The 72,089-nt window shown below is 37.5% G+C and overlaps 2 protein-coding genes across 2 annotated transcripts; one reads left to right on the top strand and one right to left on the bottom strand.

The window, feature by feature from the left end:
- Window positions 1-42,844: 42,844 nt before the first annotated feature.
- LOC113296592 lies at window positions 42,845-43,459 on the bottom strand. The gene has a single exon (XM_026544894.1). The coding sequence runs from the start codon at window positions 43,457-43,459 to the stop codon at window positions 42,845-42,847; it is 615 nt and encodes a 204-aa protein (XP_026400679.1).
- A 4,407-nt stretch (window positions 43,460-47,866) lies between these two features.
- Window positions 47,867-53,192, top strand: LOC113300391 (phosphate transporter PHO1 homolog 8-like). Its single transcript, XM_026549611.1, has 14 exons — window positions 47,867-48,082; window positions 48,242-48,898; window positions 49,009-49,330; window positions 49,423-49,471; window positions 49,657-49,728; window positions 50,200-50,329; window positions 50,445-50,565; window positions 50,649-50,907; window positions 51,011-51,115; window positions 51,203-51,247; window positions 51,345-51,494; window positions 51,868-52,146; window positions 52,248-52,384; window positions 52,681-53,192. Exons 2-14 carry the CDS (start codon window positions 48,337-48,339, stop codon window positions 52,847-52,849), a joined length of 2,400 nt encoding a protein of 799 aa, XP_026405396.1. The 5' UTR covers window positions 47,867-48,082; window positions 48,242-48,336; the 3' UTR covers window positions 52,850-53,192.
- Window positions 53,193-72,089: the final 18,897 nt, after the last annotated feature.

Below are 72,089 nucleotides of genomic sequence, written 5' to 3'. Positions count from 1 at the left end.
TGTCCAAGGATCAATCAATATCAATCAACAACCAAAGGTTGGATTTCCAATTGATGATCACAAACGCACAACCTGTATTATTTCAATTATATAAAATATAATGCGGAAAAGAAATAACACAGACACCAGAAATTTTGTTAAGGAGGAAAACGCAAATGCAGAAAAACCCCGGGACCTAGTCCAGATTGAATACACACTGTATCAAGTCGCTACAGACACTAGCCTACTGCGAACTAACTTCGGACTGGACTATAGTTGAACCCAATCAGTCTCCCACCGATCCAAGGTACAGTTGTACTCCTACGCCTATGATCCCAGCAGGATACTGTGTACTTGATTCCCTTAGATGAGCTCACCCACAACCAAGAGTTGTTGTAACCCAAAATCACAGACTTGATAATAAACAGATCTGTCTCACACAGAAAAGTCTATCAAAGGATAAATCTGTCTCCCACAGATAAAACCTAGGTTTTGTTCCGTCTTTTGATATGAAATCAAGGTGAACAGGAACCAATTGATAATCCGATCTTATATTCCCGAGAACATCCTAGATTAATCAATCACCTCTCCACAATCCTTCCTGACTACACAAGCGGATTGTCGAGGAATCACAAACAATGAGACGAACATGTTTGTGACTTCTTTATCTTACCCATCGGAGAACTCTCACGATCTTAATCCAATCAATAGATTGTACTCGTACGATAGAAGATGCAAGATCAGATCACACAACTACAATAAAGTAGTATCCGTCTGGCTTCACAATCCCAATGAAGTCTTTAAGTCGTTAACCTGATTTTAGAGAAGAAAATCAAAGGTTAATGGAGATCGACTCTAGCGGGCGCACTAGTAGCACACATACGTGTGGTGATTAGTTTTGCACAATGTTAGATGTCTCCTTTATATAGACTTCAAATCGGGGTTTTGCCTTAGTTACAAAGCAATCCTTATTCACCGTTAGATGAAAACCTGATTTAGATTCAAGCTAATATTTGTCAACCGTTAGATCGAAAACTTATCTTGTCACACACACTTGGGTAGACGTTTACTGGGTTCGTGAAAACCATGCCCAAACGTGTACATGTATGTTGGTTCAACATAGTAACCCAAAAGGTTAACCATATGAAAATTTCATATTAACCTTGTTCTTCTTCACCATAACTAGTTCAATTGACTCAAATGAACTAGTTAAAGAGTTGTTCAATTGTTATGAGATCTTATGTAACTACACAAGACACAATTGAAACAAAGATGATTCAATTCAATTGAGTCGGCTCATGAACATTATAGCCACGATTTGCATAAAGCATTCTTTAGTAATTTAATGTTTCATTTCAGAGCACATCTTTATATCATAACCTCTTAAGTTCACAAACAAGTTCGCGGACTTAAGTTAATCGGTTGAGTTTTCCAAACTCAACAGAAATTCTCGGAAAGAGAACTTCCGCCAGTTCGCGGACTGGGTTGGCGGACTGAGTTCGCGGACTTAGCACACAAACGAGTTTTGGAAAATCCAGCAGAAATTCTCGGTCGAGAACTTCCGACAGTTCGCGGACTTGGCAAGCCAATTCCATAATCCTCCCGATTTCTCTTGATCAACAAAGTTCGAAAACTTCGGTTCAAGGAATACATGGTTATGTAATCTAAACTCTTATTTCAATCATTGAGACATTCTCAGAGGACGCTATGTAGCCGTTATTCACAGACCCATTCACGTCATAGCAATTCTCAAAGTGATTGAAAGTTTTCATGACTTTCGTCACTAGGTGAAGATAAACTTGATCAAAGCGAAACGCTTTACCAACACACAATTTCGAGATAAAAGATAAGCAATGAATTCTCAGCTCGAAATGTCAAATGTGTATGATCTAGTCTATATAGCATACGACTTTTGTTTCATAAGAAGTCGGAGATAGAAGAGATGGACTTTTGAGTGATAGATAAGCTTTACCAACACACAATTTCGAGATAAAGGATAAGCAATGAATTCTCAGCTCGAAATGTCAAATGTGTATGATCTTGTCTATATAGCATACGACTTTTGTCTCATAAGAAGTAGGAGATAGAAGAGATGGACTTTTGAGTGATAGATAAGTTCAAGTCTCCAAAACCATGATTTGAAGACTATATAAAGGAGACATCTATCATTGTGCAAAACTAATCCCCACACGTCTGTGTGATACTAGTGCGCTCGCTAGAGTCGATTCTCCTTTAACCTTTGGTTTTCTTCTTTAAAACCAGGTTAACGACTTAAAGACTTCATTGGGATTGTGAAGCCAGACCGATACTACTTTTATCGTAGTTGTGTGATCTGATCTTGCATCTTCTATCGTACGATTACAATCTATTGATTGGCTTGGAATGGTGAGAGTTCTCCGATAGGCAAGATAAAGAAGTCACAAACATCTTCGTCTCACTGTTTGTGATTCCTCGACAAACCGCTTGTGTAGTCAAGAAGGATTGTTGAGAGGTGATTGATTAATCTAGGATGTTCTTCGGGAATATAAGACCGGATTATCAATTGGTTCTTGTTCACCTTGATTTTATATCTTAAGACGGAATAAAACCTAGGGTTTTTCTGTGGGAGACAGATTTATCCTTTGACAGACTTTTTTGTGTGAGACAAATTTGTTTATTATCAAGTCTGTGATTTTGGGTTGCAGTAACTCTTAGTTGTGGGTGAGATCAGCTAAGGGAATCAAGTGCGCAGTGTCCTGCTGGGATCAGAGGCGTAGGAGTACAACTGTACCTTGAATTAGTGGGAGACTGATTGGGGTTCAACTATAGTCCAGTCCAAAGTTAGCTTGTATTAGTCTAGTGTCTGTAGTTGCTTAATACAGTTTGTATTCAATCTGGACAAGGTCCCGGGGTTTTTCTGCTTTTGCGGTTTCCTCGTTAACAAAACTTCTGGTGTCTGTGTTATTTCTTTTCCGCATTATATTTTTTGTCTGTGTTATTTCTTTTCCGCATTATATTTTTTATATAATTGAAATAATACATGTTGTGCGTTAAAGATCATCTATTGGAAATCCAACCTTTGGTTGTTGATTGATCCTTGGACATTGGTCTTTGGTACCATCCAAGTTATCCCTCTTTGATAAAGACTCGCAGATTTCCATTTGCTTGAGTAAAGATCAAATCGAGAGATTGAGATATAAACTCTTTGATATATCTTTTTATTGATTGAGTCTAACTGTCTAGTTGAGCGAAATATTGGGTGGTGTTGTTAGACCCCCGCTTTTTCAGAATGTTTTGTTACCAAGGTAACACTGATTGCAAACCATGATTTGAAAACTATATAAGGGAGAACTCTAGCAACTGGTAAACCTAATCCCCACACCTCCTGTGTGATACTAGTTACGACTAGAGTCGATTCTCCTTTAACCTTAGGTTTTTTCAAAACCCTGTAGGTTAATGACTTGAAGACTTCATTGGGATTGTGAAGCCAGACCCAACTATTTTATCTGTAGTTGCGTGTTCTGATTTTTCTGTTTTCTATCATGATTGAGTACTATCTTCTCTAAGATTTGCTCGAGATTTGATCTCTGATAGGCATGATAAAAAGTAGTCACAAACATCTTAGTCTCATCGTTTGTGATTCCAATATATCTTGTTTCGCTACCATACGATTAAGATTATTGTGAGGTGATTGATATTTAGCACATAAATACATATAAGTTTTGTTCCGTCTTTTGATAAATCAAGGTGCACATGAACCAATTGATAAACCAGAGTGATATTCCCGAAGAACAACCTTGTATTATCAAAATATCTTGTTAATATCAATCCGAAGAACCTAAAAATTTCAATCACCTCATAATAATCTTAATTGTATGGTAGGGAAAAAAGATATTCAGGAATCACAAACGATGAGATGAAGATGTTTGTGACTACTTTTTATCATGCCAATCAGAGATCAAATCTCGAGCAAATCTTAGAGAAGATAGTGCTCAATCACGATAGAAAACAGTAAAATCAGAAAACACAACTACAGAGAAAATAGTTGGGTCTGGCTTCACAATACCAATGAAGTCTTCAAGTCGTTAACCTACTGGGTATTGAAAAAACCTAAGGTTAAAGGATAATCGACTCTAGTCGTAACTAGTATCACACAGGAGGTGTGGGGATTAGGTTTCCCAGTTTCTAGAGTTCTCCCTTATATAGTTTTGAAATCATGGTTTGCAATCAATGTTACCTTGGTAACAAAGCATTCAATATTCATCGTTAGATAAAAACTTGATTAGACTAAAGCTAATATCTTTCAACCGTTAGATCGAACTTAGCTCGTTACACATAAATGAAATGTACCTTCATTTAGATATAAGTAACCGTACCTAAATGTGTACACCTTGTTGGTTCAACAATAGTTAACCGAAATTAGCCATATGAACACTTTCATATCAACTTTATTCATCTTAACCACAACTATTTCAAATGACTCAAATAAAACTAGTTCTAGAGTTGTTCAGTTGTTTATATTCTCATAGAAGTATACAAGACACAATTGAAGCAAAATCGATTTTGATTCACTCGAATCAAGTCATGAAAATTATAGCCACTGTTTGCAAAAGATTGCATTCCCTAATATATAAATGTATTAGTTCATGAAAAAATCAATTTTAGAACATTATCCACTCAAGTACGCATACCTTAGTGGCCGAACTAAGTCCGGGTTCACCAGTATGCGAACGGGTACGCATACCTCCAAACTCAGCAGAAATTCCCGGACCTGAACCTCACGCCAGTACGCGTATCGGTATGCGTACAAGGTTCCCAGACTTTCTCAAAACCAACCAGTACGCATTCGGGTATGCATACTATGGTTCCCGAACTTGGATTACATATATGAAGGTACGCATACTATGCTTAAATCCAATTTTTCTAAACTCTCATTTCAACCATTGAAACAATCTTGTAAGATGACAATAGCTGTCTCACACAACTATTAGCTTCAAAGCAATTTTTAAGTGATCGAATGATCAATACGAAACATTCCGAGTCTACATCAAATGACCGTCTCACACAAATCATGTAAGATGTTACAAGGCGACTTTCACATGATCATCTTTTGACTTTCGTCAAGAATATAAGATGAACTTGGTTAAATAAAAAGCTTACTAACAGATATTTCGAGAAATATGTAAGTGAATTAAACTCAGATCGAAATATCAAATGTGCATAGTTGAAGTCTATATAGCTATATGACTTTTGTCTCAAATAGGAGATAGAGTAGATAGACTTTTGAGTGATAGATGAGTTTAAGTCTCCACATAACTTTTGTTGATGAAGTTCCACAAGCTCCACTTAGTAGTTTTTCGTCTTAAATCGATTTATGTTGTGAAGTATAATGCTCAACTACACTTTCTATCCTAATCCGAGACTTAGCTATAAGTATACTATAAATCAAGACTTATAGTTTTGGCAACTAAACTTGACAAACAATCTTGAGATAGCAACACTTGTGAGTTCGACCGAGCAGTGCTCTAACAAATCGCCTGGTTACATCTTACATGATTTGTGTTAGACAGTCATTTGATGTAGACCTGGTTGGTATTGATTATCTCAATAACTTGAAAATTGCTTTGATGCTAACATTTTGTGAAAACAACTATTGTCATCCTCTAAGAATGTTTTAATGATTGAAATAAAAATTTAGAACACTTAACCATAATTGGATTATAGACATAGTATGCGTACTTGCATATATGTTGATCCACGACCGGTATAGTATGCATACCTGTATGCGTACTAGCGAGGTCAGGTAAAGTCTGGGAGCCTTGGTATGCGTACCCGTACGCGTACGGACGAACTCAGTTGAAGTACGGGAACTATTGTATGCTTACCCGTACGCGTAGTAATTCAACTGTTGTTTTTGGATATGTGATAGTATGTGTACCCTTTCGCATACTATCGAACACAACCCAAGTCTGGTTACTTAAGTATGCGTACCTGTTTGCATACTTGAGTGGGTTAAGTTCTAGAATCGGTTGTGTCATGAACTAGTACATTTATATAATAAGGAATGAAATCTTTTGCAACCCATGGCTATAATGTTCATGAATTGATTCGAGTGAATCAAACCGATCTTGCTTCAATTGTGTCTTGTAAACTTCTATGAGAATATAAGCAATTGAACAACTTTATAACTAGTTTCATTTGAGTCATTTAAAATAGTTGTGGTTAAGATGAATAAGGTTGATATGAAAGTGTTCATATGGATAACTTCGGTTAACTATTGTTGAACCAACAAGGTGTACACATTTAGGTACGGTTACTTATATCTAAATGAAGGTACATTTCTTTTATTTGTAACGAGCTAAGTTCGATCAAACGGTTGAAAGATATTAGCTTGAGTCTAATCAAGTTTTCATCTAACGATGAATATTGAATGCTTTGTTACCAAGTTAACATTGATTGCAAACCATGATTTGAAAACTATATAAGGGAGAACTCTAGCAACTGGGAAACCTAATCCACACACCTCATGTGTGATACTAGTTGTGACTAGAGTCGATTCTCCTTTAACCTTAGGTTCTTTCCAAAAACCTGTAGGTTAACGACTTGAAGACTTCATTGGGATTGTGAAGCCAGACCCAACTATTTTATTTGTGGTTACGTGTTCTGATCTTACCATGTTCTATCGTATTGAGTACTATCTTCTCTAAGATTTGCTCGAGATTGGTCTCCAATAGGAAAGATAAAAATAAGTCACAAACATCTTCGTCTCATCGTTTGTGATTCCACAATATCTTGTTCCCCTCCCATACGATTAAGATTATTTTGAGGTGATTGATAATATTAGGTTGTTCTTCGGGAATATCAGTCTGGTTTATCAATTGGTTCCTATGCACTTTGATTTATCAAAAGACGGAACAAAACTTATATGTATTTCTGTGGGAGACAGATTTATCTATCTCAATAGACTTTTCTGTGTGAGACAGATATGTTTATCAAGTCTTCGACTTTGAGTCGTAGAAACTCTTAGCTGTGGGTGAGATCAGCTAAGGGAATCAAGTGCGTAGAATCCTGCTGAGTTCAGAGACGTAAGGAGCGTAAATGTACCTTGATCAGTGTGATATTGATTAGGGCTAAACTACATTCCAGTCCGAAGTTCATTGGTAGTAGGCTAGTGTCTGTAGCGGCTTAATACAATGTGGTGTTCAAATCTGGAATAGGTTCCGGGGTTTTTCTGCATTTGCGGTTTCCTCGTTAACAAAATTTCTGGTGTCTGTGTTATTTCTTTTCCACATTATATTTGTTTATATAATAGAAATATCATAGGTTGTGCGTTAAATTCAATATTCTTGAATCCAACCTTTGGGTTGTTTATCCAATTGATTGCACTTGGATATTGGTTTGTGATACCGTCCAAGTTATTTCTCTTATTCAATAGGGATCTCAAATTCCTATTTGTTTGATTGCGGATTGAATTGAGAAATTGAGATATAAACTCTTTGATATACTTTTCTAAAGAATGAGTCTGACTGTCTAGTTGATTCTCTTGAAAGTACATTGGAGTTTTTCCATACAGGTTGCTAAGCAAAATATTGGGTGTGGTTGTTAGACCCCCGTTTTTTCAGGTATGTGGAGACTAAAACCTATCTATCACTCAGAAGTCTATTCTATTCTATCTCCTAATGAGACTAAGTCGTATAGCTATATAGACTTTTACATTATACACATTTGATATTTCGAGCTGAGCTTAACTCGATAATATCTTTATCGAAATATGTGTTCGAAAGATTTTTGCTTTAACTACGTTCATCATTATTCTTGACGAGTTTAGTTGGAAAACAATTTATTTTTTGGAAACTAAATAATGAGTCAAAAGATGATCAAGTGAAAATTGCCTTGAAACATCTTACATGATTTGTGTGAGACAGTCAATTGATGTAGACTCGGAATATTTCGTATTGATCATTTGATCACTTGACAATTACTTATAAGCTAATAGTTTGTGTGAGACAGCTATTGTCGTCTTCTAAGGAAGTTTCAATGATTGAAATGGGAGTTTAGAACAAATAACCATTGTCTGGATATAGCACAGTATGCATACCAGTATGCAAACTGTTATAGTATGATTCAGGTCCGAGAACCAAGTTTGCATACCAGTATGCGAACAATTTTAACTGTCAAAGTTCGGGAACCATTATGCGAACGGTTTCACCTGAGTTAGGTCCGGAACGACAGTATGCATACCCGTTTACAAACTGTCGGACGTGACCCAAGTCCGGAACTTAAGTTTGCATACCCATTTGAAAACTAAGTTGGTTTAAGTTCTAAAATCGGTTAAGTATAATTTCATACTCATGAACAAATACATTTATATTAAGGAATGTAATCTTTGCAAACCGTGGCTTAATGTTAATGAATTGATTCTCTTGAATCAAATCCGGTTTTGTTTTAATTGTGTCTTGTATACTTCTGTGAGAATATAAACAATTGAATAACTCTATGAGTAACACAGTTAGATTCATTCGATTATCATTTGATCTAGAAGTGTTAGATAAATTTGGTTAATAAAAAGTGTTCATATCGCTAACTTCGGTTAACAACTGTTGAGCCAACTCAATATAGACGTTTAGGTATGGTTATCCGTAAATGTATGTAGTTTTCCAATTTAGTTTTTTTACGGTATTTGATAATCCATGCTTAGGTTATATCATTTGATGGGTTATGCTTAGACGATGCAAATAATAATTGTGAACCTATAAATTATATTTTCAGTAACTTCTTGTCATTATAATTTGATATTCCATGCTTAGGAGACTCTGATGGGTTATGCTTAGGAGATGCATGTTTATTATTGAAAATTATACCAACAATAGGTGTTGCGATTGAACAAAGATATAAACGCATATTTGGAATTCGAGTTCTTTTTAGTCCTCAATCGGAAATAGTAGTGGAATCCGTTGACCCTGGTTATCGACCAACCCTCTTTTCGTATCTGTTTTAGTTTAATTATTTTTTCTTGTTTTACATTTTTCATTATAAAATATCAAAAATATTATCCTTGGTTAGTCAATTAGAAATATTAGTTACAGTATTTTCCACTGCTCCCTGTGGATTCGACCCATACTTGCCGTTGTCTACATTATAGACGGCGTGCGACTGCAGTTATTTATATAGGTATTCCCAGAATCCTGCCAGCACTTTGTCTCTCACATTGTCGCAATGATTGCAACATATTGGCCTCTCATATCATCTGGATCGGTATTGCGATGCAAGAGATGATTGTGTACAAACTTGATGAGGCAATTTGCAATCCATTCCTTGGATGATCATACTTCCTATCAAGGTGTTCGATGCAGGAATGCACCAGTGGTGCATTGGGCATAGCCAGAAAAGTAAGTTACATCGGTATGCACATAGTGGAGCTTCATAAGCCTAATGAAAGTACGACATGAGCCTGATTGATGCACCCTTGGCACGAGCAAGACAAGTGCATGCTTTCAGATATGTCGAAACTAAGTAAGGGGAATGGAACTAGGCCGTTATGGCTTATGAACAAGTTCAAGGAATGTAGTATGCCTAGAAAGGACTCAAAGGTAAGTTATGCACACAAGATGCATCGAGCATAGCCTATATGGCTTTAAACCTTTTGCAGAACAAGGGTAAGTTAGAACGGTGTGGAAGCTAAGTTAGTTGCGTCATGCTCCACGAGTATGCTTGCAACGGCAAATGAACATGCATTTGCCTAGTTTTAAGGCCGTGTAAGTAGTATAAATATGGCTCATCGGGAGAAGTTATGGCATGCGCACCCTGTCGCGCTAGGCATAATTTCCGGTTTGTTACAGCTTTCCTCGAGTTAAGAGCAAATTAAGTTACAATCAAGGGACAGCTGCATAGCTACAATCTCTATAAGTGTATATGGGCCTTAATCTTGAAGGATACGGTGTTTAAGAACAAGGAAGGCCAATTGGATGTAGGCAAAGTTAAAATTGTTTCATGCAACTCCAAGTTGTTCCCTCTGTGAGTTCAGACACACCTTTTTCTCAAGATGTTCACCAAAACAAAGATTTGGTTCAAAAAAATAATAAGACTATTGATTGATTGTCTTACACTCCATGTTGAAAAAAATGAGTCTTTTTAATGTGTTTTAATTTTTTGGTCTTGGTTAGAATTGATCTTATGACCTAAAGATCTAAGGGTACTTATTTGTTTTATATGAGTGAATGAAATGCAAATGCACATGAGTGAATCAACAATGGTTAAAATTAAAACAAGGTTTGATTTCTAAACGGATCAAAATAAAAACAAGTTTTTAGTTTCTATTGCTAAGTCTTACGCCTCTTCCTTTGGAGATGGAGGAACTAAAGTTTCTCTGCTTCATTTTAGTATGCTTATGGCCAACAATGCTACTAAGTTGTTTACTCTGAGTAGCTAGTATCTTTCTATTAAACCTTTGATTCAAGAAAAAAAAAGGAGCTGAAAAAACCTAATCTCCAAATAAAAAAGAAACCTTGTTTCAAGAAGAAGAAGAAACTTTTGAAATCAAGAATCCAAAGAACTCTTTTGTATGTATATTGTGCAAACTTGTGAACAAACCAAGTTAGATATATAGTTGTTTAAAGAGACGTTTACTGAAACTCTCCAGATGTAAGAGATATTTATCAAACAATAAGAGAATCTTGTTGTAAATAAACTAAAGATGAAAACTTTAAAACTAACATTCAGAGTCGAACAGTTGTCAATAAACTGGGGAAAATATTAAAAGATGCTGATAAAATTGAGAATGTTGTGCATAGTGCAATGTCCTCGTATGAACTTGTTTTTATATATTAGGAGAGAAACTATGCTAGAAGGTAATCTATGACTATATATCGAATGTAGTTTAATCATTATTGATACTTTCAACTTATGCAATACTTTATGCATATATAATATATTTTATTTAGCTAACAAAGTATTTATATGATTAAATCACATGACTTGTTGATATTGATATTGGTTGATAGAAAACTAAAATACTTGTTCTTAATAAACATATATTTGTATTGGTAGTCGCGAGATTGTTTATAAAAGTTAATTATGATATCATGATAGACCATGAAGATTACTTTGTTATGTTTATGGTTAATGATTTTGGCATGTATTTAGTACAGTTACATGTCATATGTATGATATGTAAGTCTTATTTTTATGTTTTACTATCTATCTAAGATGAAAGACAATAAATTTTTTTACACAATGTTCTATTAATATATATTTAATATAAAACTATGAAAGAGTGATATAAAATATATATTATTGGTCCCAACCTGCATTAACATTCTTGGATTTTTTTATACATCGATATTATTTATAAAAATATATTTCCTTTGAACAACTAGTTTTTCTTTTATTTTCTAGTTTTACTTTGTTTTTATCTTAGTTTTATTTTTAGTTTTTTTGCCTTTTCTATCTTGTTTTACATGTGTTCAAAAGAAAATAATCTTTTTCAAATTAAGAAAACATAGTTAATTAAATTCTGTGGACTTCTCTCTCGAATCGTCCCCAGAGAGTGGAACCCTATATTTTATTTCGAAACCAAGAGTGAAACCTATTTACTCGTGGTGGATTTTATTTTACTAGATAACTTTATTTTAATATTCTTATTTCATTTTTGATTTCGCTGTTTCTTATACATTAATTTCCAGTCATTAAGGGGTTTTAATTCTTCAAAGAGCAAATAGTATTTTGAGGCACCATTTCAGCATATTTGAGAGTAATTGGGTTCCTTTCGAAGGTTTTCTTGATCAAGCAGTTCCGAGGAAAGGACGTCCTTTAACTTTTACTGAAGAAACACCGCTAGCCCAGACTTCACTGATGATAAGACAACCAGCGTCGAAGTGAACTTCTTATATTGAGGAATATTGAGTGGTCGTTTGTTTGCAATAGTGGTTCTGAATGTTGAAGAATTAACTACAAACAAAGAGAAGGCGAGATTCAATCCTAATATTTGGAGTTTGTTTGTCAACGATGGAGTTCGTTATGCATTCCGTAAGCCATTTGATTCAGAGATGCCGCCCGCTAATGACATGTTAAGAAGATGGCTCTAATCCAATGAGAGTTGAAGCCACCTTTAGAGGAAACTTGTAAGTTCATCTGTGTTTGCTTTTTGTGTATTTTAGGTGTATTACGTACATTTGTGTTTGGATTTGTGTTTTACGTAGATATGTCAGAGGTCCTATAGCCTTTCTGGTCCTGGAAGAGCTCTCGGTTTTGCTTGATTATACATGACTACATGTACATAGTCCTATATTGTTCCATGTTTGTCTGTTTGGCTTCAAATAATATCAAAATATTTTGTTATCTATTTTATGTGAAGTTTCTTGATGAAATTCCTGTTGTTTTTGTACGACATCCCTTTTAGTGACTCTTGTTTTGGCTATAAATTCCTAAAGAACCTCCACATTGGCACCAAATCTTTTTCATAAAGAAACAAGTATGAAACAACAATAACAAAACCATACTCTACTATGATGTGAACTCAATTTTTCATTGATTTTTCTATGTTGCTTAGTTTCACAACATCAATATTATGTTCCTTTACGTGCATTGTTTGGTTTCAACCGCAGGTCCCCATCAAACTATTAACCCTGTTAGTAAGTGGTATCGTTATAATTTCTCCGTCGGTTGGTTGGAAAGAAAGACGGATCTCAGGCATACAACGGTTTGAAATACCTCTTGACAATAATTGCTGTCTGGGAGTGTGGGTTGTCATTCTCCTTATAACTTTTTGTTTCTTAAGTGAGCCACAATTATGAGATAAGTTGACATGGCGTGAGGACATCAGCTACCACATCCATGTCGTGTGACCTGATAAAATGTTGCACACAAATAACATCTTACTTTTCAGTACATTTATTACTAAATTAACATTTTATCAAGCCGCTAATTGTGTACTCTGAATGAATCAGGTTAGAGAACGAGCACTTGAACAATGTTGGGAAGTATCGTGCATTCAATTTAGTCCCACTCCCTTTTAGTTGTTATGATGAATATAATGTTGGAGAAAATGAGTTTTAATAAAAGTTTTTTTTTTTGTGGTCTTGGTGTGGTTTGATTTAATGACCTAAGGGTACGCATTTTGTGAGTGAATGAAATCATCTTTTAGTCCCACATTGTGAAAATTAAAGAGGAGCTCTACTATATAATAATTTTCTTATGGATATATTTACAAACGAGGGTGGAGCAAACGATATATGGACCAACCCATGCAAATATGAGCGTATACCATGCACCAAGTCTTGTGTTTACTCGAAATTATTTTTGCAAATTTTTTCTTTAGTAAATTAATTCCAGAAATAATTTATTTAAGAGTTTTATTTATGGGAAAATTCCATAAGTAACTTGTGAAAAAGTGGGGGTACAACAACCACGCCCAATATTTCGCTAAGCAATCTGTATAGACAAACTCCAATATACTTTCTAGAGAATCAACTAGACAGTCAGACTCAATCTTAAGAAAAGTATATCAAAGAGTTATATCTCAATTTCTCAATTCAATCTGCAATCAAAAAAATAGGAATTTGCGAGCCAGATTGAATATAAGAAATAACTTGGACGGTATCAAAAACCAACATCCAAGTGTCAATCAATTTAATCAACAACCAAAGGTTGGATTCACAATTGATTGAACTTACACCCAACCTGTGATATTTCAATTATATAAACAAATATAATGTGGAAATGAAATAACACAGACGCCAGAAATTGCAAGGAAATCTTATGTAATTACACAAGACACAATCGAAGCAAAAACGATTTGATTCACTCGAATAGGTTCATGAACTATATAGCCACGGTTTGAAATTTGCATTCCTTAGTTTATATAAGAATAAGTTTACAAACATCGTTTTTAGATGTAACCTACTCAATTTCGCGGACTTAAGTTCCCGGACGGAGTTCACAAACTCCAGCAGAATTTCTCGGGTCGAGAACTTCCGCCAGTTTGCGGACTGGGTTCGCGGACTGAGTTCGCGAACTTAGCTCATGCCACTATTCCGGTTCTCTTGATCAATAAAGTTCGCAAACTTCGGTTCAAGGAATAAGGACTTATACATATATGTGTTTCCACAACAGTGCTTATATCCTCCAATGGTTATATAATCTAAACTCTCATTTCAATCATTGAAACATTCTTAGAGGACGTTGATATTCTATAGTTGTTATTCACAAACTATTTTTCGTCAAAGTAAGAAATTTTCAAAGTGATTGAAACTTGTCATGACTTTCGTCACTAGGTAAAGATGAACTTGGCTAAAGCGAAATCTTACCAACACATATTTCGAGAAATAGATAGGCGAGATAAAATCGGCTCGAAATAGAAAATGTGTATAGTCTAAGTCTATATAGCAAAACGACTTTTGTCTCAAGATATGAGATAAATAGACTTTTTAGTGATAGATAAGTTCAAGTCTCCACATACCTTTTAGTCGATGAAGATCCACCGGTTCCTTCAGTAGTCCTTTGTCTTGTATGATGATTTCCATGGAGTTCTTGAGCTCAAATACACTCTCTATCCTAGTCCGAGACCTTAGCTGTAGTAGACTAGAAATCAAGACTTATTGTTTTGATGACTAACATTGACAAACATGCTTGAGATAGCAACGCATGCGAGTTCGACCGAGCAATGGTCTAACAATCTCTCTCTTTGTCAATTTTAGTGACAAAACTATCAATACATATGGAATACAAAAAATAAATAAATTAACTTTTGTAGCTCCTATTCCACATGCCTAATCTTAAACATTACTTGAAATCTTCGTCACTTCCAAGTACTCCAATGATCCCAAAAGTTGTAAGTTCAGCATCATCGTTTGTTGAAAATTTGTAGCTATAACAAGGAGAAAACAAGAGTTCTTAATAATTGTTATACAGTATCATAGTATCATTACACAACGTCAAAGTTCAATTGTATCACAACTTCAACAACAATACTATGCTGATACCTATCACTCCCCCTTAGTCAATACTCCATCTCACGTGGAAACCACTCCCCCTTACATAATGATCCGAAAACCATATTTTTTTTTTGAAACTGAAAAAAGAATAAATTGAAAAGTTAAGAATGAACATAGTTTGCACCCTCTTCTAGTTGAGTAATAATCAAGCTAGGGGGATCAGATGACCAAACATTACTTAGATTTTCGACTCTAGATAGCTTAGACAACATGTATGCTATTTTATTTTTCTCTTTGGGCACATAAGAACATTCCCAAGAGTTAAAAACTAAAAAAAAAAATTCTTAATAGTACGAATCAAGTTGTGTAATCTCCAGTCACAGTTGTTTTTCTCATTGTTCACTGCATCAGCCACCATCTTTGAGTCCAATTCAAATCTAACATTCCGTAGGTTCATCTCCTTAGCCCATATAATCGCCTGCCACAGACCTTGACACTCTGCGTGTTCGGGACTATCTGAAACTGCTAAGTGGATGCATTTGCTCCCTTTGTGAGTACCTACAAAATCACGAGCAATTAGTCCTATACCACCACTGTTGTTAAGATAAGAACCATCTGAATTAATAGTAATTGTTCCTCTGGGAGGAGGAGACCAATGCAAATTATGTATGTACTGCCTATGAGGGTTTACAGTTTTCTTCCTACACATGTCAGTTAAATCAGAAAGATACTTCCTGCAGTTTTGAATAATAGTTTCAGGTGACACTAAAACTCCCTTGAAAATGGTATCACATCTGTGAGACCATATGCACCAAGCTACAATAGCTATTCTGCAGATTATATCTTCATTAATCTGTCCAGATTGAAACTGCGTGAAATGACTTATTATCCAGTCTTTGAGAGTGACATCAGAAGGACTTATTACACCCAACACAGCAAACCAGACCAAGTGAACGATGTGGCATTCCAGAATACAGTGAGAAGCTATTTCAGTGACTTGCTTGCAGAAAGAACAGCTATAATGACCATCTTGAATAACATGCGTTAGTTTATCTCTTGAAGGCAGAACATCTCTCATACATTTCCAGAGAAATTTCTGGACTCTTGGCAATAATGGCAACCTCCACAGCCTCTTAAAAACACTCTTCATAGCATCACTAACTATTTGACCTGCATTTTTCTCTTGAAACATTTTCTTGTAGGCAGACTTGACTGAGAAACCTCCATTTTTCTCCAAGGTCCAAACAAGTTTATCTTTATAGTTTGGAAAAATATTAACATTAAGAATAACATTTGCAGTCTGGTCTTCAAAAAGTGAGAATAGCAGATCTGAATTCCAACTGCAGTTGTCAGCAGCCATAAGTTGATAAACGTGAGTATAATGGGAAGTATTAATAGCACCTTGTTTAGGAATTGGTGGTTCATGCATTCCATGCACCCAGTTATGCTTCCAGATAAGAATTTTATGGCCATTACCAAGAGACCAAAAACTGAACTTGAGGATGAAGTTAATCTCAGAACTGATGCTAGTCCAAGACCAAGTGGTGTTTTTGCTTTTCTTTATATTAGAAACTTGGCCATCAGGGAAGTATTTTGCCTGTAAAGATTTAGCACATATAGAAGTCTGATTTGTACACAATCTCCATGCGGATTTTGCCAAGAGAGCTCTATTGAAAAGATGCAGATCTCTAAAGCCCAACCCTCCTTCTTCTTTTGGAGCATTCACACTTTTCCAAGTTATCAGTTGCCTTCCCTTGTTTGACTCTTTTTTCCTCCAGAACTTTTGATGTGTTGAGTTCATTTTCTTGATGGTAGAATCTGGTAATTTGAAACTCAGCATATGGTGAACTGGTATTGCATTTGTAACACCTCTAACCATTACAGACCTAGAAGCTTCAGACATATTAAAACATCTCCATTTTGTTAGTCTTGCTTCCATTTTACTGTTTAGAATAGAGAAAGGAATTTTCTTGTTTCTACCAATAAAGAATGGAAGACCTAAGTATTTTTCCTCATTGAGATTCATTTGCCTGACCTGAAGAAAACCACTTACTGTTTGATAAGATGAAGGAGACATATTCTTGCTAAAATAAAATTGTTGATTTATGGAAATTGATGAGATGACCAGAGCAAGAACTGAAGTCTTCTATAAGTTGGAGAAGCTTCCTGGTTTGGTCTAATTTTGCCTTGCAAAACAAGAGACAATCATCTGCAAATAGCAAATGGTTAATTTTTGGAGCAGATCTTGATATTTTCATACCTGTTAACTGTTTTGTGACTTCATAATGATTCATATTTCTTGAGAATGCCTCCATTGCTAGAATAAACAGGTAAGGGGAGAGAGGATCCCCTTTCCTAATACCTCTTGTAGGTTTGAAAGAAGGAGATGGAGATCCATTAACCATAATCTCAATTTGTGTAGTTGGGATACATTGATGTATGAGCTGACAGAACTTTTCAGAAAAGCCAAACTTATTAAGAACATTCATAAGAAATTTCCATTCTAGCCTATCAAAGGCTTTTGACATATCCATCTTTAAAGCCAAGTGACCAGTTCAACCTTTTTTCTTCTTCATAGCTTGAACTAATTCTTGAACCAAACAGATATTTTCGGAGATCAATCTCCCTGGGACATATGTTGATTGCATGGGAGAAATGATGTTTACCATATGCTTCTTTATTCTCAGTGCAATGAATTTGGAAATAATTTTGTTAATTGTATTACAAAGATCAATGGGTCTGAAATCTTCTGATTTTTGAGCTGAGTTAACTTTGGGAATTAAAGTTACTCTAGTGCTGTTTAATTTATTCAATAGAAAACCTAAGTGAAAAAAGCTTTAACCACTTTGCAAATATCATGTTTAACCACTGACCATTGAGATTGATAGAAACCAGGAGGAAAACCATCTGGTCCTAGGGAAGTCCAGGGATCCATGGACATAAGAGCTTTGTGTATTTCTTGTTCACTTGGGATTGCAACCAGTTCTTCACTGTCTTGCTGAGTGATGCAGGAAGGGATATGTTGAAGAAAGTTGTGGCAATCTGCTGGATTACCTGTAGTACTGATAGTTTGAAAGTGATTTACTAGCAGCTGCTCTATTGAAGGTTTATCTTGACACCAGGAACCATCTGGAGCTTTAAGTGAATCTATCTTATTTCTTGTTCTTCTTTGGTTGGATCTAATATGGAAGTACTTGGAATTTTTGTCCATGTCATTATAAAACCTATCCCTTGATTTATGTTTGTTTGAACTTTCTTGAATATCATTTAAAGATTCAATCTGCTTCTCCAACTCTATGACTTTAGAAGTATTGTTGCCATAAATACTTGTAGCTTGCAGGTTAGATAACTCTTCTTTAAGATCAGTTATTCTTGTGGGAATATGTCCAAAAGTGGACTTAATCCACTTAGATAGAAGATGCCTTGTGTTTGCTTGTTTGTTAGTCAAGATAAAAGCTGCAGAGCCAGAAGAGTTACAGTTCCAGGCATTAAAGATTTCATTAGCACAAGAATTATTTTGAAGCCAATGTTCAAAGAACTTCCAATTTCTTCCTGAAGTCACTATGTTGCCATATAGAGAGAGCATGATAGGAGCATGATCAGATCCTAACAGGGAAATATGTTTAAGACTAGCATTAGGGTAGCTAATAATGAATTCACTATCAACCAAAGATCTATCTAATCTAGACTTTATTTTACCTGTTCCATGACTATTTCTAGTCCAAGTGAAGGAATTACCAGTAAAATTCATATCTTGTAAATCAGATTTCCTAATGAACTCTATTACTTCTTGAGGGGTAGTAGAGGAAGAGGAGTTTCTTTCATGAGAATCTAACACTATGTTTAAATCACCAATAAGTGCCCAAGGGATGGACACAAGGGTACTTAGACTTTGTATATACTTCCATTGTTCAGGTTGTTGATCAACATAAGGAGTGCCATACACACAAGACAAGAACCAGTCTCCCAAAGCTGGATCATTATTTATGAGAGCATGAATCATATTACTAGAGGTATTTAGAATTTCTACTGTGAACCCGTCTTTCCACAATAAGATAATACCTCCTGCACCCCCTACTGAAGGAACATAACAATGATTTGGGAATCTAAAAGCACTAGACAATATGACAATACGGTCATCGTTTATTTTTGTTTCACACAGAAAAATCATATCGGGGGAATGGAGGTTATTTAAGTGCAGTAAATGATCTCTAGTTTTCTTGCCAAGAAAGCCTTGGCAATTCCAGCTAATAATTTTCATGACTAGAGTACTTACACAGTGAGTAAACTTGGTATTCAAGCAACAAATATTAAGGAAATCTATATCGACGGTTAAGATAAAGGATCTCAACAAAACAGAAGAAAATTTCGGAAAACTGAAATATTTTAAAGATGAAAAAACATAATTAAAATTTAATTGGGATTTTAGAATAATTACCAAAGAAGCATTGGCCTCATTCATCGCATGAGAAGTCTCCCTCATCTCTGAATGTCCTTCTTCAACCAGGTCATGTTTCATACCATCAAAGTTTTTGTTTGTGGATTCTCAGTGTTTTCCTCTATGACGTTTTCTGCATCCTCAGTTCTGCTTTTTTTGTAGTTTCTCTTCTGCTCCTCATTGTCTGACTCAGCTTCAAGTTGCTTCTTACTGGCTTCACAGATCCTCTGGAGGAGAAGATCAAGGTCTTCAAGAATTTCAAAACCATAAGCATTTGCTAGACCATGAATATACTCCACATATTGCTCATTGGTGAATCTCCTAATCATTAAATCGCCAGCTATGTTATCACATCCGTCATCATCATGATCGATGGTAAAGCATTTGGGACATAAGTTGTGTGGTTGTCTTTCCCAGTGAAAGCGAATCCATGTTTGTCCTCCAGCTGTCGTATTCCACCAACCACCTCTATGTAGAGGTTTTGAGAGATTAATCTTAATTCTTGCTGAGATAGTACTACCATAACCAGTCTTGCAATCTTCAGGATCAGTCGAGATTTTCTCTCCAAGTTCTGCAATAGCATCATTAACTACCTCTACAGAATGATGCTCAAGAAGGATATGTTGGAATTGAACTGTCCATTCTTGTTCATCAAAAGTCCAGTCTTCAACAGGAATGGCCGCATCATATTTTTTTAGATTCAAGTGAGCCTTGAGAAGATTCCAAGGACCCTTTTTCAGGATGGCATTCATGACTTCCTCTGAGTTGAATTTAAAAAGAAAAATATGACTGTCAAGACGTCTGAGTTCTTTTATTCTGTATCTGTTCCAGATTAGATTTGCTTCCTTTCTGACTGATTCAGCTTCAACAGTATCTTTGGTGAAGAGCTTACCAATCAGCGTAGTGTTAGTTTATTTGAAGCTTCAGTGATTGCTACTTTGGGACCTGCTGCTCTATGCATCTGTCGAGCACAGATATCTCTAATCTTGGCATTCTGCATCTTTGAGGTAATATCATAGATTTGAGAGTTTGAAGAGGAAGACATTTTTGTAGATCTGTAGGTTCTGAAGTGTTTTTGCGGATTGATAGCAAGGTTTGTTTTGCTGAAGGATCTTATAAAAATGGGAGAGATATTTATTGAGTGACTGCATCTAATAAAAGCAGAATAATTTTTATCCTGTAACAATGGTAACAATATTTTGACGGAAGACTGACCCATATTGACTGCATTGATGATAAAGATTCTTGACTGCATTGTTATACAGTGTCATAGTATCATTACACAGCGTCAAAGTCCAATTGTATCACAACTTTAACAACAATACTATGGTGATATGTATCACTCCACCTTAGTCAATACTCCATCTCACATGGAAGCCACCCCCGTTTACATAATGATACGAAAACCATATGTATTTGTAGTATGAACTACATATTAATTCTCCCCCTTTTTGTCAATAAAATTTGCAAAGGTACAAGAACGGGATCCTAATGAAATTTCCGAAAAAGACATTTCATGACCAAAAGAAAGAAACACATATCATCTTATTTAGATGCAATCATATAGCCGAAGCTAAATTCATTCATCAAGGAGTTTATAAAGATACAAGATAACCCCTATAATATTCCACAGCCGCACTCCCCACAAAAATTTGGCAATTAAGAACTCTCCCCCATAATATGTCATTCCCGAAAGAACAACAAGAGCGACCTTAATTTCGAAAGAAAAGAAGAATTTCTTTGGACATAACAAATTACATACAAGTATGAATTTGAATAAAAAAAACTCAATTAAATTAACCACAAGAGAACCCGTGATTAATTTAATCGAAAATGCTCAACATAAGTGAACTTATGGAGACTAAAAAAAAAATACAATTAGATTAATCACAAGAGAACCCATAATTAATCTAATCGAAATACACAACCAAACTAATCACAAAAGTAATCAATTTAATTGGTCATGCTCGTCATAAGAAAACTTACGGAGCAACAACTAAATAACCAAACAAGATGATTAACTTAGTTGAATATGCTCGACATAAAGTACCTCACGGAACAACAACAAAGCTAATTATAAAAATAATCAACTTGGCCGTTTAGTGCTCAACATAAGACACTTTATGGAGTCACACAATAATACATAAAATATGGATCAAGGAAGATCAATACTGCGGAATACACAAAGATTCATTCTATTTTTCATCACTATTCGGAAAATGACAATTCAATAGACATAATCCTTGCAAACAAAAGATTTTAACCTATCTTCCATCAATAATTGACATAATAGGCTTAACTTGTTTATTTGTCAAAAGTCTATTCATTCTTTTATCAATACATGCATATCGACATACAAAAGACTTTACTTTTGACAAGGTATGGGACAATCATAGTTCACGGACGCAAACACACATATCCCACAACAATATTGCAATATATAAAACCATAAAGATTAATACTGCAAAAATCATCTTCCAAACAAATTTAGAATTTAAACCAATAAATCTAAAAACATGAAGATGAAAATGTTGGACATAGCTTATGTGTAATCACAATAATGGCTATTCCAAACTCTAGTTATTCTTTTAATAAAAACAAGAAAATAGAAGATTTATTAGGAAAGATAAAGAAGCTAAATAAAAACCAGACTCTTATGCCAAAGTCGGACACGAACTAAAGTCAAACAGACAGTTCAGGATCCTCATGAGTCTTAAGGTCTTCGAGCTTGTGAACGACAACATCCTACGCAACTTTGGAGAGAATACCCTTATTGGGAAGTTCTTTAACCCGGGTTTTCATAAGAACAAGGTCATAATTAACCTTTCTCAACTCAGTTCTTACCACATCAAGACACTTCATTGTATCAACAAGTTGTTGTGTTGCATCCTCAAAGTTCTTTAGGAAGTCAAGAACTACATCACATGAAATCTCTTCAACCTCCTCAATATCCGAATAGGAATTAGGAGATTGAGGAAAAGATCCTTCGTGTTCAACAAAGGCTCCCTTCTCTTTATCGAATTTGAAATATACCGCATTATCAACGAAGTCTTTAGGTAAATCCCATGAGTAGGAAGAAGAAGCCATTGATAATATGAAGACTAGAGTGAGAAGTTCAACTCAAATAGAATAGGTATGTAAAAAAGATTCGAGAGACTTAGGGTTTACAAGATTGGTTTGTGAGAGAACCCCAAAACCGTACGTGTACCCGTAAAAAGAGGGTTCACAAAGCTCTGTACGACAAAAAATCCAAACTTTTACTTTTCCAAAAAAATTTTTGGAGGAAAGGAATCAAAAGCTAATAAATAAGGAAGGATTAGAAAAAATACTCATGTAAAGTGTTGACTAACTATCCTTCTAAGAACAATAAGATATTAACTAGATAATTAGATACATTTTGCCAAGAGTATACCTATTCAATTCTCACACAACTAGGATTTTTGCAGGTAAGATATCAACCTTGTGATTAATTTACACAAGTATGAGCCTTTAGCTCATTAAATGAACGTTGTTTTTGTTTATCCTTCTTTCTTTGACAACCGTTCATCCTAGAGAAGTGAGACACAACTCGTTTAGCATATCCGTCAGAAGGATTTCTCCGAGGACTAAATCTAGGACCTCTTGCAACTGGTTCAAGAGGATCAGAATAGATAGGAATCCATTTTCTAGACTTAGATTTATCAGAAACAGTCTTATAAACAAAGGGAATGCTTTTATCAGCAACACAAGAATTTATACCACTCGAATGCATTTGAACCCTGTGATGATTTCTAGGAAAGAGATCATATTTATAAGGTTTCTGGTTTTCTGTGGGCATGCGATTCACTGCAGTAGTCGACCGACTATTTGTTCCGTTGACTGTGGAGAGAAGCAAATTATGAAGTTTAGAAATTTGTTTCCTTCTGGCAAAACAATGGATAGCATATTGATTCTTTTTCTCACAGAGTGTACAGGTTCGTGGAGGGGAAGCAATAAACGACACCTGTTTTAACTTCATAGCCATATGAGAAGATTGCAAGTTATATAAACCTTTCTTGACACAACCTTCTTCTGGAAGATCCTTCATGTACTGCAATCCATGAGAATTAGTTTGTAGAGAAGAATTCTCCTTAAGACAGAGTTTTCCTTTTCCAAGGATCTGCACTGTTCATGGGCTAGAGTAAGGGATGCTTCTAGTTTCTATTTTTCGACACGATGCCTGTTAAGCTCTGATGAATGCGTCTTGATCAAACGTTTCTCTCTAATTGAGTCTTCCTTAACTATTTCCTCAAGAACACTAATCTTTTCACGCTATAGAGTAGTTTCTTGGAGAAGTTTTTTAATGTTCTTAGAGAAGGACTCAATGATGCTATAGAGTTCATGTTCTCGATCAAGAGACTTTTAAAATTCATCAATAAGCTGATCATGATCCTGAAAATCAATGATTCTAGTGAGCTCCATTTCAGCTTTTTCCATAGTGCCCAATGTTTCATCGGAGAGACAATTGTTGACACAAGATGGAACAATCTTCTTACCTCGGGATTAAGAAGAATCAGCTAAGGAGTAATCTTTTGAGGTATTCCCAAGACATTTGGCATAGTTAAAATCTTTAGAAGACATCTTGGTATGCGTATATGTCAGAGATTCTGTCCTCAGACTCAGATTGCCATAAACACAGACTTGTAAGTTCTTTTAAACGTGTTTGCCTGCTCTGATACCAATTGAAAAAGCGGGGGTACAACAACCACACCTAATATTTCGCTTACAAATATGTATGGACAAACTCCAATATACTTTCTAGAGAATCAACTAGACAGTCATACTCAATTTAGATAAAAAGTATATCAAAGAGTTTATATCTCAATCTCTCGATTGATATTGTTTATGGGTGAAAACGTTTTCTGCGGTTTTTGGTAAATTTGGGTGTGTGGATGAGAAACGAATCTAAACCCTAAACAAATGCACTGCACGGGAGTGCTTTCTGGTTCGAGAGATCAATCTATATAATCCTGGCCTAAACCAAGAAATGGTCGTTCCAGACTTGCTTCGGTCACAAAGTGAAGGAGATGGGGTTGATCTTAGGGAGGGAAGCGAAGAAGGTGTTGAGATTGTGAAGGTGTTGGCTGTTTATGACTTGTATCAGAATATCGAGCTGGCTTGCAATAATGTAAGCAATCAGCTCTGGGTATTTTCTGGATATCAACACTTGATTTTTTGTGCTTGTCTCTTTTTCGTGTTGTTTGGAAAATAGGTGAAGAACCTATTTATACAAGTCATTGAGCGCAACCCTCATCTCGTAGGAAGTGGAGGAAGTGGAGTGATGGAGTAGTGGGGTCGTGTAGAAGTGGTGATTGTTACACGATCACGTCTTTGCCCATTTCTTCCATCACCGCTAACCTTTCATGCCTCCTGACACGTTCTTGTAATGGCGCGTTGCACGCTGCACGCTGTAAACCGCCAGACCAGTACCCCAGTAAGTATCCCCCAGTTTGTGACATGTTTGATTTCTCGAATGAGTGGATCGTGGGACCCACTGTAGGAAGTAGCATGTGATGCTAAAATAACTAAGGATTTGATATTTATGAAATATCGTGTATGCTCAATGCATGTAATGCGTCACAGACAATCAACATGTATGAAGCATCAATGTTTTAAAGCCTGACAGAATAAGTTGCGGACTAAGCGTCTTAAAATAGCATCACTTCCAACCATCTTGGAGTGATCGTTTGGAGGCTGCATGGGAGATCTATCTCCTGGACGATCACTCCCTATGGAAGAGGGGCGGACAGTGATCATCGGGAAGCCTCACTGGTCGTCTAGCTTTCAACCTAGGCTGTCCGACCAAGCTAACAAAGTTGGACGAACGAGATGGTTTACGACATAAATCTACGACCGTTGATGGAATTTTAGGGTTTTAAGAGGTGCGCAAGCATCCCTCTTTGTCTTGATCGAACTCAAGCATGGGCGCCAATTTTGGTGGGACTAATCAGTCCTGCATGGAGGCGGCATGTTGTTGTGCACGCCTGTACCTCTCTGTCCCACGAAGGCTCGATCTAGGCCACTTAATTTGACTGGCAAAGATGAGTGTCCATAATCGATTTGCGACAGGAATTATATGCCGCAAAGGATTTAGGAGGACCGCGGTGTGCTACCTTTGGGGAGCGCGTTTCGAGGCGTCTAGTACCGATTCACTTCGGCCGATCGGTCACACATACAGGTGGGCCCACAGTGATCACGTTGATGCTTCATGGACCTCCTTAGTCTATATGTATACCGTCCATCCGAGATGGCGAAGATGGATGGCCGTGATCAATATGCGACACATATGCCATGCCGCAAACCCTAATTAGGGTTTTGGGCCGGTCACGCGCGTGCAACTTTAGTCGATCGGTTTGGCAGGATATGCTCATCCTTTGTGGAGGCCGACCATGTGGGGCCCACGCTGGGCCGATGAACATATTCATACCTATCTGATGGTCCTAGGTGTGATCTAAGCCATCCAAACATGATGGCGAAGTTGGATGGTCGTGATCGATTTAAGACACTGGTGACTTTCCGCGGCCTTTAAAGCATCACGCCATCCATGTTTTGAGCAAACGTTCATTGCTCCATGGCTTGGTCGTGAGAAAACCGATCGAGCAGGGATAGAGTGGGCCCGCCAATATGCGTGTTGGCGCCTCCTCCATCTTTCATGGTGCGATCTAAGCCGTCCAATCAGGCTAGTAAAGTTGGACGGTCACGATCGTTTTGAGACTGTCTTCAGCAGTCTTGCTCATTCGAGCTTCTTCCAAAGCAGAGCGGCCACCCTTCTTTAAGGTTGACGTTTTGGCACGCTGGGAAGTGAAGCATAATGTTCGACCATCTAGGGCATAAATAGGCCAGTTGGTGATCATTAAGGTGATATCCTGCTCCTGCTAGGGTTCGTCTAGGCTTGTTAGATCATGCGGCCAACCTGCGTGGTCGTGATCATTTCTGAGACTGATACGGTCAGTCCAGATTAAATATGCTCAATCGGGCTAATATAAGCACACCGAGAGATGTTGCATGTACGGGTATTTCGTGCATGCCTCATTATTGATACTTGGATATTCATTTTACTCTATTAAGAGCAACACTCAGTCATCATGCTGCACCAATAGTGAGAATTCCCGGGAACAACACAGGAAATACTAGGAAAACCATGCATTAATCAATAATGCTAAAAAATCACAGAATATTCGGGATTGTTGCTACATGTTCCGTTCTAGGTGAATTTGTGTATTTAATTCACAAAATATTTGGGATTGTTGCCACATGCTCCATTCTAGGTGAATTTTGTATATTTATTGAATTTCTTCAAATAAATAAAGCAAGAGGTTTTCTGCGCTCATCGCTTATCAAATGGCTTTATCCTTTGCAGGATGTCAACATATTATTTTTGGTTTTACTATTTTAGCCCTGAACTAAAATCCACCATCAACAGATATATACTCAAGCAAATAGAAATCTGCGAGTCTTTATCAAATACTAGAGAGATAACTTGGATGGTACCAAAGACCAATATCCAAGTGTCAATCAATTTAAATCAACAACCAAAAGGTCGGATATTCTAATCAATTGATCAACGCACAACCTGTGATATTTCAATTATATAACAAAATATAATGTGGAAAAGAAATATCACAGACACCAGAATTTTGTTAACGAGGAAACCGCAAATGCAGAAAAACCCCGGGACCTAGTCCAGTTTGAACACACACTGTATTAAGTCGATACAGACACTAGCCAACTCCAAATTACGGTCTGGACTGTAGTTGAACCCCAATCAATCTCACACTGATCCAAGGTACAGTTGCACTTCTTACGTCTCTGATCCCAGCAGGATACTACGCACTTGATTCCCTTAGCTGATCTCACCCACAACTAAGAGTTGCTACGACCCAAAATCAAAGACTTTAATAAACAAATCTGTATCACACAGAAAAGTCTACGGTAATAGATAAATCCGTCTCCCACGAATACCTACGAGTTTTGTTCCGTCTTTTGATAAATCAAGGTGACAGGAACCAATTGATAACTCGGACTTATATTCCCGAAGAACATCCTAGTATTATCAATCACCTCACAATAATCTTAATCGACGCAGCGAAAAAAGATACTGCCGAATCACAAACGATGAGACGAAGTGTTTGTGATTACTTTTATATATTGCCTATCGGAGATATCAATGTCAAGCCAATTATTACAATTGCACTCGTACGATAGAAACAACAAGATCAGATCACACAACTACAAGAAATTAGTATCGGTCTGGCTTCACAATCCCAAGAAAGTAGTATCGGTCTGGCTTCACAATCCCAATGAAGTTTTTAAGTCGTTAACCTGGTTTAGAAGAAGAAACCAAAGGTTAAAGGAGAATCGACTCTAGCTTAGCACAACTAGTATCACACAGAAGGTGTGGGATTAGGTTTCCCAGTTGTTCGAGTTCTCCCTTTTATAGTCTTTCAAATCAGGGTTTGCAATCAATGTTAGATTGGTAACAAAGCATTCAATATTCACCATTTGATGAAAACCTGATTAGATTCAAGCTAATATCTTTTAACCGTTAGATCAAAAACTAGCTTGTTACACACGAATGAAATGCACGTTTCTAGGCTTGTATAACCGTACCCAAACTTGTACATTTGTTGGTTCAACAATAGTTAACCAAATGGTTAGCCATATGATCACTTTCATATCAACCATATTCTTCTTCACCATAACTAGTTCAAGTGACTCAAATGAACTAGTTAGAGAGTTGTTCAATTGCAAGGAAATCTTATGTAACTACACAAGACACAATCGAAGCAAAAACGATTTGAGTCACTCGAATCGGTTCATGAATTATATAGCCACAGTTTGCAATTTGCATTCCTTAGTTTATATAAGAATAAGTTCACAAACATCGTTTTTAGATATAACCTACTCAAGTTCGCGAACTGGGTTCGCAGACTTAAGTTCCCGGACGGAGTTCACAAACTCCAGCAGAATTTCTCGGGTCGAGAACTTCCGCCAGTTCGCGGACTTAGATCACGCCACTATTCCGGTTCTCTTGATCAACAAAGTTCACAAACTTCGGTTCAAGGAATAAGGACTTATACATATACGTGTTTGCATAACAATTCTTATATCCTCCAATGGTTATATAGTCTAAACTCTCATTTCAATCATTGAAACATTCTTAGAGGACGTTGATATTCTATAGTTGTATTCACAAATTATTTTTCGTCAAAGTAAGCAATTTTCAAAGTGATTGAAACTTGTCATGACTTTCGTCACTAGGTAAAGATGAACTTGTCTAAAGTGAAATCTTACCAACACATATTTCGAGAAATAGATAGGCGAGATAAACTTGGCTCGAAATAACAAATGTGTATAATCTAAGTCTATATAGCAAAACGACTTTGGTCTCAAAATAGGAGATAAATAGACATTTGAGTGATAGATAAGTTTAAATCTCCATATACCTTTTAGTCGATGAAGATCCACCGGTTCCTTGAGTAGTCCTTCGTCTTGTATGATGATTGCCATGGAGTTCTTGAGCTCAACTACACTTTCTATCCTAGTCCGGGACCTTAGCTATAGTAGACTAGAAATCAAGACTTATAGTTTTGATCACTAACATTGACAAACATGCTTGAGATAGCAACGCATGCGAGTTCGACCGAGCAATGCTCTAACAACTTGCAAACGATACATGGCCCAACCCAGGCAATATGCGCTATACCATGCAACAAGTCTTGTATTTACTCGAAATTATTTTTGTAAGTTTTTTCTTTAGGAAATTAATTCCAGAAATAATTTATTTAAGAGTTTTATTTATGGGAAAATTTCTTTTTCGTGATTTATTGTTATCATCTAAGAAACAAAACTCGTTTTAGAAGAAACCTAAATTGATTTGCAAGTTACTTCTCCTATAAACACAACTTCCTTTCAAATGGCATCCAGAAGCGGCTACTATCCTATATTATTTTCACATCTTCTTGCTTTGTTTTTGCACTTTGCTCGTTTATTTACTTCCAGTCCCATTGCTAAGTCCAATAGTGCGTAGTTTGCGTTGTGCTAACACAAGTTAAATCAGGCAGTCTTATACTGGGCACATCTTCGCATGTTGAGGTTTAGCATTGTTCATTTTGAGTATGCCCGCGAACTAATATGTTAAGGAAAACTTGTTGAATTTGTGATTCTGCCCTCGTCAAGTTGTTGCGGGAGAGTTGTTTTGATTCATTTTTTTTATATATTATGATACATTTAACGTGTTGTTCGTTGTTGCAAGATTCCAACAGATAGTACCAAGGAAGACTAGAAAATTAACAGATGAAACGTTACAACACTTGAAAGCCTACCCCAACTTTTCACATTTTAGGGGACGTATATGTCTATCATCGAGCAAACCGAGGTTAGTATCTTTTAACGGCTAGCTACTCCGAGAATATAAGATACATGTATTAGGAGAAAAGAATAATATAACTCTCACCATATCTATCATGCATAACATTCAATACATGCTTCAAGGTCAAATAGGTGCGCTCAAGGACCGTGTAAAGTTTTGAAGTTGATATAAGACGATCTCTGAAATTCTGTATGTCACTAAGTCGACCTTTGTGCTATGGTGCTCGGGTTTGTACTTTTTTATTTTCCTAGTTAATTATTTGCTTTTCGACCGAAAAACACTAGCATGACTGATTTTTGTACCTTTGTGGTATGTTATAATGTGATTGGTTACTATTTCATAAGTTTATTTTTGACATAATTAAATCGAAAAAAAAAAATTAGTTAGGGAATGAGATTTCACAATAACTTCAGTAATTGATTAGGTGAAACTCTGTTTTCTTTATCATAACCCTAACTTCTGACTTAGAAGTTCCCAGATCTTGTTAATATTATTATTTCTAAAGATGGATTTGTAATTGTTTGGATAATAGCCAATTTTATCCTTTAATCTGAGGATTACGCTGTCTTGGGCTTTTATTTTTATTTATTTTTATCTAAATCTGTTAAATATCATGTCGTTAATTCAAAAAGCATTAACTATGCATGATCAGTTGATACGATTAATTTTTTCTTTGAGAATCTTTCTGTTTTGGGAAGAAATAATGATCTCAGATTGAAAAATTGCTTTTATTATCTGTAATATCTCCATATTCACGCGATGTTTGTCGTTTTGTGTAGTACAAACAATATGACAACTCCCGCACAGAGTGGAATCTTACCACCTCGGCCTGGAGTAACTTCACCAAGACAAGTAGTGATATCTACATCTCCAGCTACACAAGAGATGTTAACTTCAGTAATAATACCAATTCTGCATAAATCTCCTATAGGTCGAGTAACTCACCAGATAGACCTTGATCTGAGCCATTAATTTTGCAAGGGAAACCATAAACAACATCATCATTTGTACTAGGACCAGATGGTGAACCTATGGTAGTTTTGAAGGGGCTAGCAGTTACACCACGTGACAGGAGGTTTCACCCACGAGCTCCACCACTCACAACCACACATATCGTACAATTTCCCCATGATATGTTTCAATATTTGTTAAAGTAAATCAGTACTTTGACAGAGAGAGTCAATCAAATGACTCCACGAGCACCTGAAGTAACAACACCTTGGCTATTTACAGTTACTTAGAAATCTCCAGCTCTGAATATATCTCAGCCATGCACATTCATGTAAGTTCACTGAATAACCAACTAGAGCACTTAAGGCACAACTCAGAAATTACAACTCGATTTCTAATCAGTACAATTATAGAGATATGTACTCTGAACCAAGCTCATGTGTTTCTTTTAACACAATCCACGATTCAGTCGACTCTAAAATGGAGAGAGTGTTAAGAAATGAGAGGACATATTCAAGTTAAATCAACAAGCCAAAGGATGATCCAACTTATATCTTTAAATATGACCCGCTTTCAAACGAAGTAAGAGAGCGTAAGTTTCCTGAAAAGTTTCATCTGCCAAACTTCAGAAGTTTCAAGGGAAATACAGATCTGAATGAATAATTTTGAATTGGGTGTTAAGAGCATTCAAAGGATATACAAATTTTAAGAGCACTGAAAATACGGGTTTCACTATGAGCAACAAATGGCTTTATATCTCGAAAACATCTTGATAATGGAACGCTTCTTCACTAGCAGTTTGGAGAACGGTGCTTTAACTTGGTTAGGATTCTACCGTCCAACTCACTTTGAAATTTTAAGAGCATTAAAGAACTGTTCATTTAAAATTATTCTTGCAATATCAGACAAGGTGATATACTTGAAGGAGTTTTTTGAGTTATAAGACAAGAAAATGAGAACTTTATAGATTTCTTAAGACGGTTCAAAGCTACAACATCACTTGTTGACAAGTCACAAGAAAAATTTCTTTATGTTCTTTTCAGAAATGCTCTAATACTAGGGAAAATCAGGGATTCTTTCACTAGTTCCTTTTATCTTTTCTCCAAGAAGTCCATAAAAAAGATGGAAAATGAGTCAAAAGATAACAGGACCATATAGCGTCTCACCCATGACATCAGAGCACAAAGTTTACTCGGCTAGACCATCAACAGGCAATGCAAGATCATATTCTCTGAGGTCGCCAAACAAGTCTTCTGAGAAGGCTAACTACAAAGGTGAGTCAGATGCTAAATGGTTAGATGGGAGTAAAAGTTTTACCAATCTGAACGCACCCCCAAGAAAATTTATATTTGGTGAAGAAAAAGCCATATTTCTTAACTCCAAGAAAAATGAGAAATGAGTCAAAGGGAAGAGCTTATTGGGCCTATCATGAAGCTTTTGGTGATCATACTAATGACTGCAAGAATTTGATCAGGTTGTTAGATAACTCGATTAAGAAAAGTCCATATGAAAGAGTTCATTGTACAAGATCAAACCCAAACTCCATCAAAGGAAGTAAAAGGATGTGTAAATATGATTCACTCTGTAGCTCGATCTGGAAATGATTCACAACTCGATTTAACTGACAGAAATAAGAAGTGTTAGAGCTTTGCTCAGTTGAACCCACAAGTTTTTTTAATCTAAAGCTTGTTGTCAATGTTAGATGATTAAAATTATATATAGACTTATAGTCTACTAAGTCAAGCCTCAGATTATGATAGAATTTGGTAGTTGAGTATCAGACATTACTTTCGAAAACTGAAGATTGACGAAGACATTTGGAAAACCTATGTAACAGGTATGTACTGAACCATCTATTTTACCCATTATCTTACCATTCTATCTTTTTGAGAAGATGTCGTATGACTTCTAGTATATTTACAAATAAGAAGTTTCGAGTCAAGATTTCTTTGTTAAAAATCTCGAAATATGGTTCTAAGCAAAGGTGTTCAACGATCCTTAAAAAAATTAGTTCTAAACAATTTTTTTGTGTGAATTAATTTGTGGATCAATTAAAAATTGCTCGCGCAAATGATTTTATCATGTAAGAAGGTTTTAAACATCATAAGAGAGAAATATTGAACTTTTTGATATTTTTACTCAGGGTAGGTTGGCGAAACAGTTTGCAAACAATAAATATTTGTGATTAATTTCTTAGGTATTTAAATGAACATCAAATTGTTTTAGTTCTTTGGCATACTTGTTAAACCGAACAATCATTATACATGGTTCCAGAAATGGTTTCTAGTGTATATTCTTCTATTATATTTTCAAGACCTTAAAGTGTTTGCTTGATTCTCAAGTTATCTTGGCTTGAATTCTAAGAAACCCTTGGACCTTGAAAATATATAAATTGAGATGATCTTTCAACTTGGAAAATCAAGCCCTGACACTTTGTGTCCTAGTTAATTATAGAATCGTCCTCTACACACCTAGGTTTCCTTTGAGAAACATAATTAGGTCCACGATTAAAGGACTTCACTTTGGGGAATCGTGAAACCAGGTCCGACTATCTTTACTTTGATAGTTTGTGTATCATGATCTTGTTTTTTTTGTTATCGAGGTTTTCGTAATCTCTTTCAGGAAAGATAGATATTAATCACAAAGTTTTGTTTGTCTCAGAATTTGTGATTCTTCAAGATAGATATTTGAAAACTTATCTTAATTGATTTTTTGAAGATTGTTCTTGAGAGGTGGTTAAGAATCTAGGCTTCTCTTCGGGAGTCGTAGGTTACGGATTTGTGAGGTTTGCTAGCATTGTCTATTGAAAATAGATTTCCTCACTTGATATTTAATCAAAATGGAAATCAAATAGGCTTATCTGTTATAGGCAGATTTGTATCAAAAGTCTTCAGTTAGGTTGAAGCAACTTTCAGGCTGTAAAAGATGTCAGCCAAGGGAATCAATTGCATAGAGCCTTGTGAGGTTCAGGAGAGGTAAGGAGCGCGACTGTAACCGAATCCCTTGGAGGGTGGATTCGGTCATAACTACATTCCAGTTTAAAGTCTGATAATAGGCAAGTGTCTGTAGCGGCTTAATACAGTTTGGTGTTCAAATCTGGACGAGGTCTTAGGGTTTTTCTGCTATTGTGGTTTCCTTGTTAATAAAACTTTTGGTGTCTTGTGTTTTTCTTTTTCCACATCACGTTATTTCTTTTTATAATTGGATTTACATAGGTTTGTACGTATTCAATCTAAGTAGATACATCCTCTTAATTATAATTGATTACGAGACTATTATCTTGTAGAATTTGTATCTTGAAAGATAGATAAAAAGTTTAATTACTTGGCATAATTCCGATTGAATTATTTGGATACGACTAGATTGATCTTGGATATTGATTTTTGAGATCGTTTAGGTACTCTGCTTAACAATCAGGTTCATGGACTCTGAGTCGATATGCATAATGATTGAGTAGATGTTAGAGATATAAACACTATATACATATTGTCCAGGATCATTCAGTTGGTCTACTTGCAACTGTATTAAGTTTTGTCCATACAGGTTGCCGAACAAAAAAGTTATGTGTTTACTTGGAACCCCTGCGTTTTCAGGAAGCTTTATGTGATTACTGTTACCAGCTTGCATCCTAAGTTCCTAACTATGAAGGATTACTTTTTCCATAAAAGAAAAACAGTATTTTGAGGCAACATTTCAGCACAGTTGAGAGTAACTGGGTTCCTTTCGAAGGTCTTCCTGATCAAGAGTTCCGAGAAAAGGACAACCTTTAACTTTTACTAAAGCAACACCACTAGCGCCATACTTCACTGATGATATGACAACCAACGTCAGAATGAATTTTTAAATAATGAGGATACCCAAATGCACCACGCTTTTTTGTTTTAACCCATAAGTCCAATACCAAGTGTGATCATATATGGAAAAAATTGAGACAATACAACAACAAGGTATTCACTTGATAATAGTTACGATCCAAAAATGATTTACTATAGGATCACTATCAAGTGATTAGGATTTAATGTACGAGTGTAATTTACTTTATTATAATAAATAATTATAATGCGTAAGTAAAGTAAATGACACAAGAAGATTTTGTTAAAGGAGAAACCGCAAATGCAGAAAAACTCCGGGACCTAGTCCAGTTTTGAATACTCTCAGAATTAATCCACTATACAAAGAACAAATCCAACTTCGTATAGTTGAGACCAAGACCCCTAGTTAATTAGTTCCGTTAGTATCCCTGCATCTACGACCTACTGGTCACGCATGTGAATCCCAAAACATAAAATCACCATCTTGAGTTTCTTTACCAATATAAAGTCTTAAGCACTCAACTCATTTGATCGTCTTCCAAACAATAAAGGAACAAAGGTGCTTGGTAGCTACTCCAATAATCTTTTGATAAAAGATTCGTTGAGTTTTGACAAAGGCTCTTCCGTTTAAACTAGTAAACTCCTTTGTCGGGTAAGATCAATCCAAATTAGTAACTTATATTCGGATTCACAACTATCAGATTCGGATATTGAATAATGCCACCAAATGATAGTTGTCGATCTAAACGACTATATGATCAAATCTATCAAAGATAAACCGGATCTAAGTCGGATCCCAGCCAATCAAGATGTGTGCAAAAATCACGAGATACTAAAACCAATAAGAAAAATTCTTCTTGTCTTCAAATCTTCAATTACCTTCTTATGTACCTGCACTGCACAAACTTAAATCCACTTATGATCGATCACACACAAAACGGAGTCTGTTAACAATGGATGATCACAAGTTGTCTTTAGATCTAAAAACAGTTCTAAAGATCTCTTCCATACTTTAATCTAGTTTGAGTGATCCTTATGTCAGAAAAGAAGGCTCTCAAGAATAATCAAACTAGGTGCAATCAAAGTTTCAACAACCGTTAGTCAATCAAATCAATAATCGAAAACTAAAATAACAATGCAATTATCTAGTTTCCCACCAATGGTACTTGTAGAACTTCTTGATTGCACAGAAGTCTGTAAACGAGCGATCGTAAGATATTTCACCTAATTAGGATACTTTCCTCTCCAGATAGACGACTCCACCAGAAACAACACGAATGAAGTTTACCTGGATCTTATGATAGTTTGCAAGAATATGGAATAAGTACCTAATTTCGGTTTCCTTATTTCCAACTAATATCCAACATGTAATTCCGAGATATCTCACTAGAAAATATCTAATATGAGTTTAGCACTAAACTAATATAACTTTCCAAGAGATATGTTTTGATTTGCTGGAAAATCAAAAACATATAATCGAAAATTCTTAACTCAAAGAATCTCAATATTTCGGATTGGGATCACCTTGAGTATCATGGAATATCTTTGGACAAATATAAGAATTGTATCCATGTCCAAATTATGTCGACATCCAGAACTTTCCTATTTAGCAAAACCTAATTCAAGACTTACACAAAACCGTAAAGTAATATGTGAATATGAAGGATCGGTTTTTCTCTTGGGACCGGTTCTACCATGTCTCCTAACATAGGTTAAGATCGGTTCTATCAAGGCTCCAAATATAGGTAGGGATCGGTTCTACCATGACTCCCAAAAAAAAGGTAGGATCGGTTCTACCAAGTATCCCAATATAGGTAAGGATCGGTTCCACCAAGACTCTCAACAATAGTTAAGATCGGTTCTACCATGTATCACAAATTGGTAAGGATTGGTTCTACCAAGACTCTCAACATAAGTCAATATCGGTTCTACCGTATATCCCAAACTAGGTAAATATCGATTCTACCATAATTCTCAACATAAGTCAAGATCGGTTCTACCAAAGATATTACCTAGGTTTGAATTGGTCATTTAATTGATCTTCAATGAAGACCGGACCAAAACGCTTATTGATTTCCTTTCGGTTACAAAACAAGTTTCGTATATGTACTTCCTTTATCCATATTTAATCAAGCATAGTTTCGTAGGACGAAATCACACCTATATACAATACACAATCAAGTAACAAGTTACATAGATTATGCCGATGACACTTTTTTACGATTCTCAAAAGATAAAAGTTATACTTCGTAACCAAATATTCTTCCTTGACACTTTGATCATAATAAAATGACCAAGTATAATACTAGAGTATTAAATATAATCTCGCATGTTATGTTTTCAATCTTAAATGACTTGAAAGAAACTGTAGGATTGGAAACAAGTCATGTCAGTATACCATACCTCAAGTGCAAGGATGATGTCTTCATTGTAGTCTATACGTCTTCACGATCTTCAAGGTAATACTTGTATGTCTCAACATTCTTAGATTTTCTAGTATAACCTAAACAAAGTTGACTTTAATACATTTAATCAAGCGACTCTAATTGAGTTTTGATACTAAAAGATGACAACCAAACTTGACATACCAACGCTTGGTGGGTTCAACCGAGCAATGCTCTAACATGCATAGATTATGTCAATGTCACATTTACGAAGTTCAAAAGATAAAAGTTAATACTTTGTAGTCAAATATTCTTCATTGGCACTTTGACCATAATAAAATGACCAAGTCTAATACTAGATTATTAAAATGTAACCTCACATGTTATGTTTTCAATCTTAAATGATTTGAAAGCAACGATAGGAATGAAAACAAGTCAAGTCAGTATCACTATACCTCAAGTGGAAGGATGATGTCTTCATTGTAGTCGATACGTATTCACGATCTTCAAGGTAATACTTGTATGTCTCAACATTCCTAGACGTTCTAGTCTAACCTAAACGAAGTTGACTCTTGTACATTCAATCAAGCGACTCTAATTGAGTTTTGATACTAAAACATGACAACCAACCTTGACATACCAACGCTTGGTGGGTTCAACCGAGCAACGCTCTAACAATTTTAGAGACTTACAACCTTTGACCAAAGATCTGGTGAGACGAATATATGTGATCAATACATGTTTCCAGCGCCAAACTATAGTTGCACAAAATCCCACAACCCGCTACACTATGATTTATCCGCTTAAGCTTGATTATACTTAGAGAGAAAATGCTAATGTGTTAGATGATGCAAACTTATGCGTGAATATAAATCTAAAGTTAAATAGACATAAGCAAGTAAATGATCATCGGAACCAAGGGTTTAGGGAGTTTGGTTGTTAAATATATCTAGTCCAAAGAAATTTTACTAGTATTTCTGAAGTTACGAAAAATGACATCACTTATACGCTAGGGATATGAAGTGATTACAATGAGAAGATTAAGGCTAAACTCTCAAGAACAAGATAACAAATCTATTAAATTAAGCATGTATCCTTTTTCTCTCTATTTTATGTTGTCCCTATGCAGACTCTAAGAGCTATCACTATGGTGGGGGGTATACCTTCTCTATCCCTCATATGTAGGGAAGGGATGTCACAAGGAAGCCAACCTTGCTATGTGGCATATCATCCCTTCCCTACATGACAAGGCTACTGAGTAGCCGTATAAATAGTGTCACACGTCTACTGAGTAGCCGTATTAGTCAACTCATTGACTTGACAAATACGGCTATTCAGTAGCCGTATCATATGGTTAAGTCCTCAGAAGCGCGCTCGGGCTCCCCAGTTCTTCTTCTTCTTCCTTCTTCTTCTTCTCTATTTTTCTCCTCTCCACACCATAATTCGATTTGAAGACCCTCTGGTGCGATTCAAGAGCTAAGATTCAATGGGTTTGTTCCTTAGTATACGGTGAAGCATTTGCCTATTTCAATTTCGTGTTTCATCAACTAAATCGTCCAAGGTGAGTGTTTTAAATTTTAGGGTTTAAATTTAATTTCAGTTTGATTATGATTAAATTGGAGATGTTAGGTTCATTAAAAAGCTTCCTTGTATGTTGTTTGATCGTTTGACACATTGTTGATTGAATTTATGGTATATTGTTGATTGAATCAAAGTGGTTGTTGTTTATGAATGATTGTTGATATAGATACGGTATTATTATTCATATTTTTTGATTGATGGATGATTAAATAATAGGTATTATATCTAGGGCAGACTGTTGGCGGAGAGATTGTATTTGGATGGATAATCTAGGATTGAATTATTATTTTGTTCTTGTTTGATACATTATTTTGTACAATATATATGCATATGCATTGTAGAATTTTAGAATAAAATGGATTATTTTGTGATGATTTTGTGTCCATGTGTGTTGTAAATGTACTCCGCTGATTTTCCACGACTTATGAATGAAAGAATTCCGGTTTCTTCTAAACAACATAGTGATCATAAACTGAAAATCCTAATCTCGACAGATGAGAAGTAGTTATCTCTTAAACATCGAAGTAGTGTAAGCCGACTTCATGACAAAAAGGGAAACTACATTACTGGAACTTAAATACGACCTTACTTAAAAAAAACAAAACAATTAAACTAAGTTATTACAAATTGAACATATTATGTTGTTGCCTCTCCAACTGCCTGGCCAATATGGCATTCTGTTTTAATTCAAAGTACCTTTTTGCATTTGGAGCCATCTTTTCGAGATCCAATTGCATTATTTCCCTTTCTTCTTTGTCTCGAGAAGCTTCAATTTGTTGTTGTGTTGTCTCTAGCAACCTTTCCATAATTTGGTTTTGTTGTTGCTGACGAGGTGCGATTGTAGTTCGGGATTCTTTTAGATAATCAATAAGTTTACTGCCAGTGTCACTCATCTGGGAGTTTTACGAGGATGGTGTGTCGGGTCTACTTGTCCCGGCGACATTTTTATTCATTAGGGCTTTTTTTGCTGCTCTAGAAATGCGTTTATCTCCTGTAAATCCAGCTGACGACGTTCCAGGTATTGTACTTGGGTTCGTACGAGGGGCATATCCTAGTGGAAAAGGGATACCTCTAGGGACATGGTTTTGAAATTGATTTGCAAATGGAGTCTCCATGAATTGACTTGTAGGTGGATTTTGAGAAAATTGGTTTGGAGAACTAAACGTATTAGAGAAAATTCCATGAATTTGAGATGACGGAGGATTAGAATCTTGGTCCATATCTTCAACACCCACTTGTACATTAGGAGCATCTTTAAGCATTTCATACTCGACATCTCGCTCAAAGTTTTTTTTGTGTATTTCAACATGTAAGCTTTTCGCAATTAACATCTACACCAATGTAAACAAACCATAAATAAGATACGCATAAATAAAACTATTTACAAACAACATATACAACAACTATAATGAAACATAGTTAAATAACATACCCGGTTAATAGAGTCCAATCGGAAAACCTATCCACTTCATTCTTGATTTTTCTATACCGATTACGAATGCTTTTTGCAGTATACGTGCTTGTCTGTTCCCACCACAAGCTTCCACATATTTTTCAAGAAGCTTGTCCCAAAACTCCTCCTTATCTTGATAACTGTTATAACGGAGAGCTATGTACTGAGTAAGAATGTGTTGATCTTCCAAAGTACTAAACCTCGTTCTCTGCTTCCTTTTTTGCGCCTGATTCTCCGACATTATTGAGCAAAACAAAATTTAAATGTATTACTTAAAAAAAAAAATTGGAGAGATTTTAGTGAAGAAATCAATTGATGTAAGAAGAAGAAATTGATTTGGTGTGGTTTGAGTAGAGAATTAGAGTGGTATTTATAGAGAATTTTGAAAAAATGACCGTTGGGATCCGACGGTGGAGAAGATATAGCCGTTATTAATGATGGATGGTTAGGATCGGGTGTGACAGAGGTGTAAACGAAAAAGGTCAAGAAAATATTATTTCCGAAATGGCTACTGCTACTGAGTAGCCGTATCAACGGCAATACGGCTACTCAGTATCCGTAAAGCAGAATTTCACACGGCTAAACAGGCGGAATCAGATGTGATCCTCCATGTAGGGAAAAGGGTTAATATCCCTACTCATTTAGGGATTTGGGAGACCATAGGGGTTGGATTTTGGTTTCTTTGAGGAAAATTGAGGATAAGAATGAACCCCTCCATAGTGCTAGCTCTAATGGTTTATTTTATAGTCCAAATGAACTCCCCAGAATCACAGATTCTCAGGATTATTCTTTGTGGTGCTCTTGGGTAATCGCCCGATTGTACTTGGTTGCCCACCTGATCAACTTGTACTTCCTAGACACGTACCCTATTTACCTGGTCTTGGCCCAGTTGACTGCTCTGACTCCACATCAAATCCCCCAGCGCTCCCTTTGATCTCCATCGCTCATTTAAATCCCAGCTTCCCACTCGTCCTCATCTCTTTATCTTGGTAAATTTCTCAGTTATAACAATCACGTGGGTATAATGTTCCCATGCCTCAGCGGTAGCACAATAATATCTTACAAACGTCTTGGATTTATGAAAGATGAGACCGTATGACTCCGGATTATTGCAGAGAGATTCTAATTTTCTATTTTTGCTAGTAACTTTGTTACTTGTTCCTTCGGGTATATTTTGCAAATGTTTTGGCTGGTAAACAAGGTATTTTGTTACTTACAAAAAAAAAAAACAATGCTTTTTTTTTTATTTGTGGGTTCCACTGATCTCAGCTTTTCGGGAGACATGCAGGGGTGCATTGTGTGTGGTGATTTTTTGGTGTAGTTTTTTTCTCGATCTGTAAAGATTTTTTGAAAAAAAAAATACTCGTTTTTTTTTTGATGCAAAGATACTTATATTAGAAAAAAGATCTACCGCTAGCATAGACTGGCCTTATATTTGTCTTCCCTGATTTCCTTTATGAAAATATCAGGAATTTGACAATGATAATCTAAAGAAGTTTTGCCAGTTCTAGCTTTGTTAGCAATTACATGTGTTGTATTGTTTGCCTGCCGCTTAACATATATAACATCTGTCCAAAAAAACAAGATAAAAGCTGCCTTATTTCATATACAATGTTGTCATTCGTCCTGTGGACTGAAGATTTGGCAGACTTCACACAGTTGATTAGATTGACACAGTCACCTTCAAGCACCACCTTTGTCAGCTTTGCTTCTCTAGCCCAGTTGATTGCTTCTTTAAAGTCTAGACACTCGGCCTGCTCTGGATCTATTCCTCCATTAACGATCCTCCCTCTGATGCCTTCACAGTTTCCTGTAGAATTGTGCATGATTAAACCAATGCCAATATGAGAGTTCTTGCTATCCAGTGATGCATCCATATTAATTTTAATAATATCACCCACCGGTGGAGACCAGCATACCACCATTGGCTCTTTATTAGGTAACTTCTCTGTTGTACACTGATTAACCATATACTTTATAGAGTGAATTGTCGACTGCAAGTTTGATATTTTATTTTCAAACTCTGTGAGACATCTATTTTTCCAGATGAACCAGGCAGTTATCATGATCATGGAAGTCCAAGTGGAGTCTTTACTGTCTGCTTTAAGTAAGCAAGAGCTTAGCCAACCTTTAAAGGGAATATTGTTGTGCTGTAAGCTAGAAATATTAACATCTATTCTGAACCATACTGATCTTGAGTAATCGTAATGAAGTAGGAGATGATCTATGGTTTCTGCATGTTGAGAGCATCTGGAGCATATTGGGTTTACATTGTGGTTTACCCTATGTAATGTATCTTTTGTCGGCACAATATCTCTTAAGCACTTCCAAATAAATATTTTAATCTTGTATGAAACCTTTGTTTTCCATAAGCTTTTCCACACTTGGGTAGGAATTCCAGAGATTCTTTGAGCATTCAAGTTTCTTGACTGTCTTAGTAATTCTTTATAGGTTGACTTGACAGTGAACTCACCTGTTCTACTCAGCTCCCATATTAATTTGTCTGTACCTTGCTGAACTAGTGGCATCTTAAGTATTAGTTCTGTTGTTTCCTCTGGGAAAACTCTACGTATTAGTTGGTCAATCCATCTTCTTGGCTCTTGTAGCATTAGATCTGATACATAAACTATTCGAATAGGTTCTAAGAAGTTTGATTTAGGAAGGGGGGGTGTATGTAACCCTCTCACCCATTTATCATACCACACCAAGGTTTTTGTACCACATCTCACATCCCACCTATGGAATTGTCTTACATAAATGAGACCCTCCTCTAAGCCTTTCAAGATCCAAGAGCTATTATTATGATTTTGTTGAAGATGAAGAAAGCTACAAAAAGGAGAGTACTTGGCATTCATGAGTCGAGTCCAAGGCTTATCCTCTTCGGTACACAGTCTCCATGCTAACTTGATCATAAGAGCTTTGTTATATAACTCTATATTTCTAAAGGCTAACCCTCCTTCTTCCTTCGGTAAGCAGAGTGAATTCCAAGCAATTGGATTATAACCCCTATTTTTTTACGGCCCCACCAAAACTTCCTCTGAATTAATTCAAGTTTAGTAATAAGAGTCTTTGGTAGTCTGAAATTAATCATATAATGAGCTGGCATAGCATCTAATACTGATCGTATAAGTGTAGTTCTTGTCGCCAAATTTAATGTTTTAGAACACCATCCTTGAAGTCTGTGCTCATAAGAGTCTTTTACTGAAGCAAAAGATTTAGTTTTAGACTTCTCCAAAAGAATGGAAAGACCCAGATATTTGTCTGCATTTATCAGTTGTTTAACTCCCAGACTATTTAAGATTCTTTGTTTGTGTTCAGGGGTTATAGCTCCTGCAATAAATGCTGATGATTTATTGAAGTTGATGATTTCTCCTGACAACAGACTGAACTTGTGAAGGATCTCTTTTATCTGTTGAATTCCTTTATCAGAGGCATGGAAGAATAGCATACAATCATCCGCAAAAAGCAGATGACTAATAGCTATGGATTTATTAGTTGCTTGAATACCTTTTATTAAGCCTATAGACTCAGCATGCATTAGGGATCTTGTGAAGTATTCCATGGATATTATGAATAAATATGGGGATAGTGGATCACCCTGTCGAAGTCCTCTAGTAGGTATATAGGGATTACACAGATTACCATTGAGTCAGACTGAGATAGATGTAGTTGAAATACACTGTTGTACTATTATCCTCCATTCTTCACAGAAACCCAAAGAAGCTAATCAACAAAAGGCCATTCAATTGCATCAAATGCCTTTGGCATGTCTAGATTGAGGGCTACTAGACCTTGCTTTTTCTGTGATTTCTTCATTGAGTGAATCAATTCATGAGCCACAACAATATTGTCATTTATATATCTTTTAGGAACAAAAGCTTCCTGAGTAGGGGAGATGATCTTATCCATTAGTGGTTTCATTCTAAGTAATAGTAACTTAAAGATTATTTTATAGGTTATATTACAAAGCCCAATTGGTCTGTAATCAGTTGGAGTTGAAGGGTGATGGGTTTTAGGTATCAAACATGTAGTGGTTTGGTTAAGATGGGGTGGTAGATATTTAGTGAGGAAAAATTGTTGCACTAAATGAATACTATCCTTGCCAACTATAGACCATTGAGTTTGAAAGAATCCGGCAGGGAACCCATCAGGCCCCGGGGCATTCCAACTAGGTATAGTATTTAAAGCTTCATAAATTTCATCCGCTGATGGAACAGAGATCAAGGATTGGTTTTCCTCAGTTGTAATTATTGGCCTAATTAAATCAAAAGAGTCCTGCTGGAATTCTGGATTGGTAGAAGTTGCTATATATTGAAAATGTGATGTAAGAAGCTTTTCAAGGCTCTCCATAGAGTAACACCAGTGTCCATTGCCATCTTTCAAAGAAGTAATGTGGTTTCGTGCCCTTCTTCTATTTGCTCTAATATGAAAATAACGCGTGTTATTATCTATATCTTGGACCCAATGATCTCTTGACTTTTGATTCCAAAAATCTGCTTCAATCCTTTTCCAGTACTCAATTTCTCGAATAGTATCACTTATTTCTTCCGAAATATTATCACTAAACGGTTTTGCTTGTAGCTGAGAAAGAGAAGCAAGTAAGTGCTGAACATTAGAATGAACACTACCAAAATGCTGTTTATTCCATTTTGATAATTTCCTTCTCATTGTTCCTAACTTAGCATTGAGATCCATGTTTGTTGGTGTAGAAGTCCACGTGTTTAAGATTAAATCAGCACATGTGGAATCTTGTAACCAACATCTAAAAAACTTCAAACCTTTACTTTGTCTTGGCACAAAACTATCAGTTATTAATAATAAAGGGCAATGGTCAGACCCTAAAATGGAAGATGCAAAACTTTTGAGTTAGGATAATCTCTGACCCAACTTGAGTTGTGTAGAGCATAATCTATCCTTGTTCTTTTGTATCCTTTTCCATTAGTTTTGTTAGACCAAGTATATTTTGTACCCACATAGCCCATGTCCATTAATCACACACTGTCCACAACATTACACACCCAATTATCCAAGGAATTAGTACTAGTTGAAGCATGTTGCTTATTCAGAGGAATGTTCAAATCTCCTATAATCACCCATGGCTGATAAACATTATCACCCAACTCTCTAATAAACTCCCACTGATGTTGTTTCATCTCATAATGAGTTGATCCATAAACACAGGAAAGAAGTCATTATTGATTAGATGCATCTGAAGTGACTAAAAGATGAATCATGTTATTATTACTACTTACTAAATCACAGGGAAAGCCATATTTCCACATCAACACTAATCCACCAGATAGTTCTATGGAGCTTACAAAAAAATAGATTAGGATAGCAGTAGGATTGCATTAACACTTTAGCTCTAGCTTCAGAGACATTAGTTTCCATTAGGAAGACAATGTCAGGATTATTTTGTTGGATGATGTAAGCTAGGAAATCTCTCGTTTCTTTGGAATCTAGTCCTTGTACATTCCATGATAAAATCTTCATGATGATGTGTAAATAATAATGATGCAATTTAAAATGAAAGAAAATTGAAAACTGAATATGTAGATCGAAAGTATAATATGAAAGCACAATATAGTTTTAATAAATATAAGGATAATGTATAAGTACCTGTGCATCAGTGCTGGAAGAAGTTTCTTTGTGTCTCTTGGATTGGTTTTGCTCAGATACTGTGCCATGGAAGGAAGTGTGAGAATTAGTGGATGGTGTACGATCATCAAGACTCACACATTCATATCCATACTCATCTAAATTATGACCATTGTGATTGAAACTTGCTAGGTTTTCCTCCACATGATGCATGAGTTCCTTCAGTGGCTCCTTAAAAGCTTGATCTAAGTTAGCTGCATCTGGGTCTAAAATAGAAGCATTAAGGTCATCCATAGTAAAATCAAAAGCACCTAGAGCCATATAAGCTTTAAGAAGCTCCATATTCGACCCGTAACCACTTTTTTGACCCATTGACATATTAAATTTCTCTCAGTTGATTCTCCACATATGTCTCAGACATATTACCTAAAAGGTCCCCGCTTTCTAGATTATTAGCATTATTATGCTGCATGACATTGAAATTGCTAGGACCACCTTCTTCAATTCTGATTCTTTTTTCCTGTCTTTGGACCACTAAATCATGCAAATTTTCTAATGCATGTGTCTGTAGCATACCTTGAGCATTACCTTCATCTTCAGTCTCAGAGGGAATAGACAAGAGAGGAATGTCTCTGACCATTTTGTCTTTATGCTGTTCTTTCAGATTTACTGAGTCCTTTGAAACTTCCATAATAAAATGAACTAGATTCTGCTGGATTCCATGCATGCAATCAGATTCAGTCACCACAATCTGCTGATCCAAATTTGTACTTTGGTCCTCATTATTTATCCCTTTAGCCTTTTGATTAGCCTCTAGTGCTCGTTGTTTTGCAGCTTTAGTCTTTCTCACATCTGGGTTTGTCCATGATGGAGGATCATAGATAGAAGTAGAAGAAAGATGGCCCCTCTGCTGTTGAAGAAGATACACCGCAATTGTAGAACAGTCTGCTTCATTATGATCTATGGTGTAACAAAAATCACAGAGATTAAAAGGTTGTTTTTCATAATACAACTAATCCACACTTCCTCACCAGCAGCATTCGTCACCCAAAAACCTCTACGAAGTGGATTACGAACATCAATCATAACTGAGACTCTCTGTATCTTTCCTTTAGGAAGAACACAATCAGGCGGGTCCAATTCTTTTACTTCTCCCATTGCTGTAGCTAAACTATACACAATGTTAACAGTTGCAAAACCCGGCTGCATGTTATAAAACCTTAACCAAAATAACTGCTTTGTCAGATCCACTAGACTTTTTGGTATTTCAGGGTTCCATGGAACAAGAACAAACAAACCCCCATCTAGAAACCAGGGCCTTAACTTTAGAACGACATCATATTCATCTTGTGTTTGGAACTTTACTAGAAAGGATTCATCTTCTTCTTTTTTTATGTAAATATCTTTACTTTTCGGCCACAGAATCTTCAGCTCTTTGTCCAAGTCACTAACTGAGAAAGCTTTATCTGAATAAACTTTTCCCAGAAAGAAGTGTTTGAACTGTATTGCTCCTTGACGTAAATCTTCTGCTGAGATAATTGGTTCTTTCAATGCTCTCAATCTGTCTGCTATCGATGTAGAAGCCATTTTGTTTTGAACTTGCACAAGCTGAGAGTCCATAGTAAAGACAACAGCATAGCAGAATAAACTTGTGGAGAAGATAACGAGGAGGAGGAACCGTATAGAAAATTCGTTGCCTCTCTTTCACTCTGTGAATGTTAAACACCTGTTGAAAGGTTTCTTACAGTCATTAAAGAATGTCCTCTCTTTAATTGGGCGGCAGCTATAATAACTCGTAACCCTAAACAGTGTTGGTTGAAGGCCCAAACTGACAACTATTAAAACCGTGATCAATACACCATAATCAAACGGTAACAAAGGAATCAACGCGTGCATCAGGAGAACCAATAGTGAATCCATGGCAGCAGAATAATTTAATTCCATAAAAACAAGACAAAACCGCTCCAATTCCCAGCAACTCTTCTGCACTGAACCAGGACTTAGACAGAGAATAAAATGGCAACCATGTTAATCTATGATGTCTACTAATGATAATAAACAGTTATGAATAGAATTGTAAAGAGTAATTGCAAAGATAGAGAAGAATTTTAAAATTTGCAGAGCATGAATTACAACGATTTGCATTGAGTCATTCGCCGATTTAGAGGAAAGAGAAAGTTCTCTCATACTCGTATTTTATTTAGTAGAACTGGTAAAGCACGATGATTATGATTTCTTTTTGTTAGTCGGTCAGAGTCTCAAATTTAGGTCAAAGTTAGGTCACTGGTATCTCCATCCAGTGACTTGACCACTGTACCGTATAATACAGCGACATAGCTGATAGTTATATCCCGAGAGAGCAATATAGAAATGAAATAGGAGCTTAAAGCAGCAATTTCAGTATAACTCACTACTGAGAGGTCCATTTTTCTTTCCCTGGAGAAAGGAAGAAACAAAGATGAAGAAGAAAAAGAAGAAAAAAGGAGGTTTCTTCATTAAATTCCAGATGAAGATGTGTTCTAAAGAGGAGGTTTTCTGGATTAAATTCTTGCTACTATTTCTGGGAACAATTAATGGAAGTTATAATGTAAGTTGATTTTTAGATTCAGTCCACTAAATGCATACTTCTTGATTCTCTTGGATTCTGATTTTGTTGTTAGATTCTGAATCTTTCTACTTAACCGCACTTCTCAGAATCTCAGTTCTCATTACTAATTAACCCTAATTCTGTTCTTGTTTATCTCAGTGGAAACGCCATTTTCATGTAATTTGAGCAATTGAAGCTGAATTCAGTCATTTATACAACTGCCCTCCTGATTAGTGAGAGAGAGGGAGGGCAAAATGAAGTTTTGGAAGGAGTATTTGTCACAAATGTTGCCTGAGTGGAAGGATGCATACTTAGACTATACATATCTCAAAACATTGTTGGAAGACATCCGCAAGGTGGAGAAAGAGAAGGGACAGACACAACAGAAATCATTGGTTCGAGACTTGAGATTGTACAGGTCTTTCAGTGGGTTGCACAAACGAAAAAGTCATGATTTCATAAATGGAGAAGATATTGAAGACCAATTTATAGTGGTCAGGGAAGTGGAGGGAGTAGGAAACTCTATTGTGAAGTACGAGACTAAGTTTGCTGAAGACGCAACTGAGCAAGAAGTAGTTTTCTTCAATACACTTGATTATGAATTCAGCAAGGTTGATAAGTTCTACAAGGACAAGGTTGAGGAGGTTATGAGCGAAGTCACGCTGCTTGATAAACAAATGGATGCGCTTATTGCGCTACGGATCAAGGTCGAGAATCCGAGTCTTGATATGTCTGGTGCAGTGCGAGAGCTCGTGGCTGATGTTGCAAGCTTGGTTACTACAGCTGTTTCTAACTCAAGCACCCCAAGAATGCCAAGTAAGTGTCTGTAGCATATGCTGCGACTGTTTTAGCGCATTAACGGGATAAATCTATGTAATCTATTACTTTGTTAGCTATGTGCCACATGTAATGTCTAAAAATTGCAGGGAAAGAGCAAATGTTCGTGATACAAGAAGAAACGGGGACAGCAGATGGAGAAGATCTCGAGAACTCTAATGGAGGTGTGGATGTTGATAAAAGTAATGGTGGCAATGACCACTTTAAACCAGCTCCGGTGGAAATTCTTGAACATGTTAAAATCAACAATGAACCAAGAACTCCAAAGTCAAATATAAAGGCCATGCTCCTCAAGGATTCCAAAGATAAGAAGTTGAATTTTAACGGGAAGCAGTTGAAAAGGGCTGAAGAGCAGCTAAAGCAGGTTTTTATTGAATTCCACTGGAAGCTTCGCCAACTAAAACGTTATAGGTGTGTAACAAGCAGTAAATTGGCTTTCAGAACTTTTCTGTATATAACTTTGTTTTACATAATATATTATTTTTTACTGCTTGATGCACCAGCTTTATGAACCTGTTGGCACTGTCGAAAGTGATGAAGAAATATGACAAGGTCAGCAGCACCTTTCATCAGTATATCAATGATTTCATTGTTAAAGGCAAATAGCAAGGATACCTACTATCTGGTTAAGGCTTGTGTTTTACTTGCAGTATTGTCTGCTTTCCCTGTCTAATTAATAGTTTTGACTAGGCTGATGAAGGATATGTTTGTATTTGTTTTCTGTCGTGTTCATGTAGATTACGTTGAGGGGTGCAACAAAATCATACCTAAGAGCAGTGGACAACTCTTACATTGGCAGCTCTGATGAGGTTCGTTCAAATGTGTTCATTAATCACTGATAAGCAGCTCAATTTGGTCAATCTTATATAATAGAATTAAATGCTTTATAAAGAGATCCCTCAAGAGAAAACCAAATATAATCTTCTAAATACAAATTTAAGACCTCAAATTTCTATGTCAAAATTGTTTCTGCTGCTGTATGTGTTTACCAGATTTCATCTTTCTTTTGTTTATCTGGAAACATATTCTTAGAATTTGCATTTACTTTGTATCGTGACTGCAACAACTTATTTTAATACCCGAAGAATACATGAAGATGGCTTCATTCTCTGTGTATGGGGTCTTCTAACATATGCGTTTGGAGCAGAAACTCTTCTCTGACTGCATTTAATATCACGTGTCACCTTGAAGAAACTTTAAACTTTGTCCCATATTCCATGACTTGGCTGTTTGAGAAATCTCAGCTCTGTAGTATCTTATGTGCTAGTGTCACTTCACAGATTACTACGATCTTGGAGAGAGTGGAGGCCACCTTTGTCAAGCACTTCTGTGGCTCAAACCGCAGAAAAGGAATGAAATTGCTGAGGCCTACAGCGAAAAAAGGAAAGCACAAAACAACATTCTTATTAGGTAAATTGAGGTTATTTTAGTTTAACTTATGTCTCTTTAATTAGGCTAAAGTAAAGAATATTGTTGTATGCTAGTGTTGTATTTCTTAGGCATCAACTAATACGCTTTTATTCAGGATATTTTGCTGGATGTACGACAGCTCTTTTAGTGGCTCTTGTTTTGATTATAAATGCGAGGAAGCTTGTGAATAAGGAAGGACAAACTCAGTACATGGAAAACATATTTCCACTTTATAGGCAAGTGAAGACATCAGTGACTTGTCTAGTCTGTACCGTCGCTGACGGTGTTTAACTGAATTCTTCATATCATTTTATTTCAGTTTATTTGCATATATCATCCTGCACATGCTCATGTATGCCATGAACATATACTTCTGGAGATGTTACCGAGTCAACTATCCGTTTATATTCGGTTTCAAGCAAGGGACTGAGTTGGGATACCGGGAAGTCCTTCTCCTCAGTGCTGGTCTGACATTACTTTCACTAGCTTGTGTCCTTGCAAACCTGGACATGGAGATGGAACCAGGCACTCAAAGCTATCAGACAATCACCGAGTTAGTTCCTTTGGGATTAGTTATTGTAAGATTTTCAAAGCAGAAGGCTCCTCTTAAAAGCGAGAACTAGCTAGGGATTTGAAATACATAACAGATCCACTCATCATTCGTCTGTGTTTTGTTTGCAGCTCGTAGTTGCCATAGCGTTTTGCCCCTTCAACATTATATATCGTTCTGGTCGTTTTTTCTTTATCAAATCAATATGGCGCTGTATTTGTGCTCCTTTCTACAAGGTACATACGTAATCCGTTAAAACAAAAACTGCAGACTAAACCGATAGTTGAGGCTGTTTTATAGCTTTTAAATCTTTGCATTCACAGGTTACGTACATTGACTTTTTCTTGGCAGACCAACTTACTAGCCAGGTATTTATCATGCAAATCTTTGGTGTTTGATAACAAAAACAAATAAAATATTGCATTCCCTTCACAAATTAACTGGTGTGTAACAATTACATTTCAGGTCCAGGCCTTTAGGAGTCTTGAGTTCTATATTTGCTACTATGTATGGGGAGACTTTAGAAAGAGGCATAACAATTGCCGCCAGAGTGCCGTTTATAATTCGTTCTATTTCATTGTAGCAGTTCTCCCATACTGGTCTCGGTTGCTCCAGGTATTACCGTAATCTCATCTTGTGTTGTACTTTTTTGAACGATGTTCAATCTTAATAGAAAATTAGCCTAAGGGACCATATGCAAGCCTATTATGGTTATTAAAGGCACCAATTCTTAGCTGTTAGCCTATAGGACCACCACATTGGCACCAAACCTTTTAATGTCTTTTTCAGAAAAAACAAGTTTTCCGTGAGTTGTTGCAAATTGAACTGTGCATCAATCTTTAGTATGAAAACATAAGATGCAAAGCATATAAATCAAGGGTGCTTAGTTTCACAGCATCAATCTTGTGTTCCTTTACCTGTGTTGTTTGGGTTCAACCCCATGTCCCCATTAAACTATTAACCATGTTAGCATGTGGTTTTGTTTTAGTGTCTCCGTCGGTGGGTTGAAGAGAAAGATGGATCTCAGGCATACAACGGTTTAAAATACCTCTTGGCAATAATTGCAGTCCTAATCAGGACAGAGTTCGATTTAAAGAAGGGAACGAGTTGGAGAGTCGCGGCTGTAGTGAGCTCTGCTGTTGCAGCGAGCATGAGTACTTATTGGGACATCGTCAAGGATTGGGGGCTTCTTCAACGGCATTCAAAGAACCCTTGGCTGAGAGACAAACTTCTCATCTCACACACTAGCGTCTACTTCATAGCCATGGTATGTATCTATGCTATAGTCCTATCATTATGCCATGACATTGTATCATCTTTTTAAGTTTGAGATTCTCAAATTCTCAAGATTTCTTTATTGCGATGAAGGTGATTAATGTCATTCTAAGACTTGCTTGGCTGCAATACATTGTGAATTTCCATGTGACATTCTTGCATCGAAGAGCCTTAACCACCATAGTAGCATGTCTGGAGATTCTCCGTCGAGGGATGTGGAATTTCTTCAGGTATGTTACCATTGTCTCATTGACCACGTAATGGTGAACCACAGGATGGGAATATGGGTTGGTGTGGTCCATATAATTTTCCATTTCCTGAATGAGCCACAAATTAGGAGATCACTTGACACAGCCTGAGGACATCAGCTGTCACATCCATGCCATGTAACCTGATAAAATGTTGCGTATATAGATAGCATCTTACTTTTCGACACATGCCTGTTCTCATATTTTTTATGATTACAAATTTTATTATTATATTTAAGCTTTTACCAAGCCGGCACTGGGTGCTGTGAATTAATCAGGTTGGAGAATGAGCACTTGAACAATGTTGGAAAGTTCCGCGCTTTCAAGTCAGTCCCACTCCCTTTTAGTTACTATGATGAAGGCAGTAGTAGCAAGGATGACAAGCAAATTACAACAAGCAAATTAACAGATGAAACATTACAACAACATCCAGAAATGATTTGCTAGTCCGTTGGTTCAGCTAAGCACAAAGCTAAAAATCACATAGTATATACAGAGATCGTTTTTTTCCTCCCTTCAAGCCAATCATTCAACATGTATATACAATACTTGATTTGCATCCAAGAAAAATGTGTGCATGATACTAGGAATGTGAACAATCATAAAGGGGTGAAATGGAGGTAAAATTTTGTGGTTTTTATAGTGCTGTAATGAGATACTCCCACTTTCTGTTGCATCTTACAAGCTTAGTGAAGCATAAGAATCACATCGTGTTGTTTGGAAAATTCTCCTTTTGTTGGTGAACTACATATAGGGGTGTTTGGGTAATATAAGCAGTAGTCAATTCCAGAAATTAGAAGCAAAAACAAATTTTTTTGCAATTTTTTTCCAGTTCTAAAAGTTATTCAGAAGTCTACTAGATTGTAGAGAAATAAATGTAAATGTTGGGCTTGGGCTTGGGCCTGTGCTTTGCTATCTGTCGTGGCAAAGAAATCATTTTCTTTTCCTCCCTTCAAGCCAAGAACCATGTTTTAGGGCATACTTAAAAAATGTAAATGATTGTAGTTAGTTCAGTGTTTCTAACCTATTTGGGGCATACAAGATAATTTTGGGGCATATAGAATAAGACAAAAATAGGGTTGGAAATAGTATTTCTAGGCTATCCCTTATCCAACCCATTTTCATAAATGCGAAAATACTTGTCTGATTAGTGTTAATTTGATTAATTAGTTGTTAATGATTGTAGTTAGTTTAGTGTTAATTTAGGATAATAATTTTTTTTTAAAGATAGTGAGTTATTTTAGAAAAAGAAAAAGAAGAGGAGGAATTTTTTTTTTTCTTTAAGATTTTTGTGATTATTGAGAGATGTGTGATATAAATTCAAGTGAGGAAGGTGAATTTTCATCACGTAAAGCTAAGAAAATACATATCAATTACGATGGAGATCCGGAGATGGCTTATTTGTTGGATTATAAAAATGATTTTACCCAAACTCAACTTTTTCTCAAGCTCAAGATGATGACTTTATTGAGCCAAATCCCGAAGATGAGTATATGGATGAGGAACACAATGTTAATAATACACAGATATGGTTGTAGACGTTGTAGATTGAATTCACCAAAAGGTTGGATTTTTGTATCTAGTTCGACGCAACAGGGTTAGGTTCGGCAGATATAATGTATGTCGAACCTTGATAAATAAGAACAGTTCGGTTTGTGCGATTGAAATATTTATACGCTGAACTGTCATTCAATTATTTTCGCGCCAAATAATTTCCATGGTTCAGCTTGAATGGGATGTGCTAATATCAGCCGAACCTTATACAAATTTATGAGTTATAGTGTAATGTTCGACTCACACGTGATCCAGCCGAACATATAGTTTTTGTTTTCATAAATTTCAAGTCTTATGGTTCGGCTTATAATATTAGTGCCCAATAATCCGATTCTATGTATGACAAGTAGTTCGGCTTTATAATTCAAACACGAATGAGCCGAACTTTGAGCTCGGCTTTCAAATAGTATTGCGGGTTAGCCGAACCTAATCCAAAACCTGTGTGATATTATTGTAGATTTTTCATGAAATGGAAACTATGGAGGATCAACCACCGCATGTTGATGTCATTCATGAAGATACTAACGATCACTTCCAAACTGACTTGGTAGGTAACATAATTTATGTTTTTATTAATTTTCAAGTATGTTGTATTCAAAATCATTGATAAAACTTAATTTTTGTACTTGTGGATATGTAGACGTGGAAAACTAAAGAAGAAGTTGTTAAATGGGCTGAGGAACATGGTTGGAAAATCAATTGCGTCCTAGTTAAAGATAGACAAAGCCGAAAGGAGCGGGTTGAGATGATTTGTGAGAGAGGCAGGAAGAAAGTAAGCAAGAAGAAAAAAGGTGCGGTGTATATTGGGAAGACCGGGAAAAAATATAAGACTAAAACAAGGAAGATAAATTGTCCCTTCAAGATCGTCTTCAATTGGAACATAAATGAAAGAGTTTTCACAATGAATAAAGATATGGATTGCCGTCATAACCACCCACGTCCAAAGGATCTTCATGGACATTATAGAGCCGGAAGACTCAAAGCTCATGAATATGCGGAGGTAGATAAAATGACACGAGCACGTATGCCACCCTCTAAAATTCTTAGCAAATTGAAGGCGGACGATAAGAATAACAAGATTACCTTGCAACAAATCTATAACGCGAGAAGTACTTTGAGAAGAAAGGATTTGCAAGGTAGGTTGGTGATGCAACAATTATTGTGGTTGGCGCAAAAGAATAACTATGCTTACCAAAATAAATTGGATGAATTCGGCCATGTGACTCACCTTTTTATTGCCCATCCGGAATGTGTAAAGTTGGCGTTATGCTTCCCACAAGTTCTCATATTGGATTGCACTTACAAGACCAATAAGTATGAGATGCCCTTGATGAACGTTGTTGGTCATACGTCAACCAAGTCACCTTTCACCGTTGTTTTTTGTTTTTTGCATGATGAGTTGAAAGAAAGCTATGTTTGGGCATTGGAACAAGTGAAGTTAATCTTCCGGGAGGATGCTCTTCCAAAGGTCATGGTAACCGACCAAGAGGCGGCATTGATGTTTGCTATAAGGAAGGTATTTCCGAACGCGTAAAACTTTCTTTATACCTTTCATGTATGGAATAATGTTAGGAAGAAATGCCAAGGGATAATTCAACCGCCCAAGTTGAAAGAGCTAGAGAAGATTGCTAAATTACCGGTTGGAGGACGAGAAGTGAAGAACAAAGAATTCAAGAAAGCATATGAGGATAATGAAAGGATGTGGGCATGTTTCTCCAATGAATAGGATGTTTTGACTTGGTCAATCACCGAAGAAGTGTATGAAGAAAATGTTGCAAAACTCATTGCGAATTGGGGCGTCAAATACCCGGAAATCATTATATATTTACACAAGCAATTCTTGGATACCAACAAACATATATTTGTTAGTGCATTTAAAAACCACCACAAGCACTTCGACAACCAAGCTACAAGTATGGTAGAGTCGGCTCACTATCGTTTGAAGAGGAATCTATTTGGGTGCGTGGACACGTTCGTCACGGTGTTTGACACAATGGAAGACTATTTCATGAGTGATGTTATAAGAATTAAAACGTTATTCGAAAAAAGTCTAATGATGAAGCATGATGATTTCTCGGATGATAAGTGGCTCCGGGGACTAACCCATAGGGTCTCTCATTTGTGCATTGAACTTATAATGAAGGAAGTGGATTTGATGGACAAAATGGATGCTAACTGATAAACACGTAGGTGCTGCATTTTGTACCCATATTTATATTAGTTAGGACTCATATTTTGGCTAATAATATTAGTTTGGTGCTTTTGTAGAAAGTATAATGTATTCCGGTTAACAAAAGAATAAGTGTTAAAACTGTAGCTGAGAGCGCGTTTGCGACAAAAAGTATCACCATTGGCTCATGGCACCAAAGGCACTTCTGCAAATATGCTGCCATTTAATTTCCTTTTGTTAGCACCACCAAAAATAGCTCACAGTCGGAAGATATCATAGTGAAGCAACGGGCTTTCTTTATTCTTTGAAGGTAAAGCACGTGATGTGCGTTAGAAGTTGAGAGGTGAAACGTGTCCGGATCTCCATGTATCTCATTTCTAATATGGGAACAGAAGTCATTTCTTCCAAGCAGCTGGTGTTTCATTTACTCATGGAAGTAAGATGGCAGCGACAGTTGGTGTTAGTTGGCTGATGGAGTGCAAATTTCTTCTTCCGAAATCTGAAGCAGCAGTTCTTTGGGCGACATCAATGGGTATTGATCGAAGCTGGGATTAAATGCTTGTGTATGAGAAAGAGAAATCTCGGGTTTGGCAGTGATGGTAAATCTGTAGAGTTGATGCTGCTGCCGTGAATGATGGATGGTGATTACTGTGAGATCTTGGCTTGAACGGGATTTGGTGTTGTTGCCGGATTTGGTTGAAAAACAGGAAGGTGGTTGACCGGAGTTGGGAGAATGATTTGAAGCAGTAGCAAGGGAGGCGTTCAGATGGTCCGGTAGTGGTATTTTTGCCGAGAAATGGTGTCGACTGTTGGATATTGAAATGAATCGGTTGCAAGGGTGATTGAAGAATATGGACTGGTTGAAGTGCAGGCAGCAGTGATCGATGGAGCAAAGAAGTGGTGTTTCATTTGTAGCACTCAACAAATTATGCCGAAACTGAAGGCAGAAGAAATGAGGTCTGCAAACGTAATGAAGACGTAGTGAAGCTTCGAATCAGTTGAGTAATGAAGGGTTGGTGCTGGAACATTTGCTGGTGGACGATGTTGTGGTTCACTGGAATTCCATATGTTGAAGACAAGAATTAAGTGGAGGTGACGCTCAGATGCCGTTGAGTAGGTGATGGATGGGCGAGATTATGATCAGCTTGCTTTGAGATGGAAGAGTGCTCGAGATGGAGAAGAACTATGTACTCAATATTTCGGCAATTGAAGGAACGGCTGCTGTTGCAGTCAGTGAAGTGGGTGGATAAACTAGTTAACTAAGCCAGTTGATAATATTTTTGAATGATGTTGTAGTAATTAGGTTCAAACTCTCGGACTTGTGAAGATTAAATTTAAAGATTTAATAAAATTATATACAAAAATATTAACAAAGTGGGTGAGAGGTATGAGAAAATAACCAAGACATTGATTCCACTATTATGCATGAATTAATGATGGTAAATAATCCAAAATTCTAATTATCTTTTAAGTCTTTTATATCTTAACTCACTAATAATCAAGCAACTTCTCAAACATCAGTTGTATCCCTTAAGCATAGATTATCTAAACAAAGCATAACCTATCTAATTGAATCACAACTGATTAGGAAAATTACGCAAACAATTTAAAACTCTGCAAAAGCAGTGATCGAGTGAATTATAATTAAATATTAGAGAACAAAAAATAGTTACCAATTATTCATGCGTAAATAGCTTCCTCATTTCCTTGGTTGTGCGAGAATTAGCCGCTCATCATGTTGGAAACACGCTCAAAAATCATTATTATTGCTCAAAGGGTGTTTACAAATGATGAAAATGGAGAAATAATTCAAAACCGGGTTTGTAACAATTATATTTGTTACAAACCAGAGAACTACGACTCTTGGCTTCATTGTAACAAATAAGACTGTCCAGCGACAGTCGCTGAAACTGTAGCAAAATAAGACCCTCGACTCTGTGTCGCTGACACTGGCAAATAAGTCTGCCTCTGATGTACGACCCACGGCTGTGAGTCGTTGTTACTGTTGGAAAACGACTGTCTCTGCAGGTCCGTTCTTCGTGTTCTTCATGTTCATCATCAGCAGCAGCAGAAACCGAGTTTGGGAAAACTCGAATTTCTTCTTCTCTGGCTCTCCTCAGCCCCCCAGACTCTCGACACCCTTCAGTGATACCCCAAGAGTCTATTTATACTCAACCGGGCTAAGAAAATCCTCGCCATTACTCCAAATAATATTCATAACTCGGCAGTAAAGAAAGATATTCTAAGAATATTTTCTTTTCCATTTTTATCTTCAACACGCGTTAATCTTCTTCCAGAAAGTCCCAAATCGTCATGTACACGCCTCAGATGTAGTCAATCACACTTCTATCTCACGCCATGCACAGAAAAACACGTACAATCCCGTGAATATCCGTGAACATCTTCTCTTTTCCACGTACTCCCTTGCTTTCTTCAACTCGATTATCTAGCCAAACTGGATCGATGCAAACGACTCTAACACGCCTGTTAGACTGAATCAAGTCTTCCCACGAAAATCCAGCCATTGAGTCTTGCTAAATTCCTCCAAAATCGATGAGAAAAAATCTGCAGGAAACAACCAGTTTTCCCGCCAAAACTGAATGTTTGAAATGTAGAGATGAAGTGCCCTCATCCAAAACATGGGTGCCTTTAACAGCCGGGATGCCTGGGGGTGCCCTTATCCAAAATGAGGGTGCCCTTCGTAATTTTCTCAGGGGGGTCTAAAAACCACTTTTCGAGCAACTTTTTTCATAAGCATTTATTTCTCCAAAAATACCTAAACACACATAAAACACCATAATAAGTACAAAATCGAGTGCCAACAATATATAGTATTGAGAACAAATTAGACATAAAATGTGTCTATCAAATACCCTCAAACTTATTATCTGCTAGTCCTCGAGCAAAACTAATAAAAAATAAGACCGAGTTAATCTCGGGAGGGTTTACCAGAGGTGTACCCACAAAACCATGACTTCTAATTGGTCACAAGTATCCAAAGAGCTATGAGGACATACAATTTCTCAACCTATCTCCAAGTAACTAGAATGCTAGAGAAATTAAAGGTGTCAGCTCTAAAGTTGACTGAAGAAAAGGGGAGACACATCCGCAACACTGCTATATAAAGAGATATCCGCTACACAGCTAGATAAACATTGTAAGATGCGTCCGCTGCTTTACAGCTGGATAAGATTAGGAGAGAGATAAAGATGAGAGGGACATCTGCTACACAGCTGGACTAATTACGTGTGATGAGTTAAACTAGTCCTAGAAAGATCTTGTGCCAGATTGAAAGCGGACTAACAAAGCAACCAAATGTATCTTTCTTCGACTCTCTCATAGTGCTCAGTAGAAACAACGTCTTCTTCGGTCTTCAACTGTTGATGATAAATTATCGAACCTCATAGAACCTTGACAACTAACTCTTCTCTTCGATTTCTTCCATGACTTATAAATTTCTACTTCCCTTTGGCCTTATTGAACAAAATGTAACGATGATTTTTTCCATTTTTCATTTTTTTCATTTTTTTTTTTTGAAACAAAAATTACAAGACAACAATTTACATGGCCATGAGAGAAGGACTTTCAAAACTTGGATCTTCGCAACTTGTGATGTCTTGGTATCATGGATTCTAACAACTTATATCATTTGCTCTTATAACTTCAACTTTGATTTTTGAATTATTCTTTTCTATTGTTGCTTCCAAACCTAAAACGTCTTCAACTTTCTTCATAGATTTTGATGTCGCTCCGCTTGTTGATGATGATAAGTTTCTACTGAGAGAGTCGCAATCCAGTAACTAAGACTACATTGTGAGGTTTCTTTGTCTTTCTGGCATTTCCTGACCTACTTTCCTTTCCATCATGTATGGTTAGGTCCATCACGGTTACCCTCTAAAAGGAACAAGTTCTCTCCTGAATTTCAAGGATCTCAATGTCTTTTTCTCTAATGTTTCAAAAGGTTGTTATCCCTAGCATTCCAATTTCTATCTTTTCGGTGAGAAACAGTATGTAAACTTAGCTAACCGGATACCATGTGACGCTAGAAGTTTCAAAAGTGCAACTAAAAAGTTCTTCCCCACCCCCAAACTTAAATCTAACATTGTCCTCGATGTTCTAAAGATAAAATTAAAAGCATGAACAAGGAGAAACTGTTACCACTTGAAGAAAAAGAGTTAAGGAAAGATATTACCATGTTGCATGAGCATGGGTTACCTCCCAAGAAGTGCTAAGTTTAAAGTCTTCAGCCAGACTTAGGAAAGGATTAGTCAACTCGAACCGTATAACAGTAGCCGGAATAACTGTGGGTCTTCAAAACCAAATAGAGCTGACCAAAGGAAACTGCAGTAAACCAAGAAAATGAACAAGACTAGCATGCCCTTACCTAGTTTCCTGATTAAGACAACTACGTCTAATTGTGGTCAGGTTCAGGTTCTATAAAAGGGTCTAAATATATTTCTTAGGCTGCAACTCCTCAAAAGTGAGATCCGAATTATTAGGTCCTAGAGTCTGTAAAAACTCAAATAAAAATTTAGAAGCACATAATAATAACCTAAATAATTGAGGATCCTCTAAGTCAATCAGGTTTGACTTACAAAATTGACCACAGTGAGGGTAGTAGTCATTCTTAAGAAAATGTGTTGATTCTAATTTCCTAAAGCATTTAGGTTTAGTCTCACAACTAAATATTCGATACATTTGAAATATAAACGTTCCCACATTTGGAAGAAAACTATTTGGTGGGAAAACAAAGTAAATAAGGGTATCATAGCCTGGGCAAACCACATCAACCAGAGGATGGGTTTCTAATGACTGAACTTCTTTCTGGACATTATTAGGTTCGGGAAAACGTGTATGGAGATAATCTTGTACGATGGTTGAGGCACAAATTTCAAGCCCTACACGAGGGAAATTTCTAAGAGTTAAAGGTAAAGCACAGGGAAAATGATAATCACCCCCAAACTTAGAGTTTTGTGTGTCTCTAGGTAGACTAACTACAATTTCCCTAATTTCTAGATCATCGGAATCCTGAAAATGGTCAATTGCTTCTGTTAGGTTATACTCAGGTGATGCATTCTCACTCATATTTAAAACCTCTACGAGTTCATCTTCTTTGTCTAAGACTATTGTTTCTAAATCGCTAGACTCTAAAACATTATTCTCAGAATAAACCCGTTCCTCTAAATCGTTATCGTCTTTGTAAACAGGAAATAATACATCGTCTAAAACGAGGGTATCTCTAGTCAAATCCTCGTCCTTTTGAATAGGTGAATAATTATTAAAATTATTTGGATTTGGATTTGAAATAGAAATAATATTATCATTGTAAAGCTCAATTTGAGTATCCATTTCCTGATCACTATTCCTACATAAGTATGATTCTCCATCAACACTATCCTCATCATAATAACATGAAAAAGATCGAACCTCATCAAGACAAGTAGTGCTACCAATTCTAACCTTGTTATATTGATTATGTAAATAACTATCTTCATTCTCAAGGGTAGTATTGGATACACGATATTGGCAATTCAAGTAATTTCGAGCAATTCGTCTTAGCTATCCGCTTGAGGTGGTCTTCTAAAGAAGGTTCACTCATTATTGTAGTTCTTTCGTCTATAATTATACTATTCATCTCAGCTAACTTATGCGTCGACTCAGCTAACTTCCTGAGGGACTCTTCTAAAGGAGGAATAGGAACAGAGGGATCATAAAAAGGACTACTTTTCAATAGTTTGATTGTATCCTCTAGAGACGAAGAACTAGTACTATAATCTTCTTGCTCATAAGACTGATGCATGTGTGGATAGTAATTGGGCTCACCAGGGTATGACCCATATCCTTCCAAAGGATGGCGTTCCCAACCACTATTCCCAACATGGTCATAAAAAGGATGATGTCCATATTCAAATTCAGGTCGATAATCATTGTATTGGATTTTATCATACCAGTTCGACATTCTTAATTGCAAGGGAATTCTACACAATCAGAAACAAGGATGACTCGACCAAATCAAACCTATAAAATCTAGCAAACAACAAGCATGATGGCTCCACTTAGATTGTTTCTAGACCAACTTCTAATCTTTCGAAAAGGAATTCGTTACAATCTGAGCAAACCACTCTGGAATCAATCCGAGTTTAAGTAAGTTGAATTGAGACGAGGGAAGCTGCGAGGAGCTTTGATACCCAAGGTCTCACCGGTATTATAAGGCGGCGCAGTCACGCATTCAACTCGCAGAAACCATCATGAACTTCAAAGTATGCTCAAAAGAGTAACCAATATTTTTCGAACGACTTTACTATTAAGATCGTTACCCTATAGGTCTCGTTCTAGTCAAAATTTTAAGATTAGGTTCGCGTTTGGTTTCGTTTTCCTAAGGCGGGCAAGAAGGAAATGGTGATGAAATCCTAGTCCTTATCTTAATTTGGCCAAGCCTTGCCCTTTACTAGGAAATTAAAATAACCGTATTCAAATCCTCAGCATATATTCACCTTAAGGCATACAATAAACCCGCTGACAGGGGATTCGCAAGTGTTTCGAAAGCTTACCTCCCGTACCAGACGGGCGCAGAACCGCTGAAGTCGACTCGGGCCACGACTCCTATGTCATGTGCGAACCCGAGGGGCCGAGACGATATTGTAATCGTCGTCCTTCCCTGCAAAAAGTTTTATATTTAATGTACCCTTCCTTAGGGTTTAAAAAAAAAATAATTGTCCAAGTCCAAAGTCCAAATAAAGTGCAAAAGAAAAGAAATAAAAAAAAAATTACAAAAAATGGAAGGTCTCTAATAAAAAAAAATTCTCTTTTTTTTTTTTTTTTCTTTCTTTCGCTCTTTTTTTTTTTGCTTTGTTTTTCCTTCTCTTTTGGCTTTAAGCTTTGATTCCAAGTCTTTAGTATCCAACTTCAAACCTGTAATACAAAGACACACCCAAAGAAACGTAAAAAGAACAAATGAAATAAAAAAAAAAACCTAAAAATTCTACCTAAGCACAAATCCGCGTCGGCGGCGCCAAAATGATAATATTTTTCAATGATGTTGTAGTAATGAGGTTCAAACTCTCGGACTTGTGAAGATTAAATTTAAAGATTTAATAAAATTATATACAAAAATATTAACAAAGTGGGTGAGAGGTATGAGAAAATAACCAAGACACTGATTCCACTATTACACATGAATTAATGATGGTAAATAATCCAAAACTCTAATTATCTTTTAAGTTCTTTATATCTTAACTCACTAATAATCAAGCAAATTCTCAAACATCAGTTGTATCCCTTAAGCATAGATTATCTAAACAAAGAATAACCTATATAATTGAATCACAACTGATTAGGAAAATTACGCAAACAATTTAAAACTCTGCAAAAGCAGTGATTGAGTGAATTATAATTAAATATTAGAGAACATAAAATAGTTACCAATTATTCATGCGTAAATAGCTTCCTCATTGCCTTGGTTGTGGGAGAATTAGCCGCTCATCATGTTGGAAACACGCTCAAAAATCATTATTATTGCTCAAAGGGTGTTTACAAATGATGAAAATGGAGAAATAATTCAAAACCAGGTTTGTAACAATTATATTTGTTACAAACCAGAGAACTACGACCCTTGGCTTCACTGTAACAAATAAGACTGTCCAGCGACAGTCGCTGAAACTGTAGCAAAATAAGACCCTCGACTCTGTGTCGCTGACACTGGCAAATAAGTCTGCCTCTGATGTCGACCCACGGCTGTGGGTCGTTGTTACTGTTGGAAAACGACTGTCTCTGCAGGTCCGTTCTTCATGTTCATCATCATCAGCAGAAACCGAGTTTGGGAAAACTCAAATTTCTTCTTCTCTGGCTCTTCTAGGGCTGCACATGGGCGGGTATGGGCGGGTATAAGCTAAAACCAACCTCGCACCCACAGACTGCGGTTTTTTTTTTTCATAACCAACCCCGCACCCACAAACAGCGGGCGGGTTTTGTTACCCGCCCGTTACGGGTTGGGCGGGTATGGGTTTAAACGGGTTTAAACCCGCTTTATATTCAAGTATTTAGAGTAACTTCTATTCTCCTTGATTAAGTGAGAAAAAAAAACCAAAACCCCCAAAATATTCATATCTAGGAAGTTCACATATGAATATTAAGTGTTGAATCTGTTGATTTTTCGATTGTTGTCGATTTCTGGTGAAGATTCGAAGTTGTTGTTGTCGATTTCTGGTGAAGATTTCTAGTAATTGTCGTTTGTAGGTGAAGAAGGAGAACTGAGGAGGAAGAAGAGGAGAAGCCGAACAGAGAGAAGGGTGTAGAAAGTGAATGAGGGTTATCAGTTATCCTATCTACTAGTATTACGGTTTCATAATGGACGATTAGGATTAGTTTTATCTAATGATATATAATCTGCGGGTTTTTTGGGCGGGTATGGGCGGGTATTAGCTTAAACCAACCTCGCACCCACAGACAGCGGGTTTTTTTATCATAACCAACCCCGCACCCACAACGGGCGGGTATGGATTAAAAACCCACGGATTTAACGGGTACGGGTGGGTTTGGGTATCGTGGGCGGCTCTTGTGCAGCCCTAGGCTCTTCTCAGCCCCCCAGACTCTCGACGCCCTTCAGTGATACCCCAAGAGTCTATTTATACTCAACCGGGCTAAGAAAATCCTCGCCATTACTCCAAATAATATTCATAACTCGGCAGTAAAGAAAGATATTCTAAGAATATTTTCTTTTCCATTTTAATCTTCAACACGCGTTAATCTTCTTCCAGAAAGTCCCAAATCTTCATGTACACGCCCTCAGATGTAGTTAATCACACTTCCATCTCACGCCATGCACAGAAAAACACGTACAATCCCGTGAATATCCGTGAACATCTTCTCTTTTCCACGTACTCCCTTGCTTTCTTCAACTCGATTATCCAGCCAAACTGGATCGATGCAAACGACTCTAACACGCCTGTTAGACTGAATCAAGTCTTCCCACGAAAATCCAGCCATTGAGTCTTGCTAAATTCCTCCCAAAATCGATGAGAAAAAATCTGCAGGAAACAACCAGTTTTCCCGCCAAAACTGAATATTTGAAATGTAGAGATGAAATGCCCTGATCCAAAACATGGGTGCCTTTAATAGGCGGGATGCCTGGGGATGCCCTTATCCAAAATGAGGGTTCCCTTAGTAATTTTCTCCCGGGGTCCAGAAACCACTTTTCGAGCAACTTTTTCCGCAAGCATTTATTTCTCCAAAAATACCTAAACACACATAAAACACCATAACAAATACAAAATCGAGTGCCAACAATATATAGTATTGAGAACAAATTAGACACAAAATGTGTTTATCACCGGTGCTTACATAGGCCCAGTCCAGTACCAACTCTTCCAAATCCAGGCCACGTCCAAGCTCGGTCCATCCATCATCTGTCCGTCGATCCTCAGCATCTTCCCAGATTGTGACCGCCACTGTAAAGATTATTTCGGTTAACTAGTTTATCCACCCACTTCACTGACTGCAATAGCAGCCGTTCCTTCAATTGCCGAAACATTGAGTACACAGTTCTTCTCCATCTCGAGCACTCTTCCATCTCAAAGCAAGATGATCATAATCTCGCCCATCCATCACCTACTCAACGACATCTGAGTGTCACTGTGAGCACACGAACCACGTGCGTGTCCGAACGCTCACAATCAATCTTTAACATCTAAGGAGATTATGATGATGGTACCCTGGTGTTGATTCATTGGCTCAAAACCTTCGGGTTTATCATGGCCTCCTCCAACCACTCCAGGCATGGCGTTTGTGCATGGGATATAAGTATTAAGGAAAACAAAACATATAAGCAAACACGTGCGGAGCTAAATGAATGTAAAGTGCTGAAATGTAAATAAGACCAAGGTTTACGTGGTTCAGCACTAAGGCCTACATCCACGGGATTCGTTGTTCTACTATGTTCTTCACGGTTACAAGAATAGTTGAATGATTTTTGGGGTTTACATGTTTCTCTCCTCTCAGGGATTAACTTACCTTTGCTATTTCTCTCTCTCTCCTTCCCTTCCTGATGTTTTCGATCCCCCTTCCTCTTGGTGGAGATTGGGTATTTATAAGGTTAGAACGTGGGACCCATCTCTGAAGACCGTTGGAACCTTATCTTCTTGTGTCCTTGCGTCCATCGCGCGGAGGTCTGCGTTTCCCCCTTGATCCCGCAGAGGCATCCTCGCTCGTTCCACAGGTTGGTCGACACGTACACTGCTCGGAGTGTTTAATGTGGGTAGTTGAGGGGTCTGCTCGTGTCAGACAAGTGTCTTCTGCCCCTGTCAGTCCGTGTCAGCTAACTTTCTCTCCACCGTTGATCTTGGCTTCTCTTTTGGGGATGAGATAAAGTAACTCCTCGGGGTTTATTTGGTGTTTCGTGACCCATCATGTTTTGATGTTTTTGGCCTGCATGCTTTCCACGTACCTCTTTATATACACGTGTCTGGTAGTGAGATATATGTGTACACAATTTGCCCCTTTTCTTCGGGCTTGAATGACTAATGGGTGCCTTGAAGAAAAACTATCGTCGCATATTCTTCTCACTCCTAATAACTTCTCCTAGATACTTGGGCACGTCTTTTATTCGTGCATTAACTGCTTATGTAACGGGCACGTTTTCCCATTCCTCCCTTAATTTCCTTCTCTTTCTTTCGGGTATTTTAAGGATAGAAAGAAAATTTAATTTCATTCTTCCTAAACACTCTCTCAGTTTTCATTCTTCCTTTAAATTTTCTGTCTGTCTTCATTGAACCTGTGACCTTAAATTCTCTGTCAGTCTTCATTGCACTTGTGATCTTAAATTTTCTGTCAGTCTTCATTGCACCTGTGATCTTAAATTCTCTCCACCTTAGAATTAACCACGCCCGCTTCTCCTGTTTGTTTCTTCTACTGCTGTTTTTGCCGGTAAGTTTTCCTTTTCTTTATTTCCACCGTTTTATGCTGTGTTGACTTGTGAATTTTCTGCTACTGTTGTTCCTTGTTTGTGATGAAGAACTTCTTCTGACGCTTGCATACTAGTTTGCCCTTGTTCTTCATCTTAAATTAAGGAAGCCATTACTTCGAGGGTGAAATATTGAGCATGTATACTACTTTTAGGGTTGCTACGTTATCGTGGTTGTATTGCTATGGATGTGTTTTTTGATTTTGGTGATTTTTTTTTTTTTTTTGTGTGTAACTTGTTCTTGATTTTATTCTTTCCGCAGCCATGTCTGACCGTCCGCGGCCTACTTATCAGACTCCTGATTCTGGGTTATCGAGATCTCCTCCGCGTCGAGAGTCTCAAGATGATGTTCGTCGGAGTCGAGTTTCTTCTGGAGCGAAAGCCTCGTCCTCTAGGGAAGATATTCCCCCGATAATTCCGTCTGGTTCTCGAAGAGTCTTTGATCGCTCAGTGGCTCGTCCTCGTGATGATACTAGGAGTACGCAGGCTCCGCCCTGCGATGTTGCTTTTGACATTCCTCCTCTACGTTCGTTAGTGCCCGAGCATCATCTACGGTCTTCTCCAACTTTTAAAGGGAAGAATACGAAGAGCGTAGATCCTAGGGTTGAATCTTCAAAGAATCCCCCCGTGAAGAGAAAAGCTTCGGAAGCGTTCGTTAGTTCATCCGGCCCCGCCGAGGAGGATGAGGCTGCTCCCTTGATACGCAGTGTCTCTGTTAGCAGGAAAAAAGTAACCTTCAAGCATATCGATCTTGAAATATTCAAGGAAAAGCATGAGCTTCAAGACTTCGGGGTTCGTTTCTATGCCCCTGAGGATGATATTACGTATGAGCTTATCTCCAAGTACGAATTCGATGAGTTTCATTTGTTAACGACGGTTGGGGCATTCGAGGCTGGTCTGATGCTGCCGTTGTACAAATACGGTGATTCCTTCTACTACGACGTGCTCGCTAGTCGTGAGGGTTCTTCCACCAATACTCATAGCCGTTCCGTATCCCAACTATCGGGGAATTATCTCCGCGCCCTGAAGGAATGCTATCTGCGGAGTAAGGGGGAAACGTCGATGACTTGTTACGTTCCCAATCACATGGAGAAGGAATGGTATACTCCTGAGAATTTCAATAACTCCTTTGGGGATTACGTCAATAGTAGGAATCGCAAGCCGTGGAGTGTCAGCCTTCGGAATCTCCCTACTCCTCGAGGGGAGATTCGTCTGTTAAATGAGGTCAGCGATGCCAAGCTGAAGTATGTTCCTGGCACGGAGGCGTACAGTCGTCGGAAACTCTTCCCCGCGCGATAGAGGATCAAGCGCGATCATGATTACGAGTGGCACGCCACCGTTATCGAGATAGTTGGTCCGTGGGCTTACGGTTGGATTCCCGGTCCCCGCGGTTGGCGGCCTACCGAGAATAGTAAGCCGCGCGAATCTCCTCCTGTTCGCTATGGAGATTTATGCCCCTGGCTTCTGAACTTTGCGGGCATGAATTTTCCTTATGCCCTGGACGTCATAGAGGGAGACGAGGAGGATGGTTCCGGTGCTATACTCCCACCGAAGAATATCTCAGCTGCTCAGGTACGCAGATTCTAGCTGCGCTTCTTTTTTAGAACTTCCATCAGACGGGAAAAATAATTCTTTTTGTGGTGTTGGTTTCAGGTATTGAAGAAGAAAAAGATTAGGCCGAAGCAATCTTCTACTACGGTGATGGTCGAGGTTGAGGCCCAAGAAGAAGTTACTAGTCCAGTGAACGAAGAGTTTGCTGAGGACGAGATTACATATGGGGAGGAACGTACTGGTACCTCCCCTATCAATGTCGGAGAAGAGGTCTTCGCTGGTCACGCTGGTGATGAAGGAAGGAACAAAGTTGTGATGGCTGATGACGTTGTCATCGGGGATGTTTCCGTCCCTGCTGGTGATGTCGCGGATACCCTTCCCACTTTTCAAGAATTTTCTTTTGATCGGATGTATTCCACGGGGGAGTTCTTTGACGAAGCCCTAGATTTTCCCGAGGACTTCTCTTTACTTTCCCCCAATGATGATTGGGATGTTCTTGGTGGTGATGGTAATGGGGATGCTACTGTAGAAGATGTTGGTGCGGAGGAGCCTGCTGTGCATGTAGGCGCGGAGGAGCATGCTGAGGGGGTCGAGTCAGAGAAAGGAAAATCTGTCGTTGACGCGCCCGCCGATAGTCTTCCCCAGTCGCCGACGTCTGAGGGTGAGGACGCCATCATGGATTGGTTTAAGGAAAAGAATCTTCTGTTTGTCTCTCATCCCGCTCCTGTGGTCGCTGGGGAAAAGGAATCCACCGCGTATACCCGTCGCATGATGGAGATGTCTTCAAAGGCGCAGGTGTCTGAAGCCTGGGGAAAAAGGTTGACTGTTCCCGAAGCTACCCTCGTGCCGGAGCCTCCTACTTCCGTTGCCGATATGATGGCTATCGCCGACGGGTATCAATATGGCTTTCCGCATCAGCGTGTGCTTGAGGTGAATTTTCGTACACACTTCTACGTGACGATCAGACGCTTCGGTGAAATAATGTTTTGTCATCTTGATGTGTAGATGATGAGGAGCGAGCATTGTAACCACGTGTTGTATCAGTTCTTCAAAGCGAAATCTCTGAAGCTCGAGGCTAAGCTTCGTCATCGAGAAAAGGAATTATCTACGGCTGAGGTGGAAATTGAAGAGCTGAAGAAAAGCCTTAAGGAGAAAGAAAAGCTGGGTGAAGCAGAGGCTGATCTTCGGTCAGAACTTGTTGCAGTGCGCGCGGAGTTAGAGCAAACTCGTAGCCAAGTTTCCACTTTCACAGGTATGGTTCTTTTCCCTCGCCGTATGTCGTCATTCTTTTATCTCTTAGTTGTTCTGTCTGAGTCTCCCCACCCTATCTCCAGTGGGTGGCGTCCCCGAGCTGATATGGCTTCGAAACGAAAGAGTTCGGAAAAAATCTCGTATTAGAGATTTGGTTGAGAAAATTAAGAGTGAAGCTAAGAAATGGGATGCTCGGGCTGAGGTATGGCGCGCGCGGCATGTTCAGATGGTCGACATGCAAAATCTGTATAACCATGATCGTGCTTTATTTAATGGCACACTGCTGTGGACCCGTGATAGTCTGCGGGAAGCCCGTGAGCGCACTTCCTTGTTGGAATCTAGGATTCAGCGGTTGGAAGAAGAATTACAGACGGCTCGATCCATTCCTCTTTCAGGGGTCCAGGATAATATGCTCTGTCTTGCCAGAGAAAGAGATGATGCTCGTGCTGAAGTCTACGCTCTCAGCAATGCTCTTTCCGCGTCTCGTTCCGACATAGCTCGTCATGCTGAGTCTGAGAGGAATCTCGAAGTGTGCATGTACAGACTCAGCAAAGGGGTCTCAGAGATAAATAAAGAGGTCGACCACCTTCGTCATATGGACTCGATGAAGCAGGTAGAATTAGATGCCTGTCAATTTACTCTCACCAACCTTCAACTAGACTATAAGAAATTATCCGCGGAATATGATCATCTTGATGAAGCGCGAGATGCGGTTGTTAATGAGTATGAAGAGGCTTCGGCTTGTGTCGATGGTATAATCCCATTTCATCGAGTGTGACCTTGTCTTTTTTCTACGCTAACTCCGTGGTGTTGTCTTTTTCAGAGCTCGAGGGACGCCTTCGCGTCACAAATGAAAAACTTGAAAAGGCTCAATCGTCCTTAGTGCAGCAGGAAGAACAGACCAATCACTTCAAGAATTTAGCAGCAACCCGCGAGGAGGCCGTTGGTGCTGCTTCTGGAGAAGTGAATCGGCTATCTTCGTTATTATCCCAAGCCCAACAGCGGACAACAGTTATTAAACACAGGGCTCGTTGTCAATTGGCTGAGGAGACGAACAAGATGCTGGAGAGGATAGAACTTGGCCTAAGGAATGAACATGGTCTCGTGAAGAACTATCCTCGTCGTCCCGTTCCTTATGCCTTGCCCAGCTCCTCGGGCCCTTCTTCTGGTGGGAGCGTCCCATCAAGTCTTCGGAATAATCCTGCCGATGGGGCCGCCACTTAGGTAGAGATCGCAGCGTTTTGTAGGATCCGCGGCATCATTATACTTTTTGTAATCATGTAACAAGGATATTTTTTGCTGATGATCCTGTAAAAGGAATATTTTTTGATTGTGTATCCTTGACTTTGGCCTTTCACTTCTTGTAATCACCCTTTATGAAATGAATCCTCTTCTTGATATACCTACAATGTTGTTTTGTTTTTATTTTAAGTATTTGTGAAAAATCAAAACAAAAGTTTTTAAGTGTTTTTGAGTGCGATACTGAAGGAAGGTACCTTCGTGATCGTCTTGAGACCTGTCACCCCGCTGGCGAATCCTGGGCCAGAGGATTCCCAGACGGTGGGGGTCGGGGCAACGTTCTAGGATATGGGATTAAAATATTTACGCACCCATTCCGTCGACCCGTTGCCTTAAGATTGGTTGGGTATCTCTTTCTGCTGGGTGCCTTCCCCCTGGTCCTACACTTATGGACACTGATGGGGGAGCCCTGAGAGATTGTAGATTAACTACTTTCCCCAATATTGTAGGTAGATTCCACTGACTTGATAATTTGAAAGCTTGTTTGATTGATAAGTTGAGGTCTGCAATTCCTCTTCCAGAGATAGAAACATGTGGAGCGGTCAGGCTCCCTTCTTCTTCTGGTACACTCCAAGCAGATTCAGATCTGCGTTGCTTCTATGGGAAGTATGGTTTGAGCCATTTAGCATTCCAAGGATGCCGGAGGACCTCGCCTTTTAGATTACGAAGGTAGTAGGAACCATTACCCGCAATGTCGTGGATCATGAAAGGTCCTCCCCATGTAGGTGCTAACTTTCCCAATTTCTTTTCTTGCTAATACCGTGGGATTGTTCTCAACACATACTGTCCCTCGGCAAAAATCTCGTATTAGAGATTTGGTTGAGAAAATTAAGAGTGAAGCTAAGAAATGGGATGCTCGGGCTGAGGTATGGCGCGCGCGGCATGTTCAGATGGTCGACATGCAA

The sequence above is a fragment of the Papaver somniferum genome, chromosome 7 (genome assembly GCF_003573695.1).
Source record: "Papaver somniferum cultivar HN1 chromosome 7, ASM357369v1, whole genome shotgun sequence".
Classification (NCBI taxonomy): Eukaryota; Viridiplantae; Streptophyta; class Magnoliopsida; order Ranunculales; family Papaveraceae; genus Papaver; species Papaver somniferum.
The sequence above is the reverse complement of the archived record's forward strand: the minus strand, read 5'-3'. Positions and strand labels throughout refer to the sequence as shown.

What these genes read in the sequence shown, in the direction of transcription:
- LOC113296592 (XM_026544894.1), bottom strand. Translation starts at nt 43,459, where the DNA reads ATGGAATACTTCACAAGATCCCTAATGCATGCTGAGTCTATAGGCTTA.
- LOC113300391 (XM_026549611.1), top strand. Translation starts at nt 48,337, where the DNA reads ATGAAGTTTTGGAAGGAGTATTTGTCACAAATGTTGCCTGAGTGGAAG. An exon ending in AAGCACCCCAAGAATGCCAA is followed by an intron (nt 48,899 to 49,008) that starts GTAAGTGTCTGT and finishes TAAAAATTGCAG; the next exon opens with GGAAAGAGCAAATGTTCGTG. An exon ending in CAGACCAACTTACTAGCCAG is followed by an intron (nt 51,248 to 51,344) that starts GTATTTATCATG and finishes ATTACATTTCAG; the next exon opens with GTCCAGGCCTTTAGGAGTCT.